General features: G+C 41.2%; 1 protein-coding gene and 1 pseudogene across 4 annotated transcripts; one reads left to right on the top strand and one right to left on the bottom strand.

The window, feature by feature from the left end:
• Window positions 1–43,400: 43,400 nt before the first annotated feature.
• On the top strand, window positions 43,401–59,995 carry LOC148034925 (pentatricopeptide repeat-containing protein At2g13600-like). Of its 4 annotated transcripts, none has more exons than XR_015691131.1 (3): window positions 43,401–45,388; window positions 45,600–45,786; window positions 59,974–59,995. XR_015691131.1 is itself a non-coding variant. In XM_087679871.1 (2 exons), the coding sequence occupies exons 1-2, from the start codon at window positions 43,615–43,617 to the stop codon at window positions 45,641–45,643; spliced, it is 1,818 nt and encodes a 605-aa protein (XP_087535997.1). In that variant the 5' UTR covers window positions 43,401–43,614; the 3' UTR covers window positions 45,644–48,610. The 4 variants fall into 4 exon arrangements, 1 of the variants encoding a protein (XP_087535997.1); XR_015691130.1 differs by lacking the exon at window positions 59,974–59,995 and adding an exon at window positions 48,750–48,987; XR_015691129.1 differs by lacking the exon at window positions 59,974–59,995 and adding an exon at window positions 48,722–48,986.
• On the bottom strand, window positions 47,734–51,846 carry LOC148034926 (uncharacterized; annotated as a pseudogene).
• Window positions 59,996–72,089: the final 12,094 nt, after the last annotated feature.

Here is a 72,089-nt window from a genome sequence, read left to right as displayed (position 1 = left end):
GACATTTCAATGGTATAAGAGACAAGCAGTAGGAAATTTTGGCACATGGGACGACTTGAAGTTGTCCTTCCTCACATGGATTTGGGTCATGGATCTTCAGGAATCGATAAGTCATCAGAAGATTAGGATATCCTTTCCTGTGGTACCCATTCTTCTCGTAGCGTCCCAACACCTTGATCCTGTCGGCGGGGATTATGCGGGTCACTTCCTCGTACACATACGTGTTCAGCTTGACCTTTCGACCTTCAACATGTAAGGTTGCGTTTACGTGAGCCTCAACAAAGATGAATAGCTTCACGATATTCAGGTCCTCCAACCACTTGATTCTCTTTAGGTTGGTTCGAAGATATGCAAACCGGTGGGCAGCTATGTAATAGATTCCTGAATCACCCGTCCATCTTCGTTCCACGTACTGTATGCTAAACCATAGTTAGCACTTGGGGTATTTATCGTATCGACTGAACCATGCCTATACAAATCCCTTGTAGGTTAAGTGATTTAGATAATTTGATCTACTTGTCTTGCAACAAGGACGAGCCTTTCCTAGGGATGATAAACTTGATCTAAAGGAGAAAAATAGTTGCAAAATGTCACAATACATGTAAACATGCGATTCATTTCTTCTACGTACCACTAGATTCGCAATAACCCTATCTTTTCCTACTAAAAGTCAAAACGCATGATAATTTGCAGAATAACTTTCATAGGACCTACTAGGACTTACATCAAAGAATCATGCCTACAACCTTTTTGTCTAGGCATTTGAGTTTCATGCTTTGATAAGCCATGCAATCCTTTCTAAATGCCACTCGATGAATTGAAATTTACGCACAACGAATGTGCAACATGCAACCCTTTCCTAACTACAACGTAGTTAATGAAGTTCATGCAAAGTGAATATTGTAGGACTAGTGTTGGCTTATTCCATTATGCAAGCACATGCCACATGCAAGTCCATAAAATCATTTTCGTGCTCTGCTATTTCTTTTTGGATAACATCCTACGGGTGTTAACGACTTTTCCTCATGAAACATTACAAGGAAGATATTGCCTAAAATGTGACATATGCTTATTCCTTCCATGTCCAGTCAAAAATGCACTTAACAATTTCATTCCTTTGCCCTAAGTAATAGGTGTTTAGACTCATTACTTTGGAAATGCACCCAAAATAGCAACATGCAGCTAATCTCCTAAGACGGACAACTCTGGAAATGCAAACGATTCAGTTTCATGATATGCACCAATCCTTATCTATCTTTCAAAGAGATAATTTATCGAATGTACTTTTATCACTATTACTTGAACTAACGATAAGCGAGAAATGCATTATCCCTATGCTAGGTGAATTAGAAACATGCATAAGTGCTTTAAAGCATTTCTTTATGTGGAAAATAAATTCGTGGAACCTGGGTTTGTGGATCCGCGGTGATGTCCACGTGAATGTTAGGAGAAGAACCTCCCGTAGGCGTGCCTTCTTGCGAGTCATCGTTGAGGACTTGAACTCCGCGGATTACCCTCGCTTCTACGCGTTCTCCAAATAGCCTCAAGATTTTCCTTCTCTCTCGTACGCAAGAGATTCCTTCACCGAATTGCAGATCTTTAAAAAGCTGGGGCTTGTGGACTTTGGGCTTATGGGAAGGCTTGTGGGAATGGGGGCTTTACGAGAAGGCTTGTGGGAATGGGGGCTTAGAGAAAGCCACCTTTAGAAGCTTCCCAAGAAGCTCCTAAAGAGCTTCCAAAAGAAACGTGGAGGCCAATAATGTGTGGAAGTCGACGACGAAAGGGGGGATTTGCTGGCGACTTAGCGGCGGGAGTACGAGCAATAGTCGACGGACTGGGCATGGCAAGGTAGCGATCTTCACGACAGCGATAGCAGTGTCTTCTTCCTCTCCACGATCGTGAATCACGGCAGCATCACAGGCTCCTCCTCCCTCCAATCCAAAGCTAAGGGTGGGTTTTTATAGCTTAAGGGGGGGAGAGGGAAGCCACCACGTGGCTCGTGCATGGCTCTCCCCCCATACACCAACTTCACCACATCACCTCCTTCTCCCATTCCCTTCCCTCTAGCCATGCATCGGCTGGGGGAACTTAAAGAAATTTGCTTAATTTGCATCATTATCCATTTTTTCCCCTTTCAAAAGGGTGTTTCCCCGTGGTTATGCAGACTTGAACCCCCGGGCTCAATTTCACAATGCGGAGGCCTGATCTTTGCGCGTGTGGGGTACGGATTAAGCTGTTGGTAATTACGATGCAGGTGATATCCTTGCACAGGTATTACACGACGTGCAGGGAGTCAAGTTTAGTAATATTTTTGAGCGGGAATATTACATCAATAGAGAGAGAGAGAGAGAGAGAGAGAGAGAGAGAGAGTGTGTGTGTGTGTGTGTGTGTGCAAATACTTTTTTCACAAATTTTTTGCACCCGAAAGGCCAACACCGGCACCGCCTTCTTAGGTGCAAAAAATTGCACAAAAAATCTTTATCCCCCCACCCTTGCCTCTCAATGTTCAAAACCCATTTAGCGTCCATAAGGATGATTTTCTAAGCATTAACTAATTGTTGAGTATCTCTAAGGATGTTTTTCCAAGCACCATCCATCCATCAAGCTAGCTTTGACTATTTAATCTTCACATTGTCAAACTTAGGAAAGAGAATCATGTCATAAACAGCCACCCATTACAGTCCCCTCATTCTATTGTTGGCTATTTGATGCCTAAGAATAATGCTCCAAGGTTTATTTAACGTAATTATTTTAAGGAGGGAGAATCACAAGCACATAGACCTCTCCCTAAGGGGCTCCATCACTCTAAATGATGTAAGTTGGTCCCAAGAAATAAAAGGCCAAGACTTTACAACATCAAAGGACAAAAAATAGGTCTTTAGTAGCCCTTCAACTTTAACCCAATTTAATTTCTTGAAAGGAAACAAAAGGCCCATCTATACAAAAATGAACATGAAATACACTAACTTATCTATTAAGCTAAAGGGGATTCGATGCCACTTGGCAACTTCACTTTGAACCTCTCTTGAAGATAAATAAATTTATGCTTCAAGGTGACCCACAAGACCCAAAGGACACTTGAATATCAAAACACCTCTCCCTTAGATGTAACTTTGAACCCAAGTTCCTCCTCCCATCACATACACTCATTCTAGCAAATACCCCAAAAGCTCTTTCTAACCTAAGCTCTAATTATCATAGATAGATAGATAGATAAAGAGACAAAGAGAGAGAGAGAGAGAGAGAGAGAGAGAGAGAGAGAGAGCTAGGGGTTGAAATTTGATGCCCCTTTTTTGGAAAAAAAAATTCAAACCCCCTCTCTGTCTCTCCTTGTCTTCTCTCTCCCCATATTCTCTCTCTCTCTCTATATATATATATATATATATATATATATATATATATATATATATATATATATATATATATATATATATATATATATATATATATATATATATATCTACATCAAATTGTCTCTTTCTCTATTTGTGCGTTTGTGTGTGTGTGTGTGTGTGTGTTGATCCCATCTCTCTCTCTGATTTAGAGAGAGAGATGGATATGGCAGAGAGAAGACTAGGATAGAGAGAGAGAGTGTGTGTGTGTGTGTGTGTGTGTGTGAATGTCTATATGTGAGAGAGAGAGAGAGAGAGAGAGATAAAGAAAGAGAGAGATGGAGAGAATGAGTTGTTTAGGGGGGGGAGAGAGAGAGAGAGAGAGAGAGAGAGAGAGAGAGAGAGAGAGAGAGAGAGTAAATGTGGTGGTAGTGATAGTGGTAGTGGTAAAAATAGTGATGGTGGTGGTAGTGGCAGAGTTATAATGGTGGTGGTGGTGGTGGTGGTAGTGGTAGAAGTGGAAGTGGAGGTGGGTACATCTAAAAGTGGAATAAGTGAACTATGTGGAACAAGAATAAAGGGGTTGCCCAAAAAAACTCACTCAAAAAGCTCACTTCTTGCCCTTCCCCCTACTAGAAAATTGCATGAACTTCATGCTGATTGATTGATTAAACATCAAATAAATGACCAATTGTTGCTAAGATTCAATGTAGGATTATCTATTATTCAGCAAAAAATTGTGTTACATTTTATGAGTAGCATTTTGAAGGCTTCAATTGATCATGAACAATGCATAATGATTGTTACTATGCTCCAAATGACCTTTGGCAAGTTTTAATTTTGGATGATTTGATCTTGAAGAAGATTGAAACTCAAGAAGAGAGATGAAGATTTCTGACTAAGAACTCCATGGAAGCTTGAAAAAATGAGAAAGAAGATGCTCTTTTTAGAAAGTAACCACAGTTTAAACCTCTGTTAACTCCTGCAAGCCTATTTTCGCCAAAGTACTTCTAAAAACAACCTCACGGAGAAAAAGTGATGAGCTACCATTTGAACCTTGATCCTGCCAAACTTTTCCAAAGCTCCAATGAATAGCTCTAGATATGATGTCTTTTATATGTGCATGAAATGCTACTCATTATGAAAGCATATATCTATTGCACCTATGGTAAAATCGATTGTCTAAAAGAAAATAGATGAAAAATGGGTATAAAAATTATTGAAAAAATGGATCAAAGACTAAAGCTCCGATACATCCATTGAGAAGAAATCTAAGAGAGAAGGAAAATGAGAGAAGACTACAAAAGAGAGAGAAATATTAGAAGATGAGAGAAAGATAAGAAAAAGAGAAAGAAAGAGAAGGCAACCATGGAAGCTATGCAAGGAAGTAAAGATAAGACAAACTTGATTTAATACTAAATGATCTTGAAAAATGAGCCTCTTTATATCTTATATGCAGTGCCAATGTGATTGGCATTATTTCCCTATTATTAATCATTTTCTCTCTTTTTTTTCTCTCTGTAAATATGGCTAGCATTAATTCCCAATTATTAATCATTTACACAAATATCATAACAACCAACCCAATTGAAATTTGAAAAATCATATAAATCTAGTCATAATTATTATCCCCTTATTGAGTGCTGAAATGATATGTTTTTTCTGGCTGATTTTTTATTGTTTTTGTTGCTGAATGGCTGTTTTTGGTGATGGATTGTTTGAATTTGAAGATGTTTTGAAGTGTTTGGAATGGTTTGAGTATGTTTGAAGGGTTTATGTTGGTTTTTAATGAGGATATAATTTTCTGAAGGGTTTTGTGAGTCTCTCTGTTTGGTTCTGTAAGGTTTGATTTTCTTCTGTTTTGTTTTGTTTTTTTTTTTGTGGTTGAATGGATGTTTTAAGAGATGGTTAAGGTGGTGTTAAAAGGTTTATGAAAGATGGAATTGGTTTTGGTTTGGTTTTTATGGTTTTTATAGTCTCTGTTGATCTAAGGTTCTATATTTCTGTAGTCCTGTTGCTCTGTAGTCTGTTCTGTTTGTTTCTATTGAGTGTTATGTTGGATGTATGGACATTTTGGGAAGTGTTTTCTTCTTGTCTAAAAGAAAAGTGATAAAAGCTGGATCTCACAGGACACTATGATGTCTCTAGTGTCTCTTCGCATCAGACATACCTTTTGGGAGGTGCATCCACGACCTAAGAAGGATTATTGAGTGCCATTATTGAGTATTTTAGTGAGGAGATAATGTATTATTGATAGAGAGAGAGAGAGAGAGAGAGAGAGAGAGAGAGAGAGAGAGAGAGAGAGAGAGAGAGAGAGAGAGAGATAGTCAATTCTATCAAGACAATGTATCTTTCTATAAGAGATTGAGAGAGAAAACTATGAAGACAATGAAGAGGAATACTATGTGATTGATTTTCAATCAAGGCTGAGAATGAGCTTGCATCAGACGTCTCCTTTGACGCCCTAAAAGCGCTCTTTACAAAAGTCCCCATGGCGACTCAAGGTTCCTTTCCTAGTCAAATTCATCCTAGAAATATTGATGACAGGCCAACAAATGTAGTCCCATTGTCAACTTTTAAGGGAGAGTACAATGAAGACCCCAATCTTCATGTAGTAGAATTTATGGTAGCATGTGTGGCTAATAATGCCAAAACCCCTGAGCATTGGTTAGCCATGAGAGACAAGCAGTAGGAACTTTTGGCACATGGGACAATCTGAAGTTGGCCTTCCTCACTAAATTCAGGTGTGAAGGATTTGAAGAGCGGATGCAAGAGGAGTTCATGAACCTAAGTCAGCCCTTTGGGGCGAAAGAGTAGAATCTTATGTCTCGTGAATGGAATCCATCTTGAAGAGATGGACTAACCATCATTTGGACGAAGATATCCAGAAAGGAGTGTTCCTTAGAGGCCTACATCCAAAAGTTTGCAAGTTTGTGGAATTGAGAAGACCAGTCAATTTGCAAGCTGCAGTGGAAGGTGCAAGATTGTATGACGAAGTTAAAGCAAGGCTGTCAATGACACCAGGAAGAGGAGTCTTACCTGCTCCCATGCCAGGAATGGTATACCCACCAAATGCAGTCCCAGGGACAATTCCCTACCCCTATCCCAAGATGCAAACTGTGATGCAGTATAGTGCACCTAATCCACTGTGGTCACCACAAACGACAGTGCCTCAAATGATGGTTCAACCACAACAACAGTGGCCTCAAATAGTTCCTCCAATGGCGACTCAACAACAGTGGAACCCTACCAACTGGATTCAACAACCCCAAGTCTCAGCAGCAGGAGCTCTGAATCAGAACCAAAATAGAGGACCCTCTCGATCAACTCAACCAGTATATGCAGTAATTACAAAAGCTTCCCAAAACCCTACTACAAGTACTTCGAGAGGTGAAAATCTGAAGGACTACTTATCCAACTTAGTTGCAAGTATCAAGAAAGAGCTTATGGATGTGATTACAGAGTAGCTACAAATGCTGAAGGTGAATACCGCCAATATATCCACTCCTACAGGAGGTAGGAGAGATGTGATGCTTTCTAATACATGGTGCAGAAAGTGCCATCAAGCGGGACATTTAGCCACTGAGTGTACCTGGAAACCAACTATTCTTGGAGCCTTCTATTCCTACTATTTGCGAAAGAACCATACATAGGATATTTTCTCTCTAAAAGAGATGCAGAATGAAGATAGAAAGATGAAAAGGCAAGATTCAACTTGCTAGAATCCAAAATGAAAACATAGGACATTGGACCAAAGCCTAGGGAGTTTGGTCCTAATTTCGGTCCAATGAGATTTCCCTCTCAAAGTTATAGAGGACGACATTCTGGTGGTGGTCAGAGATCAGAGGTGGAATGTTACATATGTGGAGAAAAGGGTCATATCTCACTGAATTGTCCAAACCCTAGAAGATATGTGAATTACAAGCCCTTATGCAGCCAATGCAAAGGAGAAGGCCACACTGCAAAGGACTGTCCAAGTCTAGCCCCTGTCAAGGCCAATGCCATTGATAGCCAACAGAAGGCACAAGAGCCTGCCTCCAATTTGGTAGAGTTGGAAGTTGTTGTTATCACACGTGCCAAGAAGAAGGAACCAGTTGTCTAGAAAGAGAACAACTCCCTTGCCAAGACTGTGAAGTTCAACCTGCCAACAAAGGGACATAGCAATAAAGGACAGAACAATGCAGTACAGAGTACTACAGTGCCATAGAGAGTCACAGAGACAGTCCCAGAAACAGGACCAAAGGCCCAGGAGATAGACGATATAGAAGCACCTCGAGAAATAGAGGAAGTGCCGATGTTGCCATTGCTAGAAGAAAAAGGAAAGATGAAAATGGGTGTAGCCCTATTCCCGAGCAGGCTGCTGGAGAAGCCCGTGGATCCTATCAAAGAATATGACTTGGTAAAATACCTAAGCATTTTTAAACAAAACTTAATGTTTCGACAGTTGCTGATGTTGTCCCCCAGTTGCCGAAAGAAATTCAAAAGCATCTTGACTCGAAGACGTGGCCTAAGGATTGCTTCCCCAACAACAAAAAAGTCCAACAGAGCCTTCGAACCTGTGAAGGAAGTGGATGTGGCTAACGCCTTCCTAGATCTTGGAACCCCAAAGATTAGTGTATGGATAGAAGGATGCTTTATTTCAGATGCATTGATTTATGGATGCTCATCAGTAAACATAATGATGGATGTGACAATGAAGGATCTAGGTTTGCAAGGAATTCAACCTACATAATGGCTTATCAAATTGGTAGATCAAAGCAGAATTAAACCGTTGGGCATCCTCCCATATGTAAAAACAACCCTTGTAGGAAGAGACTATTGGCTGACGTATTTGGTGGTCAAATCAAATTCTTATCGGACCTCATACCCTCTGCTGCTGGGAAGACCTTGGATTTTTTAAGCAAGAGCTAGGATGGATTGGTTCAAAGGAACCCTAACCCTAGGCAGAGGACCCCATAAAGTGGTGTTGAAATTGTATGGATCACAAAAAGGCAATGGATCCACATCCATCAAAGTCATAATCGGCTCCTCCAATGAAGTAATAGACGGTACATTAGGAGATGAAGAGGCTGTTAAATAAATCTTTCCCAAGAAAATAGAGGCTTAGTCCCTAATAGTGAGCATTGTAAGCCAACTACCAAAGGAAGCCAAGTCTTTATCCATGGGAGAATACCTCCTGCCTCAACCCGAATTGACTTCTGAAATCACCTCTGACAGCGAAATAGAAGCATGGATGTACTGTTCTCCTTGTTACATGGCAGTCGCAAAGACAGAGCTAGAGACAGAGACAGAAGCAGAAGCAGACACAGAGGAGGATCTGTTCTTCTCGTACAGAGCCTCTACAGAAGTAGAGACAAAGCCTCCAGAGGAAGAGGATGAAAATGATGAGAAAGAAAACAAAGTAGGTTATGAAAGTGCAAATGAAGACATTCCTCTGATAGTGGACAATCTTGTTAATATCCTTACAGAGACCTCAGAGGTCAAAGATCTTGGGGTGTTGGATGGAATGACCATGGTTCCATTTGGGTTGACCAATGGACCACAAAGTATGTAGAATCTGCATAAGTAAATGATCAAAGGTATAAAAATTAAATTCACTAGTGGTTTAGGTCGCCCTGACCATCCAGACTGGAGGAAAGATGAGGATGATGCCCCTTGTCAACAGAAGCCAAAGTCATTAGAGCCATGGCTTATAGAAGGTCCCTGCTATGTGACATTCCTAGATGCATCCTCTGAAGATGCATCCCTAAGTCCAAAAGAAATCACCACTCACACAGAAGCAGACAAAGCTCTGATACCCTTCCAGCAATCTCAATAGAAAAATGAGTCATCTGTTCAGAAGGAGGACACTGGTTCTAGTGGAACATCAGATGATGACACTACTCCCTTGAAGGAGTCAGACCTCTCTCCAGAAGCAATCCGTGGGACATTTATCTACAAAGTGGAAGATAAAAGGCAAGTGAGATTCTTGGATACTGACCGTACTGAACGTCACCTGAAAGTGGGTCTCAATCTTCCAAAAGAAGAACTAGTGGTCCTGCAAGACTTACTAATGGAGAACTTAGACGTGTTTGCTTGGTCGTACAAAGGCCTAAAGGGGATTGATCCCACAGTATGCTAACATCACATTGACCTAGAGTCTAATTCTAAACCTGTGCGATAGAGACAAAGGCGTATGAATCCTATATATTCAGCTCTGGTGAAGGCCAAATTATTGAAGCTTCTTGAAGCCGAATTTATTTATCTTGTGGCTAACAGTGAATGGGATTCACCCATTGTGGTAATACCCAAGAAGAATGGGAAACTTTGAATATGTGCGGACTTTCGAAAGCTGATTTCGAAGATGAAGAAGGATCATTTCCCTATCCCTTTTACATACCAACTATTTGACATAGTGGCAGGCCATGAGCTCTATTCCCTCTTGGATGGATTCAGCGGATATAACCAAGTCCAAATTGTAGAAAAGAACCAATCCAAAACAACCTTCACCACAGAACGGGGAACCTATGCCTATAGAGTGATGCCGTTTGGGCTCTGCAATGCTCTTGCCACCTTCCAAAATCATTTGCATGATTTCATTGAGGTGTATCTCGATGACTTCTGTGTCTATATCTTAATACGTGAGCATTGGAGACACCTAGAGCAATGCTTTGAAAGATGTCGAGAGTATGGGATCTCTCTCAACCCCGACAAATGTGCCTTTGCCATCTCATCAGGAGTTCTTCTGGGTCATATTGTCTTTGCATAAGGGATTGCAACAGACCCGACGAAGATTGAGAAGATTGCTGCCTTGACAGCACCAACAAACCTCAAGCAATTGAGAGGATTTATTGGCCATGTGGGCTACTACAGAAGATTTATTGCACATTTTGCAACCAAGGTAGCCTCTCTACACAAGCTCCTAAGAAAAGATGCAGATTTCCTTTGGACTGATGACTATGAAGAAGCCTTTAATACCCTAAAACAGTGCCTTATCCAAGCACCTATCTTGCAGCCTCCTGACTGGACGAAGGAGTCTCATGTGCACACAAATGCATCAGTTAAAGGGCTGGGTGTTGTCCTATGTCAAAAGGGCCCCTCTAAATTAGATCAACCAATACAGTATGCAAGCCAAAAGGTCACTGATAGGGAACGGAACTACACAGTGACATAGCTTGAGTGCTTAGCAATGGTGTTTGCACTGGAGAAGTTTTGACACTATTTACTGTCAATGCATTTCAAGTTCTACGTGGATCATGAAGCCCTGTCCTTCTTGATGAACAAAGTAGATGTTAAAGGACAACTGATGAGATGGTTGCTCCTATTCCAAGAGTTCTATTTCGAAGTGGTCACTAAGTCTGGGCGTTATCATGTCCTAGTCGATCATCTATTACAGATCCCTCAAACTATAGAAGAGGAACAGGATGATCCAGACCTTCCTGATGCTTCCTTGTTTCTAGTTGAAACAATTACTCCCTAGTGTGCAGACATAGCCAACCTCCTAGCAACTCAAAAATATCCTCCTGGCATCTCAAGCCATGAGAAGAAGAATCTTTTGTTAGAATTAGCCCCCTACACCTTGTTAGACGGTGCATTGTACAAGAAAGGCAAAGATGAAGTGTTGCGAAGATGTGTTGCAGGAGATGAAATCGGAATAGTATTGAAAGCATGCCATGACGAACCATGTGGGGGATAATTTGTAGGAGAAGCAATAACTAGGAAGGCTCTGTTAGCAGGATATTGGTGGCCGACCCTCCACAAGGATGCATATAACTATTGCAACAGATGTGATGCTTGTCAGCGAATGGGGAAACCCACCAAAACAAGTGCCATGCCACTGCAACCTATTCTTTCCCTAAAGCCATTCGAGAAGTGCAGGATTGATTTCGAGGGTCCCATTGATCCGCCTACCAGACGAAAGCAGAACAGATACACCCTAATATGTACGAATTATGTCACAAAGTGGTGTGAAGCTAAAGCTCTGAAGCGGGATGATGGTAACAACGTAGCCCTGTTCATGTACGAGAATATTATCACCCGTTTTGGCAGTCCCCTCAAGCTAGTAAGTGACAGAGGTACTCATTTCCTTAACAAAATCATGGAGGAGTTAACAGAGCCGTATAAGATCTGCCATCGTAAGTCCACTCCCTATTACCCTAGAGACAACTGCCAAGTTGAAGTCACCAATTGCATCCTCTGCTCGATCTTGATAAGAACAATTGCTGCACATCGTCGTGACTGGGACGATCGACTTACATAGGCCCTCTGGGCATACAGAACCTCCCATAAAACAGCTACAAGACAGACACCCTTCCAGTTGGTGTATGGTACAGAAGCCGTTTTCCCTGTTATACTAGAGTTGCCCTCTCTGCGAGTGGCTATCAAAGAGCGCTTGGGAGATGACGAGTCTCTGCAATGCCGTCTCCTGCACTTGGAATGTTTAGATGAGATTCGGTGGATGGCCCTACAGTGTATGGAAACCACTCAAGCACGACGCAAGGCCTATTATGACAGTTTCATCAAGAAAAAGGAGTTCAAAGAAGGTGATCTTGTCTTGGCCAATGATTCGAGATTAAGCAAGTTTCCTGGCAAGCTTCAACAACGGTGGATGGGCCCGTAAAAGGTACTTGTTGTCAACCCAAATGGCTCTGTCCAAGTGCAAGCTATTGACGTTTCCGAGGATCCCTTTCTGATAAATAGCTATTGCTTGAAGAAGTACTTCCCTCCTTGGGGATCTTGACAATCACAGTCGACCTACCCTCTTCTTTTTGGGCGTCGCACTGTCATTCTTCTTGTGCTTATGGTAGCCCTTATGATCTTCCTCATGAGGCAGTCTCGTTCTGCTAGCCCCTCATAAATACCTCTCAACCCTACCTTGTTCTCTTCTCGTCTGATCCAGCAATGGTGGCGAGGTTGGTCGTGGTATTTATACCATTCTTTTATTTAAGAAAAAAGAAAGAAAAACAAAACAAACAAACTGTTATGGGAGAAAAGGAAGAAATTCCCTATCATAGCAGGCCTCATTCAAAGAAAAGGTGGAAACACCCTTGGGCGGGAAGCTAGTTGTGGAAAAGGTGGTAACACACTGCAGTTCAGGATAGCCGATTCATCACCAAAACCTTTCCAAAAGCAATTTGAAGCCACCTTCCTTGGTGCGCTGTCTCTACGATATCAATCCGTCTGCTCTCTTTAACAAACAACCTTTCATACAAATCATTGAAGTGCCAGACTTGTTGGCTACCTCCCTAGGTACATCTCATCTTCAATATCCTGATGATAACAACAGACAAAGCGATCTTCATCACCAACCCCTTGAGTGATGCAAGCTTTCATCCTAACAGGATGGGGACGTGAGTATGGGCTGCCCTCTGTATCTATCAGCGAGCGTGAGACAGAGGGTGGGGTGAGTGACTAGTCTTTCCCTTCAAATCAAATAAGAGGTGAGATGTGTGATTGGAGTGTTGCACGCGTAGGGGATGGGCCTCTCAATGCACAACACACGATCTGTTCCTGTGCACTGCACCATAAGGCTCCCTTACCTTCCTTCTTGCACTGTATGCCGGCACAAGGCAGGATGCACAGTTGCACCATCAAATGCGCACAAGGCATACAACCTCTGCAAAGTGACAATGAAGATTACATCAATGGGTTTCAGGAACAGATTTCCCTTCTGTATCTTTCAACAGAGAGTGAGACAGAGAGTGGGTTGAGTGTGACTAGTGTTTCTTCAATCAATTATTGAGAGGTGAGGCTTGAGGGACATTACGACAGTTGGTATCAAGTACATTTCTGTTTCCCTATGCACCCATGGGATGGGTCTTTGCTATCGTCACAGGACATGCCACTCTGTTGTGTGCACTGCACTACAAGGTTCCCTGGCCTTCCTCCTTGCACCTATGCCAGATGGGTTGGACGCACTGATGCACCCTTGTCAATTTCTAAACTGGGTGTGTGATCTTGGTTACCATCAATACTATCTCGAGTGATGTCAATTATAGGGTGAGTGACTGTTCTCTCATCCCATGTGAGTGCTCGTCAATTGAGTGACTATCCTTAGTCAATGACACCTACCCCGACGAGCTTTATCAACCAACTACCTCCGTGGGTGCTGCTGCATGGTCCCTGCCATGCTGGCTAAACGTTGGAGCGAGCCATGGTACCTCCTATAGCCGACTCCAACCCTTCTATAGCAGTGACGGTTTCTTCGACCATACGTGAAATGGGCCAAGTTTTTCTAACCCTATCCTTTTATGATTGCAAGTGTATGTTATGTGTTAAGTGTGGGGACGTCGGAGTCTAGTCGGTTGACGAGTCCTAGGTTGTGTTGATGCATATAACCTTGTCCATTAAGGTTTTAAGTGTGGGGACACGTCCCTGTGCGTCTATGATGTATACATATGCCTCACTTTAATCCTGCATGTATGCCATGTCCTGGTTTTACCTTGATGGGGTCCCTTTCCCACCCACCCGTCCATGTTTCAACCCACCCTTAGGGCCGTTCCTTCTTTTTTTTTCTTTATCCCTTGTTGTGATGTTTTTTCATGTGAACGCCTCTACGTTCATCGAAACCCACATCCAACCTTACAACCCTGTTTGTCCCTTCCACCTGCCCATTTTTCCTTTTTACATCCTCCTGTTTCAAATTACCATTTTTGTGTTATTAATTTTTTAAGCTTTTCTCACATTTTTGGATATATTCCATGAGAACACACCCTTATCGCTTCGGAACAGTGATATATTCTTATACGAGTGCGTGTCTTTTTCAAATATATTTTTGAAATTTTTCCATGTGAACCTGCCCTATTTTCCTCCGAATTCAATTCTGACTTCATAGCCTTGTCCGACCACCCTTTTTGCACCATTTTCGTTTCTCCTCCACCCTGTTTTGACCTCTTGATTTTTTGTTATTAATTTTTATTGGTATTATTGAGCTCCATTTTATTGTTTTTTCCATGTGAACGCCTCGCCTCCTAAACCCAATTGAATTGAAAATTGATGTGATAGCCCTAAAGATTCTATATGTCCTGACATTCTTTCTTTTTTCGGTCCTCCCTTCCGGTGCCTGGATCATTTGCTATTACTTTCTGCATCCCGTTTCACATACGATTTTTGGGTGTTTTTTCATGTGAATGGGGTTTCTTTTGCTTGGCCCTATGTTTTGATGTGATAGGATTGTCGGGTATAAATTTTTGCACATTTTTCCTTTTTCCCTCTCATCGTTCCAGCTCATGGATTTTTCAATATTAATATTTGAATGCATTTTCGGGTTCGATTTTCACCTTTTATGCATGGAAACCCCTTCTCATTCCCCTAGATATGTGTTTAAATGTGCCTGCCCTGTCCATCCCCTTTCCTCGGACCTTTTTCCTTTTTACTGCCCTTCATTCTAGTGAATAGATCTTTTTATATTAATTTCTGCATCCCATTTCTTTTGGTTTTTTACCATGTGGCCAGGTCTTATCTCCGTCGGAACTGTGTTCTGACATGATAGGCCTGTCCGGTATAATTTTTTTCTCAATTTTCATTTTTCCCGTGTTTCATTTCGGCAAATGGATTCTTTGATATTAATTTTCGTATGGGTTTTCATGCCTTTTTTTTGTTTTTTTCCATGTGAATGCCTTGATTTGATCTCCGACATCTCGTTGTACTTTTTCGCAGTCCCCCCCTCGCCTTCCAGCCCAGTTTTCCTTTTTACCGCATTGTGTTCCGACGCACAGTTTGTGAGTTATTAATTTATCTTTGTTTTGTCGAGTTCCCGTGTACTTTGCCTTGCGCATGAACATGCATGTTTTTGTTTTTATGCACCTCGCGACGCCCTCGTGGCGACTGTGCCTTCCATGTCACTGTCCCGGCCCCCGTTGCTTCCCATCATTGCAAATTTTTTTTACCCCCGCCCCGTGCCCGTGCACGAGATGGGGGCGGCCTCCATTCTTTCTTTCTTTCTTTTTTCTTTTCTTTTTCTTTCTTTCTTTAAAAAAAAAACAAAAAACAAACAACCCACAACCCACAACCCAATTCCCCAACTTAACACTTTCTTTAAAAAAACACACACAATTTTTTTTTAAAAAAATTAAACCCCCCTCCCCCCTTAACAGTTTTTTCCTCTCTCTCTCTTTCGCTTCTTCCTTCTCTCTCCCTCTCTTTCTCTCTCCCCGTCTTCTTCTTCTTCTTCTTCTTCTTCTTCTTCTTCTTCTTTCTGCTCTTCTTCTTCTCCATCCCCTTCTTCCTCCTCCCCTTCTCTCCTTCTTCTCCCTCCTTCCCTTCCTCCCTCCCTCCCCTTCTTCCTCTCCCTCCCCTTCCTCCCCTCCTCCCCTTCTTCCTTCTCCCTCCCTCCCTCTTCTTCTCCTCCTTTCCTCCCTTCTTCCTTCTCCCCTTCTTCTCCCTCCCCTATCCCGGCCGTCGCACCCCTTTCGCCGCCCGCCTGCACCCCGTCCGCCGCCTCTGCGTCGTCATTCGCCCTTCTGTGCCGCTATCCGCCGCCTCCCCTCCCTTCTACCTCCCTCTCCCATCGTCTGCCTCCTATCCACCCTCCCTCCAAACCATCTTCCCACACCACCTCCTTGTCTGGGCCGCCTGACAATCCCCCCTCCTTTTTTTTAATTTTTTTTTTTTGTTTTTGAAAAACCCAAAAAATCCATCCATTTTTTTCCCTTTTATCTTAACTAAAAAAAAAAAGCACCACCCTCACACAAGCCCCCTAAAAGCCATCCATTTTTTTTCCTTTTATCTTAATTAAAAAAAAAACAACACCACCCCCCCACAAGCCCCCTGTCCCACCACAGCTCCTTCCCTAAACCCGCACCCATTTCCTCCATCCCGCCGTGTGCCTTCCCCCTACGCATGTGCATGCAGGGTGCTTTGTGTGCATACACACGTGGTCGTGCTTGCAGGATCATCACGGCTGTTCACACGCAATTGTGCGTGTGTGGTGGGTGTGTTCGTGATCTTTGTGCGTTATCACACGCAGGGACACGAGTTCGACCTATTCGTGTAGTGATTTCAGGCGTTCCTACGCAGTCACAGCCATTAGCAGTCGTTCCTATGTAGTCACGGGTACTTCCAATCCCGAAAAACTCTAAAAACATATAAAAAAAATCAAAAATTCAATAAAATTTAATTAAAATTCAAAAAAATAAAAAAACTCTAATATTTCTATCAATAATTTTAACATTTTTTCAAACTGGAAATCTTAGAAAAAAATTACACAAAATTCAAAAATTCAAAATTCTTTTCACAAACATGCAAAAATGGACAAAAATCATTAACAATTAATAAAAATACCTATATAATTTCAAAAAAGTCAAAAAATTATACCAAATTCTTGGTCCCTTTTGCCAATAATTTCTCAATTGAAAATGCTTTCTTAATTGGCAAAAGTTTTCTTTGAAGACACAAAACCCTAATTTTTTGCCAAAATTCATGCAAAACTCATTTTAAATCTCAATAATGAGCTGCAAAATGTGAATGAAACCTGATTACCTTATTGACACTTGATGATCATGTTTGATTTTACTGAAATCTCATTTTTACATTATGTTAAAAATAAAAAAAACCAAAACACACTATAAAAACAAAAACAAAACAAAACAAAACCACAAACTTTATGCACATTGATATCTCAATCCCGACATGTTTTCTCATTTGGTTTTTTGTTTTGATACACATCACCATGAATCACCATATTGCCCTTCATTTTATTTTCCGCATTTTTGTCCTTTAAACAAAAATAAACAAAAAAAAGAAAAAACAAACAAACAACAAAACCATAACAATAAAACTCAACCAAAACAAAATCCCAACATCTCCATTGTTTTATTTTGTTTTGGTCATGCGTATCATTTGTTTTATTCTTTTTGGTCAATGTATTAGTTGTTTTTTCATTTTTTTGTACGACAGCACGACTAATTTTAGTCAACCTTTTGTCCGTTGTGTGGAATATTTGTGGATTGCACCTTTCCTTTTTCGAGAATATCGACTCAGACTTTGCAGACAGACCCACACATTGCTAGGTTTTTTCTCTTTTTCCCTCTCTCACGTTGTACTATAACACACATTTAATTGTAATAAAAATCAACTGACCATTGCACACACCAAATTAATAGAATGCACATCATAACATTGTAAATAAAATGAACCAGATGTTAATTGTAAAAGGAACCTCGCCGTTGCACGATCACTTTGGCACAATAATCCACCTAATTTTCTAAAAATTAATTCACAAGTGCACACACACACACACACACACACACACACACGTTATAGACACATTAAATTGTAATTAAAATGAACCCCCCGAAGTCACTCATGCATGGACTCAAGTGCCACACACCATGTAATTGTAACAATGAACTGCATCAGTAGAGACCCAGTCCAATCAAGTTGTGTCAAGTTTGAGAGGGGCTTGGCTATGCTTCCGACTCACCATGCATTAACGGATTGACTTAACAATGAACTGTGCTTAATTGATCATTTAATCAAAATGAGTCATTAATTTCACCCATCCACTTCACCGCACTGTAGGACGTTGAACGTTACTACGTGGGATTTGGGATTATCAGTCTGATTGGTCTAATTGGTGCTCATTATCTTTTCCATCAGATTCATTCGTTCAGTCATGATTTTTTGAGTTTGTGTCTGGGATATGGTGTGGTTGAGTTTTATTCTTTTTGAGTGTTTGTCTACGAGGATACAGGGTGCCTGTTTGTTGCATAGCATAAAGCTTTCGATCGCATAGGTGTGTAGGTCCTGTCGAATTTTCCGTAGGATGTGGTTTGCTTGGGATGGTTTGGTCCAGTCTCAGTCTATTTCCTATCTATGGTCTCAATGGTGGTTTTGTTTGTGGGTTTTGCAGGTTTTCTCTTTTTATTCTTGGTTTTGTGTGTGTGGGTTTTTGCTATAGTCTGAATGGCACCTACTTCTACCCCTTCGATTGTGGTACAGCATGTTTCCCTTGCAGTCCATGATTATTCTCTCCTTTTAGAGGCAGATTGTATTCGACATGCAGGCCTCCGACCATTTGTTGCTCTCACATTGTTGTCTGTGGATGAGAAACTTTGTTACTCCTTCTTGGCTTCTTACAAAAACCAGTCTGGCCTGGTTTATAACCGCACCTTCTGTTTATCTGTAGCTAATATCAGTGAAGCACTGTGCTTGCCCATTTCTGCTTCATTTGTGCCTAGCGGTAACCACCCACAATTACTTACTGCTGAAGATATTGTTACGCTAATGAGGAAGGAAACTTCTACCCCCTTGCTCCTTAACTAGCTCATTAACAGTTCAAGGGTATCTGTTGCCCATATCTCTTCTCCCATATGGAAGCAGCTATGTCAGTTCCTCCATGATCGGTTTATGTCAAGCAAGTCTGCATCCAAGTATCTGTCCAAAGAACTATTCACAACTTTTGTGAAGATTCTAGAGTGTAACGTGTCCACTCACCCACTCGTGGGACGTGTCTTAGCAGCCCATCGGGAAGAGAGTCTAGAAAGTTCCGCCTCGCACTCGCAAGGAAAGTCATAGGGTTTGTGATCTAGGTCTTCCCGAGTCTGCCCTGAGCAGAAGTGTCCGGCCGTTCCCACTTAGGACCGACCTGAAGTCAGAGTTTCTTTCCTATCAGCAAAGTCTCTAGGAAGTAGCTAGTGTCGAGCTCTAGATGAACCACTTAAATAGGAACAACAGAGTCGAAGCGGATTTATGCTGCACTTGGTTCATGGATAATGGGAAACGGGAGGGATGCGAAGCTCAACCTCCCTGCCCATAAGGCATAGTCCCATTCCGTTCCCCTAAAACATCATAAATCGGGATTCTAACTCTATTGACTCTAGGGTCTTCACAGTATCATTTTCACGTCTTTTGAGAAAAGTTTCCAGCAGCTAACCGGGACCACCCTTTCGTAGGATGGACCCAAGTCACATCCACTGCACTATCCTCGGGCTGCTTAGTTACCTAATTACCTACCACATTATGTTTGGCATGCAAAAGCAGCTTTCTTAATTAATCAATTTAAACACAGGTTCCTTCAAGTAACTTAGGCACCGACACAAAAAAAATGTCAAGCAAGTTCCTTTTTCAAATATCTGATCTTTATTTATCATAGTCCCAGAATACATTAAGTATCATGCCCGAAGGCTATCCCAGCAATCAATAGGATAGTTGCTCCAAGTTTCACCCGTAGACTAGTACACGGGCCTCGAGATCCCATCTCGAGTCACGTCGGCCTCTTGTGCGGGATTCGGAGGCAAGGAATTTATGGCCAGAGCCTCCCTGGCACCCAAGCGTCCTCCCGCTCCAAGCAGCACCCACGAAGAGACCTCTCACGGTGGATTTGGTCCACATACCCGGCGCAGCTAACAACCCCCTATCCCCTTGGATAGGGCTAGGCAGACAGTCAGAGGTAACTGAACCTGCCTCTCCCTCTTGGCTTTTAACTTGAAGCATTAAGTGTTTTATCTTGAGTTAGATCCTTGAGCAAAGAAGTTCAAACAATGTACCTAAGTGTACAATCACGATCATCTCAGAGGTCGTTTGTACGACCAACTGCTAAGGTGTGATTCCTTCTTCCCAAATGCTCCCAACATTCGATCCTGGATCATTCACAACTTGGCGAGATCCCAAGGGCTTGGCAAGATAGGTTGCTTGCTTTCCCTTTATCTTCGGGTTGGGGTTTGTACCCTGCCGACCCTAATTATCCTTACCTTAGGTCTCTTGGTAAAAATAGGTCATGGACAACCCCGTCGTCCTCGGTTGGCCAACTTGCTGGTTATCTCCTAGATCCCTTGTAATACCTATGTACCTTTATCTTTGATCTTAATTGATCAAGATTGTCTATCACCTTGACCATGGTTGGTCAAGATGGTACTATTTAGAACAGTCCTATTCTGGCTTAAGTATAATCTTCTTAAGCCCTCTTAATAATATTCACAGGCACTTAAGCTTTTACCTATCCCTCTTGAAGTCACCAAGGACTTTGACATGGGACTCATGGATCTCAGTCACATTTGGTCGATTACAAACAATGTTGAATTTTCCCAACAACTTTAAGGCATGCAATGTAATGCCATGCCTTCATTTCAATGCTTACAATTTTGATATAATCCATATGATATTTTGTGCCACACTTGCGAATGTACTTTCTATGCATGCAATCTTAATATGATTCTCCATGTAATTATTTACACGATCTATGACCTTCTTGAATGATCTAACTTTATGTGATCATTGTATGAGCCTAGCTGCACTTTAATCTTTTCAGCAAATTATTACATGTACCTTAGAATCCTTCTTGCGATACGGACATGCACTTTGTTTCTTTCAATGTCCTTTGAAATGCATTTTAAGCAAGAACTTGTGCAAAGAGCAATGCACTTTATGCAAGAATTCTTGCAAGAATTTTTTGATAATTTATGATGCAATTATCTAATTAATTTCACCTATTATGATGCCATCTTACAATGAAAATTATCTTGCTCGTTACATACATCACAACTAAGTTCATACCTAGGAAATGATCAAACACGCAATTAATGTGATGCATGTGAATATGATTTTTCACCGTGATAATTATAACCTATGATTTAATAATAGAGCAACTTGGGTTTGGAGTGATGCCGTGATTCCAGTGGTATTGATACCTGACAAACTGTTCGCGGTTGCGGTGCCACCTTGTTTCAAACCTCCATCCGCACTTGCAGGGTTTCCAGCCATCTTTGTGGAACTACGCTTCGGGGCCATACTCGAAGGCGCGTGTACGAGTGATAGAGTTCTTGCACTCTCCTATGCAGGATTCACCGCCTCTCCTTGAGTGGAGGAAGAGATTGAAGGGGGAGGGGCGTATTCCCAGAAATGACAAGAGGGGTTTGTGACCTCTATTTGAGGATGTAATATTTTCGCAATGAAATATTAACGACTCTAGATCCCGTGCATAAGCAATTTTGAGTGATCTTCTGCAACAACGAAACTTTGGGCTAAGTGCTCCATCTTCATGCACACAAACTGTTGAGATATCGAGCTCCACTCGTGATATGCCAGGGTGACCGTTGTGCATTTATGTCACCGACTTGTCAGTTGCAGATGCGGTTGGTACACCGCCCATGAATAATAGCTACATGATATCTATCCTTATCTACTCTAGTTCGTGGCTCAGTTAGTATGCCACCTTAGTTAGTTGAGTTTGGTTTGAGACCCATATATAGGGTTCTTCTATTTCTTTGTACTTGACTTCTTTTTGGCTTACATAACTAAGAAGAGGAAAACTGTTTTCAGCCTCCACCTTTGTGTGTATTCCCCCATTGTGCAAGCAAGAAAGCTACAAGTGAGACTCCTTCCTTCTCTCCCATAATCTTGACATGGTATCAGAGCCTTGTTCCTGGTAAGGAGCTCAAGAAAGCAAACCAAGTTCGAGGTGTTCTGGTAAGAGGAGCAGTGTTGCTTTCATTTTCTGTTTTGGGAGCAGATCTCTGCAGGTAGCACAGCCGGAAATTGCAAGAGTGCATTGTCTCAGGTTGAGACGCCCTTCACGGTGAAGAAAGAGGGTAGTATATGCTGCGGGTGAGGCCTTTAGCCCTTGGCGACCCTGTTTTTTTGATTTGAGGCCATTTCGGGGCCTGTTTTGGAGGCGAAAGTTTTCTGCACGCACTCAAGAAAAGACCCTATTTTATACTGTGCGACCACTGTTCTACAGGTCGGTGAAAAGTTACTGTAGAAATTGCATCATATGCTTGTGCGCAGAGACATTGGGAGTTACATAATCATCCTTGTTGCCTGTTGATACAAAAACGTCACTTGGAAGTGACTGTGTGGTCAAATACCACTTTCGTCAGTTTTGCAGATTTGCCCTTGTGAGGCTGAAGCTGTGTTCTTTGCAGTGACATAATTTTTTGCAGTGTTCTGTAATGGCGTCTGATTCTCTTTCACAGATTGTCACTGAAAAGCTTGACAAGAACAACTTCCAAGCATGGAAGTTTAGAATGACAAATTTCCTTATGGGAAAAGGATATTGGGAATTTGTTGCAGGAAATGAAGAAGAACCACTTCTTCCTGATGTTCCCAATCAATAGCAAATGCAGGCATTTAAAGCATGGCATGAGAGAGACAGGAAAGTTATGTACTGGTTATCTATCAGTATTTCAGACTCTATGATTGTGTATATTCAGGATGAAAGTACGCTAAAGGAGGCATGGGGTACTTTGTAAAAAATGTATAGCACAAATACGCAAGCCAGGAAAATGCAGCTCAAGCAAGAGTTGCATAATGTGCAAAGAGAAAGTATGAGCATCAATGACTACCACATGAAGGTGAAGAAGATTGCAGATGCACTTGCTTCCATTGGGTTGCCAATGGAAGATGATGATTTAGTTTCTGTGACCTTGAATGGTCTAGGAAAGGATTATGCACAGTTCCGAACATCCATTTCCATCCGTGGAAGATTTCCTGATTTTGAGGAGTTGATTGCTCTTCTAATTTCTGAGGAGCAGAGAAATGGTGGTGCATCTTCTTCAGGAGGAACTTCAAAAGAAGCTGTCTTCTACTCAAATGTTGGAAGAGGTAGAGGCAGAGGTAGAGGAGGCCGATCTGGAGGCCATGGTAGAAATCAGAATATGCAGCAAACTCAAGAAAACCAGTCCTATGGAGGAGGACGTGGTAACTCTAGAGGCAGGGGGAGCCAAAGAGGTCGTGGTGGATGGCAAAGAGGCCAAAATGCAAACAGCAATGTTGAATGCAACTACTGTGGTAAAATGGGTCATATGGCTAAGGACTGCTATAAAAAGCAGAATGACATCATGAATGGTAAATTGCAACAAGGGAATTATGCATCTTCTAGTAGACAGGGCGATGACAGAAATGAGCATTTGTTTATGGTGCAGCACATGAACAATTCTGTGACAAGTGCAGAAGAAAGAAATGATGTATGGTATGTTGACTCAGGTGCATCAAACCACATGACAGGTCATGCAGAATGGATGGAGGATGCAAGGAAAATGGAAAAACCAGGATTTGTGGAGACTGGTGATGATACTGCACATCCTATTGTGCAGATTGGAAAAATTCCTTTGTCTATGCAGGATGGGAAAAAGAAATATCTGTCCGATGTATTTCATGTCCCGAATATCACCAAGAATCTAGTTTCTGTTGGTCAAATGGTTGAACAGGGCTTGCAGGTCAGATTTAATCCTCATGGATGCTTTGTTGAGGATATGAAAAATAAAGGTCGCTTGATAGCAAAAGGAAAGAAGAAGGGCAGAATGTTTACGTTGGATGTAGACATGTCTGAATTGAGTGCATAAATGTTTGCACATGGGACTGGTGTAGTTGCAGATATTGATATCTGGCATAAATGCATTGGTCATGTTAATGTACAACGACTTAAATCAATGCAGGCCCAAAATATTGTTGCAGGATTGCCTAAATTCAAGGTTGCAGAAATGCATAAGGTATGTGAAGCCTGCCAATTTGGAAAACAGGCAAGGAAACTATTTCCTAGACATGTTCAAGAGAGTAAGAAGCCATTGGAATTAATCCACTCTGATGTGTGGACTACTAAAGCTGCATCTCTTGGAGTCTGTCATTATTTTGTCACTTTTATTGATGACTATAGCAGAAAAGTTTGGGTGTATTTTATAAAAAAGAAAAGTGAAGTTTTTGGGCATTTCAAAACTCTTAACGCTATGGTTGAAAAAGAAACAGGCCTGCAAATAAAATGCCTAAGGTCAGATGGAGGGGGAGAGTACCTCTCAAATGAGTTTGCAAGGTTCCTGCAGGAGCATGGCATAAAGCAACAATATTCATGCAGTCATACCCCACAACAAAATGGAATTGTAGAAAGGAAAAACATGCATATTGGAGAGGCATCTCGTGCCATGCTCAACGAAAAAGACTTGCCAGATTTTTACTGGGCTGAAGCAGTTGCTACAACAGTCTATATAATGAACAGGACTCCCACTACATCAATACATGGGATGACTCCAGAGGAGAGGTGTACTGGTAGGAAACCAGATATTTCTCATTTGAAAATTTTTGGTTGCATTGCCTATGTACATGTGCCAGATGAGTTGAGATCCAAGTTGGATCCAAAAGCTGAGAAGTGCATCTTTATTGGTTGCTCTCTGCAGCAAAAAGGGTATAGATGCTATAACCCTTCTACTCGTAAGTTTACAATGAGCAGAGATGTTGTCTTTGATGAGATGAGTAGCTGGTATAAACCAGTAAATGTGATTGATGATGTAGATGCACAAAATGGTAATGCTGCACAGAATTCACAGCAGCAGTCACAAAATATTAGTGGACCTGGGGCGTCCTCTAGCAATGGTTCACATTCTTCGCCATGGACAGGAAAATTGAGATCAGGAGAATCTTCTCAAAGCAATGCAGATAGTGGTATTCAGGTATCACGAAAAGGAAAAGAGAAGGTGGATCAGCCCATGTTTGATGTGAATGCATGTCACTCTTATGTGGATGGTGAATCCAGTGGCTCAGAACAGAGCATTGATGATGAGTTGGGTATTCCTTCTATTGTTACACCTGGAGTAAGGAAGACCAAGGATGTTTTGAGAGCACCTGGGAGTGAGCCTACTTTGCGCAGGTCTACCAGAGCTAGGTATCCTGTGGATAGGCTGAAATATGATGGATTTACAGCCATTCACTATGCATATATGGTCAAAGTGATACAAGAACCAGAACCCACTTCTTTTGAGCAAGCAATGGGAAAAGAAAAATGGGAGAAAGCCATGGATGAAGAAATGGATGCCTTGGAAGCAAATGCTACATGGGAATTGGTACCTTTGCCTAAAGGTAAGAATGCAATTGGCTGTAAGTGGGTTTATAAGGTAAAGCACAATGCAGATGGTTCTGTGAACAGATACAAGGCAAGATTAGTAGTCAAGGGGTATGTACAAACATATGGCATTGATTATGAAGAAACATTCAGTCCGGTTGCAAGGATGGCAACCGTAAGAGCAGTCATTGCTATGGTTGCATCAAAGGAATGGTCTTTACATCAGATGGATATAAAGAATGCCTTCTTGCATGGTGATTTGCAAGAAGAGGTATATATGGAGCAGCCACCAGGTTATGTGCATGCTGCTCATCTTGAGTTTGTTTGCAGGTTGAAGAAAGCATTGTATGGCTTGAAGCAAGCACCTAGAGCATGGTCTGACAAGATAGGACAGTATCTTGTCACTATTGGCTTTCAGATTTCCAAGGTAGATTTTTCACTTTATGTGAGAAAAACAGAGAAAGGTATTATGCTACTTGTCATTTATTTTGATGATTTGATTATGACAGGTGACAGTGATGAAGATATCCTTCATGTGAAAATGCTATTGAAGCAGAAGTTTGAGATGAAGGATTTGGGAGAGCTGCGTTATTTCTTGGGCATTGAGGTGATTAGATCACCAAGTGGGATACAGCTCTTGCAGAGGCAGTATGGATTGGACATGCTGTCCAAATATGGGATGACAGGCTATAAGCCTATTTCAGTTCCTTTGGAGCAGAATGTGAAGCTGAGCGCAGATGCAGGTGAGCTTTTGGAAGACCCTACTATGTACAGATGGATAGTAGGAAGTTTGATTTATATGACTATTACTAGGCCAGATTTGAGCTATGTTGTTGGATTGGTAAGTCAGTTTATGCAGGCTCCAAGGAAACTGCATTTAGATGCGGCTAGACGCATACTCAGGTATGTGAAGTCCACATTGCAGTATGGACTATTTTATGAGACTTGTTGAGATGGCAAGCTCAACACATGTGGACATGGATGATGGACCGCCTGGTTAGATGGGTCCACACGTCTACACTTAGCACGTCGGTGGTCATTATGACTCTCACATGGCCACTGACTCATTACTTATTATATTCAGGTTGTTACACCTATTTATAGCTGGCATAGTTATAGCGCCAGTCGACTAGTGTAGTCAGTTATGCATTGTTTGACTTAGTAGGCCACTTTCCTTTTATGTTGTATCTTATCTATACTTTGTGTACATTGTAAAGAGTGTGGAAGAAGAAGAAGAAATCAGCAAGAAAACGTTTTGGCCTCCATCTCTCTTCTTGTCTCTTGAGTGAGCTTCTCCTTGTGCATTCTGTGTGTGTTCGGCGCAGCATCTTGAGCAACCCCCTCCACCACGCGATTCTTGACATGGTATCAGAGCCGCGCCATCGAGAGAGACTGATTTCAAAGGTTGAAGCAAAGGAGAAGAAGCAAGGTTCGAGCAAGCAAGCCACGGGTAAGAAGCTCTCCCATCCTTCAACTCTTTCTCTTGGATAGTGCCTGTGGAGGCACCGGAAGCAGGGCAGAGCAAAAATCTCAGATTGCAGTGAGATTTGGTGTGCGTGAAGAGCGCTGTGTATTCTACAAACAAGCCCTTTAGGGCTTGTCCACAGTTATTTTGGGCATCTGAGGCCGTTTCGGGGCCCGTTTTAGAGCCGCAAGGTTGCGGACAGCAGTTTCAGGGTACGCTGTGACTTCGACTGTATTGACCGAAAGTGGGTGCGCAGGTTACAGATTTCAGATATATAAGTTCAAAGGTGTTTATCAGTGAGTAAACACAAGGTTTATCTGCAAACAGGTTGCAGATTGCATGTATTGTTGAGCAGACAGTGAAAAAGGCTGTCTGGTGTATTGCTGTGCACTACAGGTCCAGCGTTGCAGAAGATTTGCTTGCTGTTGGTATTAATTTTGTGATAATGGCAGAGAACAGTGGAAGCCCCATCATTGAGAAGCTCGACAAGAACAACTACCCTTCATGGAAGTTCCATGTCACGAACTTCCTTATTGGAAAAGGCCTCTACGAGTTCGTTTCAGGTGAAGAAAAGGAGCCGGAGATGAGTGATCCTCCAACTGCAGAAGAGACAAAGGCACGGAAAGAATGGAATGCAAAGGATAAAAAGGTCATGTATTGGATGTCTGCAGTAATTGACAATAATATGCTGGGACACATTAGAAATGCAGAGAATTCATATGTAGCTTGGACCATACTTGAAAGTATGTTTTCTGTAAATACAAAGGCACGAAAGATTCAACTCAAGCAAGAGTTGAATACATTAAAGAAAGGGAAGATGTCTATCAATGAGTATGTACTGAAGGTAAGAAGCATTGCAGATGCATTGGCAGCGATTGATGCAATGCCCGATGATGATAATTTGGTGTCGTCTACCTTGGGTGGACTTAACAATGAAAAGGCTTGGAAGTCTTTTGTAACTTCCGTATATGTCAGAAAGCCATTTCCAGATTTCGATGAGTTGGTCTCTCTAATGATCACTGAAGAAATCAACATGCAGAGTGAGACATCTGAAAGAAGTGGTGAACAGGTCCAGGCTTTCTACTCCAGTTCAGGAAGGGGACGTGGCAGGTTCTCTTCAAGAGGCCGTGGTACAGGACGTGATAGTGACAACCAGCAAAACAGATTGAATCAGCAATTTGGCGATATGCAGGTTTCAGGAGGTCGTGGTAACTTTAGAGGCAGGGGGAGCTTTAGAGGAAGAGGTGGATGGCAGAACAGAGGTTCTAACAACTCTGGTATTGTGTGCCACTACTGTGGCAAAACAGGTCATATTGCAGCCCACCTAATCCTAGCCATGTATTTGATAACCAACAAGTTGTAATGCCTAGCCAAGGATTCCTTGAGCTACGGCCTTAGATGTTAGGGAGAGACAATTGAAATCCAGAACCTTGAGAGAATGCCTCGTCCAGTGGAAAGATTATCCCGAGGAGGATGCCACTTGGGTGGATGAAAGCACTCTCAACCAACAATACCCCCAGTTCTTCTCGAGATGAGGACATCTCGATTCCTCCAAGGGGAAGAGAATGTAATATTCCCATAAGCCTTCCCATAAGCCCCCATTCCCATAAGCCTTCCCATAAGCCCAAAGTCCACAAGCCCCCAGCTTTATTAAAGATTTGCAATTTGGTGAAGGAATCTCTTGTGTACGAGGGAGAATGCAAATCTTGAGGCTGTTCGGAGAACGCGTAGATGTTGAGATATCGAGCTCCACTCGTGATACGCCAGGGTGACCGTTGTGTATTTATGTCACCGACTTGTCAGTTGCAGACGCGGTTGGTACACCGCCCATGAATAATAGCTACATGATAGCTATCCTTATCTACTCTAGTTCATGGCTCAATTAGTATGCCACCTTAGTTAGTTGAGTTTGGTTTGAGACCCATATATAGGGTTCTTATATTTCTTTGTAAGAGAGTTCTTTTTGGCTTACACAACTAAGAAGAGGAAAACTGTTTTCAGCCTCCACCTCTGTGTTTATTCCCCCATTGTGCAAGCAAGAAAGCTACAAGTGAGACTCCTTCCTTCTCTCCCACAATCTTGACATGGTATCAGAGCCTTGTTCGTGGTAACGAGCTCAAGAAAGCAAGCCAAGCTCGCGGTGTTCTGGTAAGAAGAGCAGTGTTGCTTTCATTTTCTGTTTTGGGAGCAGATCTCTACAGGTAGCACAGTCGAAAATTGCAAGAGTGCATTGTCTCAGGTTGAGACGCCCTTCGCGGTGAAGCAAGAGGGCAGTATATGCTGAGGGAGAAGGCCTTTAGCCCTCGGCGACCCTGTTTTTTTGATTTGAGGCCATTTCGGGGCCTATTTTGGAGGCGAAAGTTTTCTGCACGCACTCAGGAAAAGACCCTATTTTATGCTATGCGACCACTGTTCTACAGGTCGGTGAAAAGTTACTGTAGAAATTGCATCGTATGCTTGTGCACAGAGACATTGGGAGTTACAGAATCATCCTTAGTTCCTGTTTATGCAAAATCGTCACTAGGAAGTGACAGTGTGGTCAAATACCGCTTTCGCCAGTTTTGCAGATTTGCCCTTGTGAGAGTGAAGCTGTGTTTTTTGCAGTGACAGAATTTTTTGCAGTGTTTTGTAATGGCATCTGATTCTCTTTCACAGATTGTCACTGAAAAGCTTGACAAGAACAACTTCCAAGCATGGAAGTTTAGAATGACGAATTTCCTTATGGGAAAAGGATATTGGGAATTTGTTGCAGGAAATGAAGAAGAACCAGTTCTTCCTGATGTTCCCAATCAACAGCAAATGCAGGCATTTAAAGCATGGCATGAGAGAGCTAGGAAAGTTATGTATTGGCTGTCTATCAGCATTTCAGACTCTATGATTGTGCATATTCAGGATGCAAGTATGCCAAAGGAGGCATGGGATACTTTGTCAAAAATGTATAGCACAAATACGCAAGCCAGGAAAATGCAACTCAAGCAAGAGTTGCACAATGTGCAAAGAGAAAATATGAGCATCAACGACTACCACATGAAGGTGAAGAAGATTGCAGATGCACTTGCTTCCATTGGGTCACCAGTGGAAGATGATGATTTAGTTTCTGTGACCTTGAATGGTCTAGGAAAGGATTATGCACAGTTCCGAACATCCATTTCCGTTCGTGAAAGATTTTCTGATTTTGAGGAGTTGATTGCTCTTCTAATTTCTGAGGAGCAGAGAAATGGTGGTGTATCTTCTTCAGGAGGAACTTCAAAAGAAGCTGTTTTCTACTCAAATGCTGGAAGAGGTAGAGGCAGAGGTAGAGGAGGCCGATTTGGAGGCCGTGGTAGCAGAAATCAGAATATGCAGCAAACTCAAGAAAACCAGTCCTATGGAGGAGGACGTGGTAACTCTAGAGGCAGGGGGAGCCAAAGAGGTCGTGGTGGATGGCAAAGAGGCCAAAATGCAAACAGTAATGTTGAATGCTACTACTGTGGTAAAATGGGTCATATGGCTAAAGACTGCTATAAAAAGCAGAATGACATCATGAATGGAAAACTGCAACAAGGGAATTATGCATCTTCTAGTAGACAGGGTGATGACAGAAATGAGCATTTGTTTATGGTGCAGCACATGAACAATTCTGTGACAAGTGCAGAAGAAAGCAATGATGTATGGTATGTTGACTCAAGTGCATCAAACCACATGACAGGTCATGCAGAATGGATGGAGGATGCAAGGAAAATGGAAAAACCAGGATTTGTGGAGACTGATGATGATACTGCACATCCTATTGTGCAGATTGGAAAAATTCCTTTGTCTATGCAGGATGGGAAAAAGAAATACATGTCCGATGTATTTCATGTCCCGAATATCACCAAGAATCTAGTTTCTGTTGGTCAAATGGTTGAGCAGGGCTTGCAGGTCAGATTTAATCCTCATGGATGCTTTGTTGAGGATATGAAAAATAAAGGTCGCTTGATAGCAAAAGGAAAGAAGAAGGGCAGAATGTTTGCATTGGATGCAGACATGTCTGAATTGAGTGCAGCAATGTTTGCACATGGGACCGGTGTAGTTGCAGATATTGATATCTGGCATAAACGCATTGGTCATGTTAATGTACAGCAACTTAAATCAATGCAGGCCCAAAATATTGTTGCAGGATTGCCCAAATTCAAGGTTGCAGAAATGCATAAGGTATGTGAAGCCTGTCAGTTTGGAAAACAGGCAAGGAAACCATTTCCTAGACATGTTCAAGAGAGTGAGAAGCCATTGGAATTAATCCACTCTGATGTGTGGACTACTAAAGCTGCATCTCTTGGAGGCTGTCATTATTTTGTCACTTTTATTGATGACTATAGCAGAAAAGTTTGGGTGTATTTTATGAAAAAAAAAAGTGAAGTTTTTGGGCATTTCAAAACTCTTAAAGCTATGGTTGAAAAAGAAACAGGCCTGCAAATAAAATGCCTAAGGTCAGATGGAGGGGGAGAGTACCTCTCAAATGAGTTTGCAAGGTTCCTGCAGGAGCATGGCATAAAGCAACAATATTCATGCAGTCATACCCCACATCAAAATGGAATTGCATAAAGGAAAAACAGGCATATTGGAGAGGTATCTCGTGCCATGCTTAATGAAAAAGACTTGCCAGATTTTTATTGGGCTGAAGCAGTTGCTACAGCAGTCTATATAATGAACAGGACTCCCACTGCAGCAATACATGGAATGACTTCAGAGGAGAGGTATACTGGTAGGAAACCAGATATTTCTCATTTGAAAATTTTTTGTTGCATTGCCTATGTACATGTGCCAGATGAGTTGAGATCCAAGTTGGATCCAAAAGCTGAGAAGTGCATCTTTATTGGTTACTCTCTACAGCAAAAAGGGTATAGATGCTATAACCCTTCTACTCGTAAGTTTACAATGAGCAGAGATGTTGTTTTTGATGAGATGAGTAGCTGGTATAAACCAGTAAATGTGATTGATGATGTAGATGCACAAAATGGTAATGCTCCGCAGAATTCACAGCAGCAGTCACAAAATATTAGTGGACTTGGAGCGTCCTCTAGAAGTGGTTCACATTCTTCGCCATGGACAAGCAAATTGAGATCAGGAGAATCTTCTCAAAGCAATGCAGATAGTGGTATGTAGGTATCACGAAAAGGAAAAGAGAAGGTTGATCAGCCCATGTTTGATGTGAATGCAGGTCACTCTTATGTGGATGGTGAATCCAGTGGCTCAGAACAGAGCATTGATGATGAGTTGGGTATTCCTTCTATTGTTACACCTGGAGTAAGGAAGACCAGGGATGTTTTGAGAGCACCTGGGAGTGAACCTACTTTGCGCAGGTCTATGAGAGCTAGGTATCCTGTGGATAGGCTGAAATATGATGGATTTATAGCCATTCACTATGCATATATGGTTAAAGTGATACAGGAACCAGAACCCACTTCTTTTGAGGAAGCCATGGGAAAAGAAAAATGGGAGAAAGCCATGGATGAAGAAATGAATGCCTTGGAAGCAAATGCTACATGGGAATTGGTACCTTTGCCTAAAGGTAAAAATGCAATTGGCTGTAAGTGGGTTTATAAGGTGAAGCACAATGCAGATGGTTCTGTGAATAGATACAAGGCAAGCTTAGTAGTCAAGGGGTATGCACAAACATATGGCATTGACTATGAAGAAACATTCAGTCCGGTTGCAAGGATGGCAACCGTAAGAGCAGTCATTGCTATGGCTGCATCAAAGGGATGGTCTTTACATCAGATGGATGTAAAGAATGCCTTCTTGCATGGTGATTTGCAAGAAGAGGTCTATATGGAGCAGCCACCAGGTTATGTGCATGCTGTTCATCCTGAGTTTGTTTGTAGGTTGAAGAAAGCCTTGTATGGCTTGAAGCAAGCACCTAGAGCATGGTCTGACAAGATAGGACAGTATCTTGTCACTATTTGCTTTCAGATTTCCAAGGCAGATTTCTCACTTTATGTGAGAAAAACAGAGAAAGGTATTATGCTACTTGTCATTTATGTTGATGATTTGATTATGACAGGTGACAATGATGAAGATATCCTTCATGTGAAAATGCTATTGAAGCAGGTTTGAGATGAAGGATTTGGGAGAGCTGCGTTATTTCTTGGGCATTGAGGTGATTAGATCACCAAGTGGGATACAGCTCTTACAGAGGCACTATGGATTGGACATGCTGTCCAAATATGGGATGACAGGCTGTAAGCCTATTTTAGTTCCTTTGAAGCAGAATGTGAAGCTGAGCACAGATGCAGGTGAGCTTCTAGAAGACCCTACTATGTACAGACGCATAGTAGGAAGTTTGATTTATATGACTATTACCATGCCAGATTTGAGCTATGTTGTTGGATTGGTAAGTTAGTTTATGCAGGCTCCAAGGAAACCACATTTGGATGCGGCTAGACGCATACTCAGGTATGTGAAGTCCACATTGCAGTATGGACTATTTTATGAGACTGGGGTTCAGATACAGTTGCATGGATACACTGATGCTGATTGGGCTGGTAGTATTTCTGATAGACGATCTACCAGTGGATATGTGTTCTCTTTTGGGAGTGCTGCAGTCACTTGGAGCAGCAAGAAACAGCCTACAGTTGCCTTGTCGAGCACAGAGGTTGAGTACAGGGGTGCAGCAATGGCTGCATGTGAGGTAGCTTGGTTACATAAGCTACTTTATGATATGCATCAGTCTACAGATGGGCTAGTTGTCATTTATTGTGACAACATGAGTAGTATACACTTGGCAAATAACCCAGTCTATCATACTAGAACAAAACACATTGAGGTGCATTATCACTATGTGCGAGAGAGGGTTTTACTAGGTCTTATTGATCTAGTTTATGTCAGCACAGAGGATCAGGTAGCTGACATATTCACGAAGGCATTGGGCGCAAAGAAGCTGTGCAAGTTCAGAGACCTGCTTGGTGTGCAGGAATTGGGATTGAGCTCGAGGGGGAGTGTTGAGATATCGAGCTCCACTCGTGATACGCCAGGGTGACCGTTGTGTATTTATGTCACCGACTTATCAGTTGCAGAAGCGGTTGGTACACCGCCCATGAATAATAGCTACATGATAGCTATCCTTATCTACTCTAGTTCGTGGCTCAGTTAGTATGCCACCTTAGTTAGTTGAGTTTGGTTTGAGACCCATATATAGGGTTCTTCTATTTCTTTGTAAGAGAGTTCTTTTTGGCTTACACAACTAAGAAGAGGAAAACTGTTTTCAGCCTCCACCTCTGTGTGTATTCCCCCATTGTGCAAGCAAGAAAGCTACAAGTGAGACTCCTTCCTTCTCTCCCACAATCTTGATAGTAGAAGCGAGGGTAATCCGTAGAGTTCAAGTCCTCAATGATGGCTCCCAAGAAGTCGCAAGGCGCGCTTGTGGGAGGTTCTTCCCCTAACATTCACGTGGACATCACCGCGGATCCACAAACCCCGGTTCCACGAATTTATTTTCCACATAAAGAAATGCTTTAAAGCACTTATGCATGTTTTTAATTCACCTAACATAGGGATAATGCATTTCTCACCCTATCGTTAGTTCAAGTAATAGTGATAAAAGTACATTCGATAAATTATCTCTTTGAAAGATAGATAAGGATTGGTGCATATCATGAAACTAGATCGTTTGCATTTCCAGAGTTGTCCGTCTTAGGAGATTAGCTACATGTTGCTATTTTGGGTGCATTTCCAAAGTAATGAGTCTAAACACCTATTACTTAGGGCAAAGGAATGAAATTGTTAAGTGCATTTTTGACTGGACATGGAAGGAATAAGCATATGTCACATTTTAGGCAATATCTTCCTTGTAATGTTTCATGAGGAAAGTCGTTAACACCCGCAGGATGTTATCCAAAAAGAAATAGCAGAGCATGAAAATGATTCTATGGACTTGCATGTGGTATGTGCTTGCATAATGGAATAAGTCAACACTAGTCCTACAATATTCACTTTGCATGAACTTCATTAACTACGTTGTAGTTAGGAAAGGGTTGCATGTTGCACATTCGTTGTGCGTAAATTTCAATTCGTCGAGTGGCATTTAGAAAGGATTGCATGGCTTATCAAAGCATGAAACTCAAATGCCTAGACAAAAAGGTTGTAGGCATGATTCTTTGATGTAAGTCCTAGTAGGTCCTATGAAAGTTATTCTGCAAATTATCATGTGTTTTGACTTTTAGCAAGAAAAGATAGGGTTATTGTGAATCTAGTGGTACATAGAAGCAATGAATCGCATGTTTACATGTATTGTGACATTTTGCAACTATTTTTCTCCTTTAGATCAAGTTTACCATCTCTAGGAAAGGCTCGTCCTTGTCGCAAGATAAGTAGATTGAATTATCTAAATCACTTAACCCGTAAGGGATTCGTATAAGCATGGTTCAGTAGATACGATAAATACCCCAAGTGCTAACTAGGGTTTAGCACGTTAAGGATTCGGACTAGTTTCGCACTTGTTGCCAAGACAAAACCCTCAAACCCAAAGGTCCTACCCACATTCACGGAATGTTTGGGTCAATTGGATGCTCATGCAAATAATGATCTAGGGTCTCTACCCTAAGGATCGACTGACTTAATGTTAAAACTCGGTTTGAGTTTGGAATCCCTAGGACCAAACGTTATCGGCCTAGTGCAATTAGGATTGGGTTGGATAAGAAGACACCCTAAACCCTACTTCTTGTCTAAACATAATTCCTTGACCAGGAAATGCCGTTCAATGGGTGAAATGATCCCATGGAATAGATGCGACACTTGTGCAACAAGTTGCAACGTCGCATGGTCTTGTGGTCTGCTGATCACAAGAGAGTTTTGCCATTCCTTGGAATGAGGTTGGCAGGTTCTTGCACAAGTTTAACTTGCAAGAGGATGAGTAGTCATCCTATTACATCACCTTTCTTGGGGAAAATTGCCAAGTTAAGGGAAGTTAAATATTTGCTTGGAAGCAAAGGATCAATCAAGTTAGAGCGACATGGTCGCTAGGACTTACTGTTAATTTATGAAACCTAAGGTGTTGGTTAAGTTGGGTTAACGGGGTATGACCCTAACCCAAGGACAAAAGGGTGAACAAATAGACCCTTGGGGATCTTGCCAAGTTGCAGTTGAATGCTGGATGCATTCGGAGATAAGGATTCACTCCTTAGCAGTTGGCCAAATAAACGACTACGAGATTGATTGTGCTTGTAACAGTTTAAGAGCACTATTTGCATTGTTTGCTCAAGGAACTAAAAGATGAAAAGTTAATTAATGCTTCAGGTTGAAGGCCTGAAGGGAGAGGCAGCATCAGTTACCCCCGACTGTCTACCTGACCCTAAGCAAGGGGATTGTTAGCCGCGTCGGGAATGTGGACTAAACCCGCTGCGAGAGGTCTCTCCATTAGGCGCTACTTGGAGCAGGAGGACGCTTGGGTGTAGGGGGGCTCTGGCCGTAAATCCCTTGCCTTCCGGGCCCTGCACAAGAGGCCAACGCGACTCGGGATTGGATCTTGAGGCCCGCATACTAGTCTACGGGCGGAATCTTGGATTAGTAATTCCTGTGGATTGCTGGATAGCCTTCGGGTGGATTATGGATTGTCTTTGGACAGATTATGGATTAGCTTACGGGCTGGATTATATGGATGTATTCCAAAGATAAGTAAGATAAGCTGTTGAAAACGAACTTATTTGGTATTGTTTTTCTATGTCAAGTGGTAAGATTACATGAAGGAACTAGTGTCTAACTGGCTAATTAAGGAAGCTGCTTGATGCATGTCCAACCAAATGTGGTAGGTAATTAGATAACGAAAGCAACCTTGAGGAAAGTGCGGTGGATGTGGCCATGGGTCGGTCCTACCATTGGGTGGTCTCGGTTGGCCGTGATCTTTTCTCAAACGAAATGGACAACAAGGAGCTCTTCTCAAAGGAAATGAACAGCAAGGGCACTAACCTAGAGTTTAGATTACTAGAATCTCGATTTATGTTGTTTTAGGGGAACGGAATGGGACTATGCCTTATGGGCAGAGAGGTCGAGCCTTACATCCCTCTCATTTTCCATTCTCCTTGAACCAAGTGCAACATGAATCCGCTTCGTCCCTGGTGTTTCTGCGTAAAGTAGTTCGCCTGGGGTTCGATGCTAGCTGCCGTTTAGGAAAGCGACCATAAGGGGAAACCCTAATTCAGGTCGGTCCTAAGTGGGAATGGCAGGTATACTTCTACTACGTGGCAGACACGGGAAGTCCTAGATCGCAAACCCTGTAACATTCCATGGGAGTACCGGGCAGAGCTTTCTAGACTCTTTTTCTGATAGACTGCTAAGACGTGTCCTGAAAGGGAACAGGTGGACATGTTACAATTGAACTACTGCTATTGTTGCATGAACTAAGGTGGTGAGCCTTATAACACAAGGATGGCCCCCTTAAAAAAATAATATTTGACCTGCTCTTAGAGCCTTCTTGGAATGACAAATTCACCATGACTAGTCACAACTATTGATGTCAAATCTTCATGCACTTTTTAACAAGCAGCAACAAAGTTTCTAGCTATATCATGTTGCTCTCATTTGTATCATCATAATCACACAATTACATTAAAAGGATAAGGCATGGTTTTGTTTATCCTCTGTCTGTGTCTCTCACCTATTAGTCTCACCATAATGAGCCATCTTTCTTATGTGTGATGCACCTCATCCATTTGCATGCATTCGAGTGGAGCTTCTCAAATTAGGGTGTCGATTTGTGCTATCTCTGATTTTCTACAAGGCCTCTTTTGAACATTTTAGCAACCCCCTCCTCTATGTCAAGACTAGATTGAGGTGGCATCACGCATGCAACACTAGCACTTAGAAATAACACAAGCATTGGAAAATAATATGACTTTTGCTTATGCTAGGATGAAGGCCTAGTACTAAATAACTCATTAGATGCAAAATGTTTTCAACTTGGAGAGAGAGAGAGAGAGAGAGAGAGAGAGAGAGAGAGAGAGAGAGAGAGAGAGAGAGTGTGTGTGTGTGTGTATAACAAAGAGAGAGAGAGAAGCATGCACACACATAAAGTGAGAATCACAACACACATATAGATACACATGCATCCATGCAAAAGCATGTTTGTATATTTGTGTATGTAGGAGAGTGACAAAGTGAGGATAACAACGCACACACACATACAAAGAAGCAAATAGGAGAAGTGTTTCCCAAGGGATTTCGTGAGAGATAAATAGGAGAGAGAGAAGCTGTGTGTGTGTGTGTGTGTGTGTGTGTGTGTGTGTGTGGAGTGACTAATTATTACTTTGCCAAGAGCTATGAATTAACTAGTACCTAATTAGACACTTACGTACTAACTTGTTAATTAATTTGATATTGAGTAACATTACTTAATTTATTTCTTGGTTAATAACTTGATCAATAACAATTTTTAAGTTAATTATTAAATAGAAATATAAATACAAAGATAGGGGAAAAGATAGAGAGAGCAACATACATGAGAGAGAGAGAGAGAGAGAGAGAGAGAGAGAGAGAGAGAGAGAGAGAGAGAGAGAGAGAGAGAGAGAGAGATTAGGCAACTTGCTTCAAATTTTTTCACCAAGAAAGGGGTTGCTAGTAGTCTTTTTTTGACGAAAAAAATTCACAAGTATAATGAAGGTAGGTGCAAGATAGTTCTGTAACTCATTCATGGAGAAGGAGTCAAGTGAAGCCATAGTTTCTATAAAAAAATTATAATATTGATTGGCCACCCTTTAGCCCTACATCGATACTACATGTGGATGATAGCATAGGGAAGATGCAATATAACCCACCTAGATCCTTTATATACCCACCTACATTTGAGGAAAATCCCATGGACTCTGTCCTCTTAGAATACAAGCTTCCCTATTTGATTGAGCTAACAGGTTTTTACAGGGGAGTCTAGAAGTTATTAAAGAACACCCATTTCACCCTCTAGTAGTAGAGCTAGATTGTAGATATGTTCATTTGCTTTGTACACATCAATTCACTAACTTGCAAATGCATTTGTGGATTTTGTTTTTTGTTTGTAGTAAGTTCATGTAGTGCAATGTGAAATATATCAATAGATCAAAATATTTGATTGTTGGAGAGAGAGAGAGAGAATAAATCAAAATTTAAAATATTTTCAACGACCACTCACTTTTATAATCTCTCTTCCCTCCTACTAGTTGATGTGAAGAGCAGTTTTTTGTGTGTTTTTCTTATAAAAAACAATAAAAACGGACTTTAACATGAAGACATAGTTGAACCTCATGCTATAGACATGCCATACATTCATGGATAAAAACCTTATTTTTTTCTAATTTATAGTTTTAATCTACTCGCCATGCAACCTTAGTGGCTTTATATGCGATTTCTGCACCAATACTTGTCAAACTTGGCTCTTCCAATATGCATAATTCATACCATCAAGCTTAGTGATATTGAAGATAGCATTGTCAATGGAAGAAGATGCCACATTGCAATCCGAAACGGTCCAGACAGTTCAAAACTGCTTGCGGTTTTCTGTTGTAAATAGCCAGAATACCACCAAAACCAAGGCAAAATGACCACGAACTGATAGCTAACAATAATGCCCACCAAGTACAATCAAAAGTACATAAATTCAGGATGATTCAACATGAAAATTCCACGTCAGTTCATACATAAATGCTTGTTGTAATAAATTACAGCCAGGTACAATGAGAGCAAACTGTAGGCAAAATGAAGGCACCAAGTCAACCACTGACTGTCAAAGCATAACCACCATCAAGTGGGCATAAATCAGCATGTGATAGTCATATGGACATCGAGCAAACACCCAAGCATGTCAAATGAATCCGTCAATAAGCCGGCACACCCCCTATGTAATAGGGTAGAGTGTAACAACATTGGCAAGACCTGACACAAATAGGTATATGCTCAATAAGTGCAAAGCCCAAATCAGCCCAAGTACATCTGTGAGGACCACGGCATATCAACCATGCAACACATCAAGAGTGAGAAAGAGAAAGAGACCAAATGGGAACTCCAACAGTCACAATGTGTGACCGGGCCTTCCTTTATTCAAATTGTCACTAAAAGAATAAAGAATAAAGTGACGGTGGGTGACGGGCACTTGCTACCTGTAGTGTGCAGTGGCGGGTACTGTGAGTGTAGTAATACACAGGTGGCTAGGTGGAGGCACCTTTACCCCCAACATAGACACTCCCATTGCCTTATGCAATTGATAAGACCTTCCTATCATGGCCTATGTTGATGTGAAGCCTCAAATCCACAAGTTTGATGGGAGAGACTTCCACCCATGGTAGGTATTAGTAAAATATAAAATGATGGAGAGGGGTTATTGGCCCTTCATTAAAGGGACCAAAGCCATTGATCCATCCAACCCTATGGATGTTGAAGATGATGAAAGAGCCCATGCTATAATAATATTGCACCTGGATGAATCCTTAATTCACCATACTGACTAGCTTGCAATTGCAAAAGAGAAGTGAGATGAGCTCAAGAAACTGTATGGTACAAGAGGAAAGAATTCCAAAATCTTCCTCAAAATAGAGTTCTTCAACTTGGAATACAAGGAGAAGACTTGGGAAAGTTCATTTCCTACATGAAGGGTCTGATGGCTTAATTAGCTTTAGTTCAAGCTCTGGTTTGCTCAAGAAGATGCCATTGTAATACTCTTGAAAGCTACAAGGAAAGTCTTTTCAACTCTTGTCACTACCCTAACAAATGTACCAAATCTTACACTTGAAGGTGTCATTCAGTCTTGCCTAGATGAGGAGAAAAGAAATAAAAAAGAAGATAGCACCAAATCAACATCTACCTCGACAACTAGTGAACAACTCTTAGTCCATACTATGACTACTAAATTCTCCTTTTGCAACAAAAAAGGACATATTGTAAGCAACTGCTAGAAAAAACACCCCAACAAAATGAAGTGCAACAAATGTAAACAAGTAAGGCATATCACTAGTAAATGTCCAAACTCTCCTGAAGCACCCAAAGAATTGGAGGCCAACTATGTTTCCAAAGCATCTGAGGAGACCGACTTTTCTAGTATCTAGTGTACCATTTTCCATATACATCCTTGTAGCCTATTTTATCAAGGCATTCAATTGATTCATTGAGGGGGGGGAACCATTTACATGCTATGTAATCCAATGCCACCTTGGCAGTGAGGGGGAGGTGTTAGAAGTGTAGCATGGGAACCTTGAGTAAGCAAGGGTGCATGAGGAAAGATGAGGTGTGAATGAGCTAAAGGGCAAGGGAAACCCTAACCCTAGCCCACATTGAGGTTATATAGTGCATGAGGGAAGGTGAGGTGTGAATGGGTTGAAGGGTAGGGGAAACCCTAACCCTTGCCCACATTGAGGCTATATAAAAAGCCTGGAGGTCACTCTCAAAAGGTGAGAGAGTGTACCAGTTGTACTTGTGAGCAACTTACTAAACAAGATTTCCTTCTTATACTTGAGCTCTCTCTCCTTCTTATACACACATCTTTATGCTCTCACTCTAATTTCCAACAATGGGAATGAAGTTGATGCCATCTTTGAATACAAAATCCTTGTCTTTAGCCTCTTCTTGGCTCTTTTCATTCTAATTCTCTCTCTCTCTCTCTCTCTCTCTCTCTCTCTCTCTCTCTCTCTCTCTCTCTCTCTCTCAGCACTACAAGAAATTGATCGACCTTCTTGTGGTGTTGGGGGGACTATATATAGCCTATCCCCTCCTAAATTTAATTATTCAGACTGCTAAAACTCCCTCTCTCTCTTCTCAAGATTAACTCTCTCTTCCACTCATTTTGGTTCATGCCATATTAGTTCTTGCTCCATAGTTTCTATCAATGCTTTCTGCCTCTCCCTCTCAATAGGTTGATTGGTGTAGTCCTTCTCTTGTAGACTACTTGAGTGATGATGGCATGATCAATGATTGGTGGGAGAAATCCCTCTCTCTCTAGCACATGGTGATGGACTATTCGTCCTTCTTCTCTTCCTCATTTTGATAATGGTGACGATGGTGGCTTCTAGGTTTATGACAAGGCAAAGGAGATGAAGTTGTCTATCTGCCATTGATGTTGATGATGAGAAGGAAAATTAAAACCATTCTAAAAGCTTTTTAAAGCTTTTACTAAAGTATTTACTCATTATGATTTTTAAGGCTATTGTAATCTCCTTTTCCCACACATCAACAACTTGAGTTTAGACGATGTGAATATGATCTTATTTCAGTATAGGATTAGGTTGTTTGTTGCTGGGCTAAGGACATTACAAAAGAATAGTGCAATAAAATAAAGTTAAGACCTTTGCATTTAAAGCACACACATCCCTCCCCCTTCTAAAAACTACATAGGCACCCCCCATGACCTTCTAACACACATCACAACTTCTCCACTCCAAGCAAGGTATATAAGAGCAAGAGTCACCTTGGGAGGAGCCCTCATGAGAGGAGAGTGAGACAAGGATACTCCTATAAATAATGAATCAAGGAGCCACCATCTTTTGTCTTGCCACACCCATCACCACCTACCCTACCTAGTTGAAACTTTGTCCAAGCAAGGAATCTAACCTCTTGATGCCATTGCCACCCATGCTACCAACACTTTGGATGCAAGCATTGACATGGCTATAAACCTTAGTGGAGAGGTAGTGAATATGGTTCTATTTCATGATCAAATTCCTAGTCCTCAAAACCAAATTATCATAGCATAGGTTCATATTGTTTTCTTCTAATAAGCATTAACAGTTGAGGTGAAAATTTGTGATGTTATTATTCTTTGTACTAACCCTCTATATCGTGCTTGTGCTACTAGGGAGTGTCGCTAGCAAGTTCATTGTGATATTTTCAAGTTGTCCCCTAGCCTTGGAGTAGGATGGTCATCGAGGGTGGACCACGTGGTCACTAAGAGTGAATCGTGTTGTTGAAAACCACTTAGTATAATGGGCATGAGATAGGTGGTGAATAAGGCCAACCCTAGTGTGTGACATCACTTACAAAAGTGGAAGGGTCGAGTGTTGGGCCCAGAGAGGGTTATTGAGACAAGCTCATCACCTTGCCAACTACCTAAGATGAGGTGTGTATAGAAGATAGCTACCACTCTCTATGAACCAACTGCAATGTTAGCTACTCTCATCTCTAATTGCTAGCAAAGTGACTATCTTAAATAGGCATTAGACTACTATCAGGGTGATCATCTGACATTTTGCCTAGAAAGTAGAACCAAAACTCCCATGTTTAGCTTAGTCTACCATTCCCAGAAGGGGGATTGGATAGTGTTGCTTGTAGAACTAAGACAATCAATTAACTACTCAAGACCCCTCTATGGCTTCAATGAGGGATACCTTACAGATCCATTCCCCTTTGTTAAGAAAATGGCCCATGATGTGTAATGTGCACAATAGTTAAATTATATAACATCAAATCAATCACAAAACAAACTTGAACTTGTTTCCCTACAAGTAAGCATTTCATACCACTTCACCTCCCACTTTGTCAAATGACTAATCTTTGGTTGCACTAGCAAACTATGAGCCCCCACTAATTTGTAGGTAGTGTACTAGGACTAGGCCGTGTCACATAGCTTGCTCTTTTATCCTACAAACACAATCTGCCTACGTTCTGCCTTTGTGCTAGGTCCAAAAAAATCTAGGTAATGGAAAAGGTAGGAATAGTAAAGGGTTCATGCCATGATGTTGTAGTTGTTAGCATTAGAAGAGCACAAATAAATCTTATACGAACTAGGCCTAGGGACAAAAGCTAGAAACGCCGAGAGAAGGAGACGGATTGGTTTGCATACTCAAAGTTTTTTTATATCATTTAATATGGTTGATCTTTAAGGTGCCAATACCTCCCATACAAGTGAGGCAAATCAAAATTGGTCCAATCCCTAGGAATTGAACACACTTGGAACACGCACGCACGCACACACCACACTGGTGTAAACCAACGGTTAAAGAGAGACATGGGAGGAGGATATCATTGAAGCATCTTACGTTTAGAGCTACCTGCTTGGAATGCAATCTAAGATGGGATTAGTATGCCAGTTATTTTTTAAAGCTACCTGCTTGGAATGCAATCTAAGATGGGATTAGTATGCCAATTATTTCCTGGGATCTGTTGCAATGGATGGCCGAGCTCCCTGTCGGGGAGAGGCTTATCGACCTTATCAAGAAATGCAGGCAGAAGAAGAAGCAGAAATCGGCCGGCGAATCCATGCTGACATAATCAAGATGGGCCTGGAAGGTGACGCCTTTATTGGCAATACATTGGTGGGCATGTATGGTAAATGCAGTGCGCTCGTCGATGCACAGCAAGTGCGTCACAAGCTTCCTGTCCGTGATGTAGTCTCGTGGAATGCTCTCATTGTAGGACTTGCTGAGCATGGTCTGGTCGATGGAGCGTTTAGATGTCTTGTTGAGATGCAGCTTGAAGAAATTCCTCCAGATGATCTCTCATTCGTGTGCTGCTTGAAGGCTTGTGCCATGGTTGGAGCTCTAGAACAAGGTCAACTGCTACACGCTAAGATTGCTGAAAGGGGTTTTGAAGGTGATATCACAATTGGTAGCACTATGGTAGACATGTATGCCAAATGTGGTTCACTTGTTGAAGCCTATGATTCGTTTGCTAGGCTACCTGTTCGGAATTCTGTGTCATGGAATGCGCTTATTTTAGGTTATGCTGAACTTGGGCTTGGTGACAGAGCACTCAGTTGTTTCAAACAAATGCAGCTAGAAGGGGTAAGCCCTGATGATATAACATACCCTTGCAGCTTGAAGGCATGTGGGATTGTAAAGACTGTGGAAACAGGCCAAGGTATACACACAGAGATTGTCAAAAGAGGTTTTGACAAAGATCTTTTTGTTTTTAACACAACAATAGATATGTATGGAAAATGTGGTGCACATCCTGAAGCGCAGAAACTGTTTGATCGAATGCCAATACAAGGGTCATTTGCTTGGACTGCGTTGATATCAGCATATGCTGAACATGGACTGGCTGAAGAAGCTATGAAGTGCTTTCAACAAATGCAGCTAGAGAGTGTGCCTCTAAGTCCTGTGGCATTTGCTTGCAGCATAAAAGCATGTGGCCTCACTGGAGCTCTTGATATCGGCCAAGAGCTACACTCTGAGATAGTTATGAAAGGGCTGGAAACAGATTCTTTTGTGGGCAACACCCTGCTGGATATGTATGGTAAATGTGGTTTGCTTCTAGAAGGGCAAAAAACATTTGCCAAGCTGCTCAGTAGGGATGTTATATCATGGACTGCAATGATAAATGCATATGGTGAAAATCATGAGAGTAATATGGCTGTACAATGTTTCATGGACATGCAAGAACAGGGTGTGAAGCCAAATGCTACAACGTTCCTATGTGTTCTTGGTGCATGTAGCCATGCAAGCCTGGTTCTTAAAGGCCGAGATTATTTCAAGGTGATGACAGAAGAACATGGAATTGACCCAACAGCAGATCATTATGCGTGTATGGTTGACCTTCTGGCACGATCTGGACATCTTTATGAGGCACAGAGATATATCGAGACCATGCAATGTCTGCCATCTGAAGATGTCCTAAGAACTTTGTTGAGCGCTTGTAAAATTCATGGGGAAGTAGAACTAGCATTGAGATGCTTTCAACAGCTTGTTTTCTTGAATCAAGATGATGCTTCTGTGTACTTAATAATGGCCGACATTTATGCCAGTGCTGGCATCTGGGTTGATGCAGAGAGAATGCAAAACATGAGAATGAATGCAGGGGCAAAGAAGAAACCTGCAAATGCAGTTATAGAATTGAATAGAAAATGTCATGAGTTTGTTATTGGAGACATCCCAGTTAGGGATATCTCACCGATGCTAGAAACCTTGTTTGAAAATTTGAATTCACATGTGAAGCTTGAAGGTAATATTCCAAATCTAGATCTGGTGCTGATGCAAAGTTCTTACCAATAAAGTAGCAAATTTTGTAAACTTTGTAGCTTAGCATTGCCTGTAAATCTGGATGTCGTATGTATATGAATACAATTTGGACGAGATGTGTGATCTGTTGCTGTCATCATGTGGGGTAGCCTGATGTCCTTTTTTAAGAGTGTGGTCCTTTGCTGAAATTGCAGGCTTGTTAATGACATGGGGATCAGCTGTTATAACTTCAATCTGATGAAACTCATGAGCATACTTCATCATCATCTCTATTTCCATCTCCAATGTCAAACTCTGGTGGATCATCATTTGTCATAGTTTATCTGCTTGGCCTGATAAACATAGGAGGATCAATGGCATGTCCACAACCGTCCTGGGACGGTACGGTCAATCATATTTGTCTTTTTGTCGGGTAAACATTGCTTCATGAAATGAGTCTTAGCATGGAAATTTGTTTGTTTTGTATGCATAGTCATTCCTGTATGCAACACAATTAAGCTTGTTCATTTCAACATAGAAATGTAGAATGTAGCCTCACAAAGCCTGCGTGATGAATACACGCTATAAACTTGCTATTATTATATGTGCAAATGTTGGAAAACTCCACATTACTACAACCAGGCATGCCTTCTGTAGTACAATGTTTTAGGTCCACTCCCATTCTCGCTCATCAAATAACAAAAAAGGTGGGCCACTACTACAAACAGCTGTTCCATATGAAACAATCACAAAACAGATGGTGCTCTCAACAAAATCCAAGAGGTGAATTATTGAGAGAAGCACCACATATATGGGTGTGTAACTTCACAGAAGCACCGTTTTGTGTGCATAATGGCCGTTCTTCTCTGTCCCACTTAACTGCGAGTGTTAGAACTGTATACCTTGGTAATGGACAAGATGGAAGATCACAGTCACATCGTGTGAGGTGCGCCTGGACTAGTACTTCATGCAATTCAATACCTATTTAGTGAAGGTACTAGGTTGTCGTGAAGGTGAACTAATCCAGGATGCATTTTGGCTGATATTCACAAAGTCAAATGAGGGTAAACAACTCAATGGTCCTATTTTGGCTTCAGGTGTACAAAGTGACATGAGTTTTTCATGATCAAGCAATTTGACCTTTCTGGCCTGCTTTTTGCCATAGTAATCTGTTTGGGTGACATGTTTCTTTAGGCCATAAAAGAGAAGACTTGTAAAATAAAATGATTATAATAAGATGGTTTGGGTAACTTTTTCGATCTTGAAGAATAAATATATTCATCAGATTTTACATTAGGTGACTCTTTGGATCTGAGAAATTTGGAGATACTTTGAAATGTCTCCTCTTGCCATAAGTGGACCTCTGTACCCTCTTCCATCAGTTGTCTGCTCTCATTGGAGTGCTGTAGATTTTGAGCTTTGTACAGTTATGGCAGTAATAGCTGGTTAGTATCCATGCCTGATCTTTTAGCTTTATATTTGAGAAGCCCTTGCTGGATACAAAAGTCCCAAAGGTGCCCAAGGCTTCACCATCTCCTTCATAGAATCATGATTAGTCCTTCAAGAGTTGGGAGTTCATTTCCTGACCCCACTAATAGACCTTGGTCCTTGAAGATTAGCTCACTTTAAGCAGCTTGAATGGGATTAGGGGTGTTCACAGTGTGTGAACTATGCCCTCACGACTAGGATTATGGGATGACAGGGAGCCTACTACCATTAGGAGACTCTCTTAGATGAGACAGGGCTTGGCTTTCTCCATTTCTTCCTTGGTCTTGAGATATATTAGCTACTTTAGGGCATCATTATCTCACAATAGCGTTATCACACCAGGACGCTCACTACATTTAGGATGGGTGCTTACAAGATCATCTCATGTTCCATGGAACCCAAGTCTGAACTCTCTTTTGAGGGCAGTACAAAGTCACTATATTTTTAGGGTTTCTTTAGGGTTACACCATGCGAGAGTATTTTAGGGTTTCTTGCAAATTGATAGGCACTATGTTAGTTGGTCACTATCACTTCCAGCAGCCTAACTGCAGCTACACACTATAGCATGTGCAGTGCCTGAGCTTGGTATTAATTAACTTTTTTTCATCATTCAGCTGAGTTCATCTTGTTGTATTTATTTTCATTTTACTGGAGCACCCTTTTCCTTCTTCTGCTGCCATCTCTCACACGTATCATTGCCTATACACTGTAAGCAGGCTGCACATCTTTGCTAGCTTCTTCCTCCCTTGCCATAGCTGTGTTTACGACCTGCTCCCTTTTGCCCTGCTTCTCCAGCTGTGTGCTTATCCTTTCCACCCCTTTGCCCTGCTGTTTTCACCCTGCCTTCACCTTTTCTTGGCATCAAACATTTTCCCTATGCAGTTCTCTTTGTTTGTGGCTGCTGCCTGCCCACTGTTCAATTTTTTGCTCCTGCCCAGGTCTGGACAGCAGACCTATGTTTTGCTGCTCAACAGCTTGCTGGTCATCTGCCAAAGGCTGGAAAGTGTTGCATTCTGTTGTTGGACTGCATGATGGGCCTCTGACAAGGCCAGAGATCTGCTGCTGGCAGTCAAAAGTGCTGGGCCACAGCATGAAAATGCAGGCTGTAGTGAAAATGCAGGTGGGGCAACTTGCAAGCTGGGTGACTGCCAGGATATCGTACAGGGGCTGGGTGGCAGCTGCATAATGTAAACACAGATGTCAGTGATCATCAGCAGGTCTGAACCACAGCCAGGGTAGTGGGATGATAGCTGCAAACAAGGCGTCTTAGCAGGAGAAAGCTGCATTCCATGAATTGAGATATTTGCCAGCAGGGGTGTGGACAGCAGTGGGATGTAGGTGCCAACGATGTGCTTAGAGAGCTTAAGGATATTTTATTCATCCATCAGTCTGACCAGAGCTTTATTGCTCAAAGTAGAAGCAGGCCTGTCTCTTCTATGGAGATAACTCCTGCCCTTTTGCTTAAGATGACGACCTGCAAGAATATAACAAACTAATATCTTGGAGTTGCTGATGCTTCCTGCTGTTGGTCACTACTACAGATCTTTCAACCTACTGTCACTTCTATGAAGACTCCTGTGATTTCTCCTGTGATCTGCAGTGACTCCTGAGACTGGTGTGGCTAACTGGAATTCTTACAACCTTCTGTTTGTTCCTGACATGAAATATTTTTTAAAGGCTGCTGTATAGACTGTTTCAGACCTGGTTCTCAGTAAAAATCACTGTTTCTGTTATTGTTCCACAGACCTGTACTGGTGGCAGCAGACCTGCTGTAGCTTCTGTAACTGTAGTCTACTGATCATCCAGCTCAAAATAAAATATTGTTCATTGCTGTTGTATTTTGATGCAGACTGCATTGCTCTGATTTCTTGCTACAGTGATTCAGCCCCGGCAGTTCAAATCTGCTGCAATTTCCTTGATGCAGATGAATAAAAATCCTTTTCAAGCCTCATTCCGGCTGCAAATGTTATTTCAGACCTCCTGTAAAGAGTGAAGCACAAAGAAAGATAAATATTCTTTATTTTGGTCCAGTGTCCAGGCCTGCTATAGAACTACCCCAACACTTAGAAAACTCTTCTGAGCAAGAAGCATAAATAAGAGTTTTTCAATTTTCTAATTTCTGGTATGCTAGTGTGGGTTCCTGCCATTGCCTGTAATTATTGAATCCTGTGTGTGCACAAGTGCTGGAATCTGAATCTCTGAAATGCATCAACAAGTGATTTATGTGAACTATTATGGAATCTCTTTGATTGACAGACATCATACTTATCACCATCAAGTATAGGAGAATCATGCAATCTTAGAGATAAATACAACATTGAGACATAGAAATCATTCCAATGCTGAAGCAAAAGGAAAAAATTACAACTGACTAGGGGGACTACTGAGTTAATGAGCGATGTATAGATGGCCTGCACACTGTAACATGAGATAGCAATGTAGAGGTCCCAATTTCTGATACATATGAGTGAGCTATTCATCTCAAGCATGAAGCACAATTGTCTAATTCAAAGAGTACGAGATTGCATAATTTATGGAGGAAAGAAGCAAACTAGCTGCTAAAGCAAATCATTGCAGGAATAAGAAAATGAACAAAACCTCCGACTGCTGATCTGATGAACCACAAAGGAGGCATAACCACAGCCTCAATTAATAATCAATCAAGCTTAGTAGGCACAGAGGCTTTGTAAGGGGGAGACAAACTCAACCTCAGCTTGCAAGTTCTAGCTTCTAGGCTACCTAGGAATCAACTCTCAGACAGTAGAAGCCCCCCTCTCAGTACATGCACCTCATGATAGTAGCTTCCTCCTTCAGCCATGTCTGCCTCCACCTCCTCTGAGAGCTGCCCCAACCTGCACCTTGTCCATTTGTGCTGCCATAATTGTATCAGCCCTCCTACAGTTGTGCTACGGGCAAGGTATAACCGGGTTTTTGATTAACAAAAGCTTCTTACAGATTTATATCCTAGTTCTTATAGTCATGACAAATCAATTGTTGAATGTAGGGCATAGTTGCGGGAAATGTCGGAACAGGAACGGGAATGCCACGTCATCAAGGAGATACGAGGGGCTCATACTGCGTAGTATTCTACTTAAAAAGATTCTAAGACTTGCAAGAAAACTTAATTTATCAATACGGAAGTATTGAAGAACTTAAAGCTGAAGGTTGAAACTTGGAATATATAGAATGAAAACATCTTTTTAAATTTATAACGAAGGGAAGGCCAAACTTACAAAAGATCAAAGATATAAAGGCTGAGTTTAAACATCAAGAACTAAAAGTGAAATACAAATGACAAGTCAAAAAGAAGCAAAAAGAAAATACAAATACATCAAACATCTATCTCATCTAGAATCTCTTCCTCTTCGTCATCCTCATTAATTTCATTATCTTCATTCTCTTCATCAACATCCTCCTCCTCTTCATCTTTAGCTTCTTGCATGGAACCTGGATTGTTTTCATCTTTATGAAATCCAATATAAAGATCATGAGTATACTCGGATTTCATCTTTGTTAGCAAACGCAAGTTTGCATTAACAAAGACTAAATCATCAACCTTCTGAGTGCCTAGCCTGTTTCTCTTCTCGGTGTGTATATGACTAAATGTGCTCCAAAGTCTTTCAAGTGCAGAAGATGCACAAACTTGGCTTAAGATTTTGATAGCCAAGTTTTGCAACTCTGGAGAATCAGCTTCATAGTTCTCCCACAATGTAACTGCACCTACATGGAATCTACAACAGTCCAAAATAATGTATAGTTAGAAAAGTTGTATTAAAACTTTATATAAATTGAAAAACTAAGCAATTTTGTGAATTACCTATCATGTTGCGCATCAGGCCAGCCAAACATGCCTTCTTTGTTGCAGTAGTTAGCGAGTTGAAATTTGATTTCCCGATGTTCCTCAAGACTTGTGACCAATTTTTGAAGTGTGGTATTCCAGCCTCGAGTTACTTTAGCATCTGACTAGAGTTGCTTTCCCTTGTGTTGGAACTTTGGATCCAAATTGTAAGCAGCACAATGAAGTGCTGAGTAGTATTGGTTCCATCTGTTGACTGCAAGCTCCTCAATTTCTTGTTTGTTGGGTGGAGCAAGATTAAGAGCACGGATGTTTTCAATGAGATGATCCGTTGCTTCGTATACTTTACCGATATATGGTACATCACCATCCACTTGCTGCAACAGATTTACCATGGGTAAGCATAGAAGCAATTGCTTTGCTTCCTCCCAATACTCATCTTGGGTTACCATTGTGTAGCACAACTAGCCCAAAGCTGTCTTTGAAGTAGACCATGATGCCCAAGATGGACTAGCGACCATTTGTTTTAAAGCTGGCCTAATGTTGTATAGCAGACGAAGCATAAGGAAATTATAGGCAAACCTGGTCTTTGAATATTTTAGTAGCTCCTTTTTGGCAAATTGCCTATACAAGGCTAGAGAGAAATGATGGCAGGTGACAAAAGAAATGATTTCCTTGCATGTAACAATTGTACTCTTGATCCATGCTAATGCTCCAATGTCTTTCAATAAATTATTAAGACAATGGGCCATACATGGACTCCATGTGATATGGGGATACTGTTACTCTAGTAAGGCACCTGCAGCCCTATTTGTCACCTCTCCATCAGAGACAAATTGAAATACATTCTTAGGTCCAACATACTCAACAGCCTCAGCCCACATCTCACATAAGACAGGAGCTGTCTTTTGCGAGGTACCACACTGTGGATTTTATATATAGAGGCTTGCCACGACATGCAGCAAGGACACCTTCCAAGGAATGGCTGTGTATGTCAGACCAACCATCACCTATGAGACTCACCCCATAGGTATCCATTGTTGTTTAATTGGTGTGATGGCAGGCTTTACGCTGATCACTTCCTCTTGTATAAGTTTCTCATGTAGTGCATCATAAGAGGGAGGTTGGTAGGAAGGGCCAAACTGGGCTATTTCAAAAACCATCTCCTTAAAAAAAGGAGATCGTGCCACATTAAATGGAATTCCACACGAGTAAAAAAAACGTGCGACAACTGCATCTACTTGAGCCTTCCTCTGTGGGTGCCATGCAGTGAACAAATTGCCTTGTTTTCCATGAGGGATGGATGATGTAACTTGTGTTCCGCTACTTGTCGCATTCGCAAGAAAAGTGGCAGACTGATTTGCTCCGCTCTCACGAGCTCGAGTTGTAGTTGAAGGCATTAATGCTCGGATGACGTGAGTGTCCTTTTGGGGCCTAGTTTTAGGATACATCTTGACATCCCTTGCCATGCGAGCACAATCCTCTGGTGGTATCTTGTCGCAACCTTTGATACCATGACCGGGGACATTAAGGAGATGCGCCATCACTCGATCAGCACCTCCATTTCTTTTGATGCCACAAAAGCGACACTCAAAGCGTCCCTATTGTAGGACCCAATGATGCTAACTTTCTGCCACCAATAGTCACTTTGGGTCATCTCTCTCTCTCTCTCTCTCTCTCTCTCTCTCTCTCGATTTCATTTAGTTGGGCTTCTATGGTTTGAGGCCTCATTATGAGGTAACAAGGGAGAGAGAGAGAGAGAGAGAGAGAGAGAGAGAGAGAGAGAGAGAGAGAGAGGAGAGATTATTTATGAGAGAGAGAGAGTTCTGTGACCTATCATATACATAATGACTCAACATTCATGAGTAATTAGACTTGGCATAAGAATAAGGCTAGAGAGAGTGTGTTTGGTGGTTCATGTAAGAGAGAGAGAGATGTTATCTATGATTAAAATCTGTTATTAATTATTAAAATCATTATAACAGAGTGAGTGTCCACTGTCAAGTATTACTCTGAGAGAGAGAGAGAGAGAGAGAGAGAGAGAGAGAGAGAGAGAGAGAGAGAGAGAGAGAGAGAGAGAGAGAGGATTCTCTGTTGCAGTATCTGCACTGTGCGGACCACTGGATTGGGGTCATTTACTGGATTTGGTTACAACACAGTGCAGAGACATCATTCAATTCACTGTTGATGAGATAGGTGCAAAATCAGAGAGAGAAACAAGAAGAGAGATGGGCGTTTTTCCTTGTTTGGCATCAACGACTTGAAAGAGGGAGATTCTAATCTATTGCTCTAGAGTCTGTTACATAGGTCGACTTTATGGCAGGTGTGGAGTATGCGTGGTGCAATCGTCTTCATACGGAAATAATAATACGATATGAAAAAAAGCTTTTTTAAAAAGTTCAAATATTAACATTAAAGGTTAGAACGAAACGTTTCGTTAGTGACATAGAATGCTATGTAAAATGTTCTAGCCGTCAAATTTAACGAACAAAAAACGTATTGCCAAAATTTAACCGTCTTGTCCCGAAACGTCTCGTGAAACATTCCGGACCCTGCCTAAAATGCCATGTGGCACCAAAACAAGAAAGCTGAAATGTTTCATCTATGAAATGCGTTTTGCCAGGATCATCAAAAGTTTCGGAGTTTTGGACTAGATTAGGGGCCGTTTCGCGTAACTATGACTGCTGTAGCCACAGCCTCAACCCATAGACACTAAGGTGTCTAACAATGCTTCATCATGGTATGGGCCATCTCGATCACATTGCGATTCTTCCACTTCAAGATGCATTCTCCTAAGGGGTGTTTGTATTGGCAAACTCTTGATGAATACCACAATCTGCACAAAAACGAGTAAACTCATTAGAAACAAATTATCCGCCCTTATCCAATCGTAATGCCTTTAGCTTCTGGCCCGTCGATCGTTTCTCCTTAAAGAGTAATCAATCCTTAAAGTTGGAGAAAGCCTCTAACTTCAGCTTCAAGAAATAATCCCATGTCATCCTGTTGTAATAATCCACAATTAGCATGAAATACAAGCTCCCTTGAAGGGACTCCGTCCTCATCGGTCCACAAAGATTGATAGAAACAAGCTCCAAGGGTGTGGAAGACTGCCTCGAAGCCTTGTTGGGAACAATGTCACGAGTCTACTTCCCACGGATGCAAGATACACAAGGCTGGTGGCTCACCACAATATTCGGCAAACCTCGAACAAATTGTTCCTTTGGTGCCTTCCGAAGATAATCATAATTGAGGTGGCCAAACCAAGCATGCCAAAGCTCGAATGTAATTTGAGAGATAAGAATAAGATAAGCCAAGGCAAAAGAAGACCGCAACTTGTAGACTCCATTCTCCTCATAACCTAAAGAAAGAACATATCTTGATCCATGATCAAAAATCCGAAAAGAATCCTTATCAAGTTCGACCAACACGCCAACTGCACAAATCTTGTGCACTGAAAGGAGATGGTACCCCAAAGCCAGCACAAAGTACCTCGGATGTATGGGCACCACCACGTCCATCTCGAATAAGATGCATGTTTCCCCATCGTCCCTATATAGCAATAGATGAACTGTCACCAATGAGAATCTAGCCATGCGAAGGCCACAAATGAGCAACACCTGTTGTTGAAAAAGGAGTCATGTGCCGTGAGACACCACTATCTACAATCCACTCCCAAGTATATGGGGCTATCAACACAACATCAGAAGCTGTCAAAGTCGAATCCTCAACCACCTCCAAGTGGAGGAAAGCAGCTAATGAGTGAGTAGCCACCGCTCCAGAATCCTTCAAAGATTTCTCTTTCTTCTCCTTCTCCTTCTTCTCCTTGTCGGGGCAATCCTTCTTCCAGTGACCTGTTTTGCCACAAATGTGATAAGTAGACTCCTTTTCTTTGTCCTTCGTAGATTTCTCCTCCTTCTTTTTTTGGTCCTTCCCCTTCTTTTGAGAGGACTAACCAATCAAGGCCTCAAATTTCCAAGCATTAGTTCCTTTCAATTGCTCCTCTTAGTCCAAGACTATAGGGACCAACTCTTGCCACCAAAGAGTCTCAAACCGCCCTAAAGCAATCAAGGTGGAATAAAAACCACTGAAACGAGGCGGTAACTATGAAAGAAGAGTTATCGCCATGTCTTCTAAAGTGATCACCTTGCATTTTGAACTTGCATTTGAAGCTGCCTCATCTTGTTGATATACTCCCATATAGAAGATGACTTGTTGACACTCATGGTCCACGTCTGTACATCCAAAGAAACTTGCTTCATGACGGTCATTCGATTGTATATCTGATCAAGCTCTAGCCATATCTCCCGAGCCACCGTCAAATGCTCAATATTAGAGATAGCAGTTGTAGTACATGAGAGAGATAAAAACGAGCAAAATGGGAGCATTGAGTTTATCCCAATGTGCTTGAGCCTTTGCCAACTCCACCTTATCACTGGAAGAGAGTTTGGACTCGTCTTGCAAAGGAGGACGATGAATAGCCTCCGTTACAAGCTCTGCCAAATCATAGGACTCTAGAATGGCAAGCATCATAACACGCCAGATGCAGTAATTCTCACCATCGAGCTTTTGATCTAATGGAAGAGCCGGTGAGATGGGCACCTTTCGGTCCATGATCGCTTGAAACTCTGTCTCGGCCTCCAAAGACATCTTCACCTACAATGGCTGCACAAAACACAAAGAGCAGCCCCCTCTAACTGTGAGAATACAACCTACTAGGGCTCTAGTTCGCTTGTCCCGCTCCTTCACCCACCAAAGGCAATGAAAAGGTAAAATCTGCACTTGAAGACCCAAAACGCAGCCTTCTTCCTTCTCTAACAGCAAAAACTAGTAGCAGCTTTAGCAAATCTTCTTCTTTCTTGCATGCCCATGCTCACCTCAGCCTTGTTCTAATGTGTAGCCCACCTACTCACACTTGAACGTTGAAAACGCAACCTTGTGTCGTGCTAAGATCTCCTCTTCATATAGGTCTTACGGGCGTAGGAAGCACCGGGGATGTCAAGGTCATGGAGAGTCGGTAATGTTCGTGTCTCCCAAAATCCGTAGAGTCAATGCTCGGAACCCTTCGTCGGAACCGTTCTCACCACACCGTAGCCTACCGCTCCTTTTCTTCAAAATATACCGCCTTGATGGAACCCTAATGTGTTCTCATCAGTTGAAGATTTCTACTTCATACTTCCTACAAAGCAAAGATTCTTCGTGGGATAGTATAGAACAAAAAAAGATGTGTATCTTGCCCCGAAGAATCTAGAGCCCTTGACTTCCAAAAGAGTGGAGTAGGGTTACGGACCCTACTCCCTTTCCTATTTAAACCCAAAGAGGTATTAGGTAACATTTGCACAACTAGGATTTAGGGTCCTATCGGTGATAAGTAAGATATTAGATAACATTTGCACAACTAGGATTTAGGGTCCTATCGGTGATAAGTAAATAGTCTTTTGACTCGTAGAGATGTAAACAATCAAGATCTCCGTGCCTTAGGGAAGATTTGAACTTGGATGCCATACAACAAGCAATGGATTTGGGACCTAGAGCATTTACCACTTCACCCTCGAGGCAATTGATCTCAGTTCACTCTCTGTGGCCCCAAGGGGGTGGATGATCCACCCTCATCTGAAAATTTGTTGCTCGATTTGGAATTTTCGGTTTTGGTTAACAACTATTAGGATTTAGGGGACTCCCAAGGATTTGAGGTCTTGGGGTCCCTCAAGAGAGATCCCGAGGGGATGGAATGGGCCACTTCTTAACCACAAATTTCGAGTTGGAGTAGTGCTTCTCGTCCTAGCTTTGCTTGGTTAGAAAAGGATTGGGAAGTAACATAGTTATTCTAGCAAGATTCAATCAAGATGTCAATAGCTTACCTTCAATTAGATCATTAATGGACTCTATGTTTTGTCCAATTGGGCTTAGATTAGCAGGCATAGGAAGAAGGTTCTGCATGAATCACTCCATCTTGTTCTTTGAGATTGACCATATCGATATGGTCAATCTCAATAGAGTCTAGAGTGATCATTGCAAGATTTTAGATACGAAAGAAAAAATACAAGCTAGGGGGGAGATAGAACGATACCTCGTGACCCATCACAAGGGCAAACTAATTGTAATGAGAGGATTAGCTTGAAATTGAAACTATTCGGAGGGATTCCATTCTTTCATGCGACAACTCGAAAAGAGTTTGAAATAGGGTATTCTAGGAAATTCCAATAATGAGGTTGATTGATACACCCGACGAGATTGATGCTAGTGTACGAACAATCATAGCTACTTCGATGGAACTCTTCGAAATTGGAGTAGATGAATAAATTAATGGATTTTGTGTATAAATTGTTGATGTGTTATCACCATGTCTTCGAAAGTGATCACCTTCCTTGCATTTTGAACTTGCATTTGAAGTTGCCTCAACTTGTTGATATGCTCCCATATAGAATATGACTTGTTGACACTCATGGTCCACATCTGCACATCCAAAGAAACTCACTTCATGATGGTCATCCGATTGTATATCTGATCAAGCTCTAGCCATATCTCCCAAGCCACCCTCAAATACTCAAAATGAGAGAGAGCAATGGTAGTACATGAGAGAGATAAAAATGAGCAAATGCGAGCATTGAGTTTATCCCAATGTGCTTGAGCCTTTGCCAACTCCACCTTATCACCGGAAGAGAGTTTGGACTTATCTTGTGAAGGATGATGAATAGCCTCCGTTACAAGCTCCGCCAAATCATAGGACTCTCGAATGGCAAGCATCATGACTTGCCAGATGTGGTAATTCTCACCATCGAGCTTTTGATCTAATGGAAGAGCTGATGAGATGGGCACCTTTCGGTCCATGATCGCCCGAAACTCTATCTTGGCCTCCAAAGATATCTTCACCTACAATGGCTGCACAAAGCACAAAGAGCAGCCCTCTCTAACTGTGAGAATACGGCGTGCTAGGGCTCTAGTTCTCCTATCCCGCTCTTTCACCCGCCAAAGGCAATGAAAAGGCAAAATTTGCACTTGAAGACCCAAAACGGAGCCTTCTTCCTTCTCTAATAGCAAAAACTAGTAGCAACTTTAGCAAATCTTCTCCTTTCTCGCACGCCCATGCTCACCTCAACCTTGTTCTAATGTCCAGTCCACCTACTTGCACTTGAACACTGAAAACACAGCCTTGTGTCGTGCTAAGATCTCCTCTTCAGATGGGTCTTACGGGCATAGGAAGCATTGGGGATGTCAAGGTCGTGGAGAGTCGGTAATGTTAGTGTCTCCCAAAATCTGTAGAGTCAATTCTCGGAACCCCTTCATCAAAACCATTCTCACCACACCGCAGCCTACCGCTCCTTTTCTTCAGAATCTGCCGCCTTGATGGAACCCTAATCTGTTGTCATCAGTTAAAGATTTCTACTTCCTACTTCCTGCAAAGCAAAGATTCTTCGTGGGATAGTATAGAAAAAAAAAAGATGTGCATCTTGCCCCGAAGAATCTAGAGCCCTTGACTTCCAAAAGAGTGGAGTAGGGTTACAGGCCCTACTCCCTTTCTTGTTCAAACCCAAAGAGGTATTAGATAACATTTTCACAACTAGGATTTAGGGTCCTATCGGTGATGAGTAAAGAGTCTTTTGACTCGGAGAGATGTAAACAATCAAGATCTCCGCGCCTAGGGAAGATTGATTTGAACATGTATGCCATACAACAAGCAATGGATTTGGGACCTAGAGCATTTACCACTTCACCCTTGAGGCAATGGACCTTAGTCCACTCTTTGTGGCCCCAAGGGGGGTGGATGATCCACCCTCATCTGAAAATATGTTGCTCGATTTGGAATTTTCGATTTTGGTTAATAGCTATTAGTATTTAGGGGACTCCCAAGGATTTGGGGACCTGGGGTTTCTCAAGAGAGATCCCGAAGGGATGGAATGGACCACTTCTTAACCACTTGAAATTTTGAGTTGGAGTAGTGCTTCTGGTCCTAGCCTTGACTTGGTTAGAAAAGGATTGGGAAGTAACATAGTTATTCTAGCAAGATTCACTCGAGATATCAATAGCTTACCTTCAATTAGATCATTAATGGACTCTACGTTTTGTCCAATTTGGCTTAGATTAGCAGGCATAGGAAGAAGGTTCAACATGAATCACTCCATCTTGTTCTTTGAGATTGACCATATCGATATCGATATGGTCAATCTCAATAGAGTCCAAAGTGATCATTGTAAGATTTTGGATACGAAAGGAAAATTACAAGCTAGGGGGAAGATAGAACGACACCTCGTGACCCATCATAAGGGTAAACTAGTTGTAATGAGAGGATTAGCTTAAAATGAAAACTGTTCAGAGGGATTCCATTCTGTTGTGCGACAACCCCAAGAGAGTTTGGAATAAGGTATTCTAGGAAATTCCAATAATGGGATTGATTGATACACCTGACGGGATTGATGGTGGTGCACGAATAATCATAGCTACTTTGATGGAACTCTTCGAAATTGGAGTAGATGAATAAATTAATGGATTTTTTGTATAAATTATTGATGCATTATCTCCCTATTAGAAAAAAAATAAACTAAAAAATGGGTCCTTAAAAATAATATAGTTTAGATGTGGGCCTTTTGGATTGTCCAATAGGAAGGCTAGATGTTGACATCCATGGAGGGTGAATCTTCTCTCTCCAAATCTTGGGCTTTCTATTAAAAAAAGGGGTAGTGGGGGATTAAAAAAAGGGATAATGAATAGTACACAAAATTTGAGTTTCTCTCACCTCGTATTTTCCTCCCTTTTTTGGGAGAATTTTTAATTTCGGTTTTTTTCCCTCTCACGAAATCAGTTTGACCCAAAAGTTGAACAACATACCACTTTCCCTCTCTTCTCTATACTCGTGAATTTTTGTCTCCATTGAAGCTCCATGCTGAGAGTAATTAGGGTTTTGAGCGTTCTGCTTACCTCTGCACTTTCTTCTCCACGTGCTCCAGATTTTGGGCAAAACATAGATGCCCATCTCTCTTTGCATTTTCTCTTGTTTGCTATTTTTTTAATAGGGTTTGATGTCGTTTCTTATTGTTGTTGTTGTTTTATTGCAGAGGTTGTTTGGGGCAGGAGACAGAGATGCTCGTCTCTCTCTCCTTTCTTTCCCCCCTCTCTCTATGTGTTGTTTCTCTTTTATGTTGTGTTTTCAATAGAATTTGATGTTGGTTCTAATTATTGTTTTCTTGCAAAGTTTATTTGGAGCAAGAGACAAAGGTATTAATCTCTCTCTCTGTTTGGTTTTTTTTTTTCTGATATCTTTTCAATACAACACAATGTTAGTTCTAACCCTTGTTGTTGTTTTGCTGCAGAGATAATTTTGGGTGGCATTGCATAAGTGCTTATCTCTCTCTCCCTCTCTCTTTCTCTGTGTACGTTTCCTCTTTTCTACTATTTTTTCAGTATACCTTCATGTAAATACTAACTCTTGCAAAATTGTCTTTTGCAGAGATCAATTTGGGCAAGATTGGATAGGTGCTCATTTCTTTCTCTCTCCCGCGTACTCACACAAACTCTCTCTTTCTTCCTCTCTGCATTATCCCTTTTTTACTATCTTTACAATAGGGTTTGATGCTAGTTCTAACTTAAGGATCAATTGTTGTTGCAGCACTTAACACAAGGTAGAGTAGAGATTTTGTAGCTCAATTTACAGGTAAATCTACCATATTTTGTGGTGTCAAAATTTATTCATTTAACTAGTAACTTTTATAGTTGATGGGATTGATGTTTTCTTATGTCTATCATTTGCAATGGGTTTTGATTAGCAATGATTCAATCTTATCTTCAGCAAATTAGCTTATAGGTAAATTGGCATTGTTTTGTATTGCTTCTATTCATGTAGTTATCTAGATATTTTTTGCTAAAAGAGATTTATGTAAGTATTTTTGTTAAAAGGGATTCATGCAGGTGTTTTTTTGTACATGCAGGTATTGTACAAGGTTTAGGTGAAGCATATAATCCTCCATCAACTATTTTGATATGGTGAGTGATTCCTTTGTGTTGGATGATATGGATACGCTGAAAGTCGATGGTTCAAAAATCCTCTACTTTATTGGTCCTATGTATCCATTTGGATCTCCATGCCAATTGGCAACGATCCATGAAACTCTTGTATCATATCATCCATATAACACACAATATGTTGAGTCTTAGAATATCTCAGGTGTCAATCCAATGTGCTTATTAAGATTTGCATACCATGTGACTGCTATCCTTGTAACAACTACTTTATAATACCCACATTTCATACAATGTATTGAGTCAAATCAGACTCCTCTTCATTATAATAAAATTTATTTTGGCGAAATTCTCTAAGTATTCTTGTGCTATTCTTTTTATTATATTTCATGTAAATGGTATGATTAAAGTGATGTCTTGAAATTAAATCTATACTTTGTGTTGATGTATATATCCACATGCATTTCGATATCGATATTTATGTCTATTTATACAAGTGTAAACATCTCTTAATGCTAGGTTGAATTGTATGGCATATTAGTGATTACTGGATAGACTTAAAATGCTTATTATTTAGTGGTTAATACATACTTCTTTACATCTAATGTGTAGGTTCTAATGCATGAGAGAAGAATAAGCATTCTCTCGATAGAAGTACGTAACAGAAAAGACGAAGAAGGGAATTGGATCATTGATACGTATCATTGCTCATCTCGGGTACATATGCATCTAAGTATGAAGGGAGCTTTTAGGGTGAAAGCATCTGGAATTGCAGATGTATCAAAGCACTGGAAGGGTAAAATTTTAGCTATCAGACAAATGAAAGTTGATTCTCACCTTGTAATAGAGGCGTTTGTACAACATGTATTCATGTAAAAACAAATACACATTGCGCCCACTGTGCCCTTTCAATGAAACATTGCAAACAGTAAGTATTTGCAACTCATTGAGAATGAGAACTTTCATGATACCTATGTAACAACTTGTCTTGTATTTACAGAAGTATACCCTTTGGATTGCTGTGAGTGGTAAAATATTGAGAGTTTCACTGGTTCTTTTAAGTGTTACCACCTCGAAATTGGTAGATTGCTCTTTGAGGGGTGTACAGCTAAGCAACTCGCAAAGGACCTTGTTTTCTTCTATGACTCCAAGTATATATTACCTAAGGGAAGTCGAGAATATGGAACCCTTGAGTATATGCACATATCGAATCTCAATAGTATAGAATGGCCATTGTGTAGTAGCGACATTTTGCACATGTGTAGCATAAAAATTTCCACAGACATATTGAATTCTATGAAGCCAAGCATCGGCTCAAAGAATGTACATCTAAGCTGGTTCATACTGACTGCAATTTTTGCACACATATTCAAGGAATGCAAGGGTTTGAGACATACCAAAAGCACGTACGTCATAAAAAATACATCAGAGGACTATGTAACAAGGATTCTAGGCAAAACTTGGACATAAAAAATAACTCAGTGTCCTGACACAGTGGAATGTTGAGTCACAACAAGGGACATGGCTTTCAGGTAAAAATTTTCTCTCTTAGTTGACTATTATCTTAATTTGGGATGAATCGACTAACTTTCCTTTCCAATTATAGGTACTTTGTCGCATGACAAACTTTATGCCTAGTGTTCAAGTATCATAGATGGAGGATGCTCAAGGGTAAATGGTTGTGCCTTGATCAAGACATGCGTGAAAGTGTAGCTGTGGATGTTACTATCATTTGTGAGGGCCGTGAGCCCCAAGTATTGCAAATGGAGGATGATTGGCCCTTGAGTATAACGTGCTAGGAAATTACAATGTTAATGCAGAATCCACCTGTTAGCTTCTATTTTAAACTAGATGGTAGGAAAATTCAAAGCCGAGCTGAGGATACTATTACCAGTGGAAAGTGTGTGGCTCCACATATTTTAGAAATTGTAGAGTCTCCCTAAAAATCCCAACACCACAAGTTGTAATATCCAACACTTATAAATTTTTGGATTTTTTTGGCCAATAGAATATTGTCGCTTACAAACTTGCAATATCTAAAAATTATGATATTTATGCAAAATTATACACTTGTTACACACTTTCCACATCAACACATTTACATATGCATGTAAAGTTTACAAAGACGTAAGTAAAGCCATAACTAAATATTGTATGTGAACAACCCTTAATGGTTTAAAACTTAAGGTTTTTAAGGTAGAACTAGTTTAGTTCTTGTTTCATTGTTTCATTTCACACTTTCTCTCTTCATCTCTTTATATCCACCACATCCCTCCTACCTGCTATGATGGATGCTCGCATACACTTTAATGAGTGGATCCAGGAGACTATCTTTGCCAACCAGGGTGACGAGATATTCCAGGTTTTCTCTAAGAACTTCAACCTTGAAAGCATGCTCTCATCACTGGATCCCCCCCTTCATGTTTTGGAAGACTTTGTGAGCACCGTTGCTACATGCACATACTCCATCGAGGGATGCGACATGACTTGGGTGCCTTTGGAAGAGCTCATGGTATTTCAAGCAAGGAAGAATTACCAAAAAGTGGTGAGTAGGTGTCTGGCCCATGTGGATCCTTCGCATAGAGTATGCACTGTTCCCATGGGAAGTGCACCAGGTACATCACCTTTGGATCTCGTGGAGTGTGATTTCGCATTGGCAATTTACCTCCTTGCATTGGATACACCCCTAGAGGAGGAGAGCGATGAAGATACAACTCCACAGGTTGTTTCTATCACATACACGGAAGAAGAACCGATTGAAGAGCTTATAAATGTTGAAGAAGAACATCGAGTGGTGACAGAGCAAGGGTTGGCTCTCATGGTGCCATCTTCTTCAGAACAGTTGACAAACCCAACCTTATCTCCTTGACACCCATTGAAGTAGATGGTGTACAATACTTACTTCTATCAGATGTACTGCAATACTTGAAAATGAAGAAAGAAGAGTTGTTTTCTATCCTAGTTAGGGATTCAATGGAAGACCTGATCAATTATGATTACACGGATGTGCATCCAACAATGGTAGAGATTGGAAGATATGATGGCACAAGCTTAGATACTGTGAGTGCGATCATAGTAGCACAGGAGCATATAACCTCGATTGAAGAAGATTACCTTGTGACCGATGCTGAATTTGAAGCACTACAGCATGATTTGTTCGGACCAAGGCCCCAACTTCCTACCAAGGAGTTTGTAGATCCCTCTACCCAAAGAGGTGCCTCCCTAACACACGAGGAAATGAAGATACAAGATGATCTGGAGAAGGTGAGATTTCTAACTACCATCAAGTTTCTTGATAACTCTACGTTAGTCGCTAAATATATTGTTTGATTTGACTTTGTCATTCAGGACATACTGTATATAGATGACTTTTCATCAAGTCAAGAAGGAGCTCGACATGCGGACTGACGCAAGGATTCAACTCTTAAGGAGTATATCGATAACCTTGTTACAGATTTGGTGGTTTTCCATAAGAAGTGCTTACCAGGAGGGCAAGAAATAATTATGAAAATTCGAGCTTTGACCAAGTTTAGACCTTTTCAAGTGATACCTGTGACATCTAGCTTAGAGAAGGTGGTGCTAATCAAGCGATCAAAGCTTCTTTATTTGTTTGATCAAATGCGGGGTGGAGCTATGTGTGTGATTGCAACATTAGGCAACCTCGCTAAAGTGTCGGATCCGCTTCTCCTAGAGAAAGAGTTGAAGGGGGAGCACATCATTTTTGAAGCAAAGAAGGAACTTATATTTTCATCGGAAGCTGGCCCCTCTCCACCGAAGAAAAAGCCAAGGAACAATTGAGAGTTCTTGTTGGTTATCGACTTTTTGTATCTACCATCACTAACAAACATCACATGTATTTTTCTTGATGAATATAAGATAACTTTACTTTGTCCCTACAAATAAATATTTATTAAATAAATGTGTGGTTCATATAAGTGTGACGATAATGTGTGGTACGTGAATGACACATTCACATACGTTAACATAATTCAACGTATAGTACTGCACTTGCGATTGTGTAAGTGTGACGATAATATGTGGTACGTGAATGATGCATCCGCATATATTAACATAATTCAACACGTATTACTACTTTTGATGCGTTCGTACATTAAACAAAAATTAAGAGTCATGCGTTTCAAGAAACAAAACAAAATAACTTTACTCAATTATTTGAATTTAGTACATATCGCACGAGATATTATGTATATATAAATAAATATTTCAATGTGACAGAGTACAAAATTTTTTGGGCTTCCAAGATGTTATGGCGCTGTAACACCCATTACAAACCTTGCATCATTAATCTAGTAAACTATGGCGAGGTCCCCTTGCTATGTCGAAGCTGAATGATAAAGTTCATATCTTTGTCTATGATTGTAACACACTAAGCGTGGATGGCTGCAAGCTGTGTATCATCGAACAAGTCGATGAGAAACCCCTCTGCAACGGTTTGTAGGGCCTCCATGGCTGTAGCAGTTCACCTTCCTGCTGGTGGGCCATCCCACACTCGTGCCCAAAATCTTCCCATCCCTTTTAGCTCCAAGTCTTGCATGACTTCTCGAACAACTTTATGAAAAGAACTTTTTGGGATGAGAAGCTCGTATCCGCATTGAATTCTCCTTATCTCTCGAAGAGCGACAGTGCCCGGTTTCCATGTCCTTTTTTTCTGTGGTGGTCCTTGTGCTCTACGGGGAGCACCTGTTGTTGCACTTGAGGAGCCTCCACCTTGTACTCCAGCGGGCCTTGGCGTGATGTCTTTTCGGGGCTAAAATGGTGACATGCTTGCTTGGTTCGTGCCATGCAAGGAGGGCAAGATGGAGAAGAGACAAAGGTTGGGGATGTGAAAATGGAGGAAGCAAAGAAATCAATATGTAAAAATGAGAAGAAGGATGAACTTTTAACCCATTTAAACTCCAAAACCGGGTTAATGGAGCTTCATACACACTGTCCATCATGTGATCGTAAATCCATAACCTTGTATCAGAATGCGACGAAACTTCACACGTACACTCATTGGGTGGCCAAGAGCCCAAATTTAAAAAAAAAACGTGCATGTAGACCCCTGGTCCGAAGTCTGGCGCCTGGAGCCACTTTCCTTGCCTTGGTCCGAAGTCTGGCATCTGCAAGGAAAGTGGCTCCAGATGCCAAACTTCGGACCACGGGTCTGCAGGCATTTTTTTTTCAAAAAAAAAAAGTCTCTTGGCCACCCAACGAGTGCGTGTGTGAAGTTTCGTCACATTCCGATACAGTTTAGTATTTTAAAAATTATTCCACACCAAAATTATGGATGGATTGATAATTAAAAAATTAACATCGCGACTACTGGCCCTTAGAAACTTCGCACCACATAAACTATACAGAGGCATTAGGAGTAAAGTCTACAACAAGAAATTGTAAAATTTTTCCATGTTATTCCTATTGAAATTGACAGTGCTAACAAAAACTGTAAGTAAGAATTGAAAATACAGCAAAGATGCATAATCAAAGTTGAGAGAAAAGGACAAGTGTAAAGTTTTAATTCATAATTTAAGGGCGCATACAATAGTTTTGCACTGAGACATAGTCATATGTCCAATACACGAGGATAACACTATGCCAAAAAAGATAACATTGCGAACTGTGTTCATTCCATTGGAACGAATGCATCCTTCACTGCTTGAAGATTTCTTACAAGTTGGAAGTCCTTGGGAGTTACAGTGACGTGCTTCACATGTATTGCACAACGTTGAGCATCAGTCATCAAGTCAACTAAAAAGGCCTTTGTAGCACACTGTAGAGCATGAAGACATTCTTTTGTGAAGCGATCAGGTCTATCCTGACCTTGTACCAAAAACCACCTCCTGCTTTCTGTGTGGTAGAGGTCTTGCACAATCTTGCGAACAAGTCTCGAGAAGCTCGCCTTTGGAATGATGAGATCAAAAGAACATTGATACCTTCTAATTTCTCTCAAGGCCACTGTACCTGGCTTCCACTTGCATTTCTTGTGGGGATGCTGAGAAGGACCCTTGTGAGGGCGACTTGAGGAAGGTGGATTAGGTTGAGAAGGCGGTGCATCTGAGCTAGTAGATGCTCCAAGGGGCTGAACACAATATGGGGCTTTGAGCGGAAGCTTATTTGCAACTGCCTTAGACCTAGCTATCTTTCCTATACAAGAGATGTGAGAACTCAATGAATAAGATAGAAAGTGAAACCCTCTTTTATATAATCCTAAACTGTGAGACTCATTCACATAGATGCACACTCTCTTTTTCTCTCTTAAACTATGAATTGCATTCACACTGACTCACATTATTCATCTTACTATCTTAGCTCTTTTCAAACCCATTTGCTGCCTTGTCGAAGCCTTGTTTCTAGCCACTTGGCATGATTTTCTTTGGCACTTGAGGCTTCATAACGCACTCTTTTAGTGACACGACGTGATTCCATAATGTCTGCAGCCGATTCATCAGCACTTTCATTTGCTCTCTTTTGCGAGAGTTTAGCTTCATCTGCTACTATAATCCTATACCACCAAGATAGCAATTGGATCATTGGATTGCTACAATTCACCCCTCCACCATGATCTGTTTTTCTTTGATATGCACCATGCGCTATCCAATGTGAATTTTCCATCCCTTGTGTGGAACAAATTCCAATGCTTCTCTTTTCTGCAAAGTATGGCCCATGTGCCTCAAGGATATGCTACAAAGACACATATCACACATGGGTAAAAATATGCTCAATAGTTTATACAATTCATATAATTTTAAAATATTAACTTAGTATGCACCATGTAATGTGTGATAGAGCTTTTGCCCCATGCTTCCACCATGTTTTCGTAGAAGCTATGCATAGCATTGATAAATTCTTGCTTATCTTCATCGTTAAACACCATCTTGCGAAGTAAGAGAGTCAAATTTTTAAGACTTATCCAAACCTTAGCTTTGGCCAATCTTGGTTTTCCTCCATTACTTTGATCAGGAACTGCAAAATGTAACTTTTTCCACCCATCGTAGTTCTACAGCCTACGAACCATGACATTCCCTTCCTCATTGATGGGTACTGAGAGAAACTTCCTAGCCTTTGCTCCTCCAAAGCAAGGCTTTTTTGGCAAGTTACCAGATTTTCCTGATCTCTTCTCATCTTTTTCAATCGTCACTTGATGTTTGTGTAGCCCAATTTCTGATAGCACTCGCTCCACATTCCTACACGTTGCAATGGCTTCTTTTTCTGGTTGCATCTTATAAGCAAAGCAAATGTATTCATATACAAGTTTCTCTATGATTCTGAAAAAAGCATGCAATGAACAAATGTGAATACGATCCAAGGGAATGTTGAAGATGGGCTTCCAAGTGGGATCTTCTCTATTGCGCGTCGGTGCAGTACTTGTCACCTTTCACCACTTCTTCTTTTCGTCCTTTTCTTCCACCCTCTCTGTCAAGCAATATAGGCATGGATTCTTTGTATTTGCACCATTGGAGATTCCACACATGCATTTTAAAGTTTTCAAATCTCCTGCAAGATGCCATTCAACCAAGTATTGACCATACCCTTCAACCGAGAGCATCTCACCATGTTCCTGACGATTGATGATGCTTGGAATGCTTGTGTGCATAAAGAATAGCTGCAACACCTCAAACGCTTCCTTAGGAACTTCAAATGCAGTGAGCCACCACACATGGTGCTCAGATTGAACACTAAAGTTCCCTGGGTTGTTCTTGTCGAATTGTAAAGCTCTATTCATCAGAGTTACATTAACTCTTTCAAGCTTTACTCATTTGACGACCTCACTTTCATCTAATTTTATAATAAACTGCAATTTACCATTACATTTCTCAGCAGACATATTGTAGTACATTACTATTGCTGACTGCACCTTGTTCAAATCTAAATAGTAATTATTGAGTTCGGTGAACTTCACCTCATATGCATTTTTGGTTCCAACCTTTAGTATTTCCACACATTGAACATGCATGGGATCTCCTATCAACTCCAAAACCTTTGTATTAAGTTACCGTCGGGCCTCTATTAACTTTGAAAGTTGAGGAACAGGCACGATTCTATTTCTCTTTAGCACACGACCAAACCCAACCTTCACACCTTTGAATATCTTTGAGTAAGTCGTTGTGCTCATGCCGGCCCTATTACAAATAGATAATGCATCCACAGCTGAGAACTCATTTGACACATTTTTAAATGTGCACTCAATCACCTTTTCCTTCACAACCTTAAACTTATGATTGCTCAAAGCGTTTTCCAGTGTACTTGCCTTCAGCAATCTACTAATACACGATCCAACCTCACCCTCACTTAGGTTCTCTTTCTGAGCTACCATACATGCTTTGATACGTCGCTTCCACTGGCCACTATTCACAATTAACTCATTGATTAGCTTCTTCTTCCGTTTGCGCTCCTGTGTTAGCTTGTTGTTTTTCTTTCTCAAGTCTTCCAATTGTGCCTTTGCCTCCTCATATGAGATACCAATGTCATGGATAGTATCCTGCATTGAAATAATTTGATTGTTTTGTTGAATTACAGTGTCATTCAATTGTACCACTTGTCTTATGAGCTGTTGTATATGAAGTTGATGTGCATTGATCACATCATGGCAATTTTTTATGGTTGCGTGGCAAGTTGTAAATACTTTGAATGCCTGATCATTGAGCCGCCTACTAGTATAATCAAATAACCCATTTTCACCCTCGCACATATACTTCAGCAAATTTGTGATTCCTAAGAAAGTTGGAGGTCTATTGTTTAAGGGGTCAATTGGGTAGATTCCCCCATCAACCCATAAATCCACATGTTTCAATCCCATTTGCCTGTAACTCTGCAAAACCTGAGAGTTGACACCAGTACGTTGGGTTCTTTTGAATAATGGGGCATATTCAATCTCTACCTCAATATGCAGCTCCTTCTTTTCTGTATTCATTTTACTATTAATAGAAACGGGGAGCCTACTTGGTTGTCACAAGAGGTAGAGTGGAGATGCATAGAGAGGCACACAAAGGTGCCAAGGGAAAGGTGGGTGTAAGTAATTCACTCTGTTAATGAAGGTTGCATAAACACAAAGAAGAGGTCACAATAGAGCCATGAGAGAGTATAGATATGGTGGGAAATAGCTCAGAGGGTAGGGATGTCCAAGACTTTTCGTATTTTAGATATTTCTATTTTGCCTCCAAAAACATCTCCAAAAAACACGAAATTTGACCAGTTGGTTTGTTTTTTGACCAAAAGCTAGGATATAAAAAATCCCCAAAATATCTTAAAAGGAACTTCCGAAATTTCATTTTCCTTGTTCTCGATTAAAAAAACAATTACATCGTATTTACTAATCATTTTGCATTGAAAATGAAGCATCACACTCCCGTAACTAACTCCTTTTTTAATATAAAATTTGGTTGAAAAAGACTTCTTCAATGAGGAGATAAGGAATCTGAGTAAATCTTTGTAGATAATATAAAAAAGGTAAAACGAGATTGCAAAAGTGGAGAGAGGAGGATTATTTTACTATTCTTCTCTCCTCTTTTCCTTGTTTTAAGGAGGAGAGAGGGGGGGCTAAAAGGCCCATTTGTGAGTTCATTTTTTTCCTAATGCCTAGTGAACACTATTTTGATAATATTCAAGTAATAATAGAGAGAAATAACACTTGTTAGAATCCCTATCGGAGTTGATGGGTACAAACCAGCCTTCCATCTATGCCAAAATAGGTAGAGTTTACTAAAAAAACCTGCTAGTGGGGGGATACCCCCTAGAGATAGTAAACATGGAACTAGAGAAAAGGTTAAAACAAGATACATCATGTATAATCCCGCGTAGTCCTTGATATTATGTGTTTCGGTTTGCAAACCAAATGAAATGATACAAACAAAAGTTCCTAGATTCATGGGTATATGAATAAACATATAAGTTATCATGCTTGCATAGCCATTCTCAGGATTTGCAGCAATTATTCCGATCATAATATATCCCATTTGGCTTACAGAGGAATACACTAGCATATGCTTCATGCTTGTTTGAGTCACAGCAATCAAATTTCTTGATACCATACTAAGAGTGGCTAATACTTCCAAAACCATATGCCACTCATTAGCAAGATGTGGAAAAAGAATACCGAAGAGTTGTGTAGATAAAGCTAGAGCTGCTACTTTAGAAGTCACGGAAAAGAAAGCAACGACTGGTGTAGGAGAGTCAGAGTCAGAAAGAATATTCTCGGTCTTCCCGCTCATTCTGAATCGTGCATGAAGTTCTTACTTCACACAGCTCCTAAATACGTAAAATAGAACCTCAGAATGACACGGCATCCCATTACACGATGTGTTTCAAATAAAGAAGGGCTTATGGTGGATACCTAGGCACCCAAAGACGAGGAAGGGCATGGTAAATGACGACATGCTTTAGGGAGTCAAAAATAGGCATAAATTCGGAGATTCTTGAATAGGTTAACCTTATGAACTATTGCTGAATCTATAGGCAGACAAGAGACAACGTGGAGAACTGAAACACAGTCCTTCAATGCTCTGATAACATGTCAGAGCGAAGCAATGCGAGAGCAAATGACCAAGACAAAGAGTGAACAGAAAGAGAACAGTGAAACACATAAAATCTGTAGTGAAGAATATTGTATAAGGATGCAGAAATATATATGGGTGTAGAGAAAGTATCTGCATATGTCTCCATCTCGAAGATTTGTCTCTGTCAGCCCTAAGAGTAGCCTCCACGGTCTGCACCTTGAAATCTATGAAAACAACTGATAGAGACTACTGAAATCAGAGCCTATAAATAGGCTGGGAAAAACACAAAAAATAATGCAGTTTGGCTATTGTCCGGTTGCTGCAAACTACTGTTTCTTCAGAAACCATTCACCCTTCACCTCCAGTGTGCGTTTTTGCATTTCTATATTTTGCATTTAGGATTTGCAGCCCCAAAAGGGGCACCATCCTAGATTGACTATGCCTATTTACAGGCCACTCTCATTCATTCCTTATGGATGATTCATTCAGTCCGTCACCTTTTCTCTCCAACCTCTCCACTACCCTCACACCCCTTTAGGAGGACATTGCAGTTTGTGGTTCGTGGTTGTCTTCATCATCTTCCTTGTGCTACGCCACCCTTGTTCCCTTGTATCACATTCACTCCATGATTCGAAACTCCATCATTCCATTAATCAAAGTTTCTTATCTCTTCTCTTCTCTTATCCATGTTTGCCGAGTTCACTTTGTATTTCTCCCCACAAACCCTTCTGTCTCGCTGGTACGTCATCTTTTGACATGTTATCAGAGCTGGATCTGCTCAAACAACGGCAAAGATCCTCCACTCCAATGAAGGCAAAGACTAGTGGCGGGTTTGGCATCCACTTCTCTTCTTCTTCGACTGTATCAAAATCTCGTTTTTGAAGGTTTCAGGTGTTTTCAGCTTGTTGCCCACACCCCTTTCGCGGAGAACATCGCAGTCTCAGCTGTCCCTTGCTGTCATCTATAGTCTAGCA

This window comes from Lygodium microphyllum, chromosome 6, assembly GCF_053477565.2.
Source record: "Lygodium microphyllum isolate KBCC chromosome 6, Lygodium_microphyllum_v1.1.10, whole genome shotgun sequence".
In the NCBI taxonomy this organism is placed as follows: Eukaryota; Viridiplantae; Streptophyta; class Polypodiopsida; order Schizaeales; family Lygodiaceae; genus Lygodium; species Lygodium microphyllum.
Note: the sequence above shows the minus strand (reverse complement) of the source record. Positions and strands in the feature narration are given on the sequence as shown.

Bases quoted from the DNA above. Each gene is read 5' to 3' on its own strand.
- LOC148034925 (XM_087679871.1), top strand. From the start codon at position 43,615: ATGGATGGCCGAGCTCCCTGTCGGGGAGAGGCTTATCGACCTTATCAA. The intron at 45,389-45,599 runs GTAATATTCCAA...CTGAAATTGCAG, and splicing joins TTCACATGTGAAGCTTGAAG to GCTTGTTAATGACATGGGGA.